The 72,089-nt window shown below is 50.8% G+C and overlaps 1 long non-coding RNA gene across 2 annotated transcripts; it reads left to right on the top strand.

Moving 5' to 3' along the window:
- The first annotated feature begins 18,521 nt into the window (after window positions 1-18,521).
- LOC140428765 (uncharacterized) lies at window positions 18,522-55,473 on the top strand. 2 transcript variants are annotated; one of them, XR_011948867.1, is made up of 2 exons: window positions 18,522-18,641; window positions 54,991-55,473. It is a non-coding gene; the product is annotated as an uncharacterized lncRNA (long non-coding RNA). The 2 variants fall into 2 exon arrangements; XR_011948868.1 differs by lacking the exon at window positions 18,522-18,641 and adding an exon at window positions 47,403-47,527.
- The last annotated feature ends 16,616 nt before the right edge of the window (window positions 55,474-72,089 follow it).

Raw genomic sequence — 72,089 nt, 5'->3', positions numbered from 1 at the left:
TGGAGAAGGCACTGACTGAGCAGGAGGAGCACAAAGCTGCAGTGGAGTTGGAGGTGGGGATGCTGAGAGACCAACAGAAAAGGCTCCAGGAGAAGGTGGAAGATCTAGAGAACAGGTCCCGCCGGCAGAACCTGAGAATCGTGGGTCTCCCGGAGGGATCCGAAGGAATGGACTCAGGGGCATACATAGCAGGCATGTTCGAGAAGTTACTGGAGGAGGGGACATTCACCCAACCCTTGGAGGTGGACAGGGCGCACAGAGCGCTAGCGAGGAAGCCGCGTATAGGTGACCCCCCAAGAGCAATGGTGGTGAGATTCCACAGGCACCTGGACAAGGAACGCATTCTATGGTGGGCCAGGCAGACACGGAGCTGTAAATGACAAAATACAAATTTCTTTACCCGTCAGTCTGGCCTCAATAAAAGTTGAGATGGATTTGCAGGTACAGCATTAGTTATTTTATTTGGCTTGCAAGCCTGATTCATTTCACAGAGGCATAGGACACATCCAGTCTCCTACACCCCGGAAAGTTGAGATGGAACGCCCATTCGGGCCGCCTAGCAATGCGGAAAGCCCTAGTCCCAACAGTGATATGAGAGACATTCGCCCAGCCACAAAGGAGCTGGAGGCCGGCGTTCAATAGAACGCCAGTGGTGTTGTAACAAACGCATTGGCCAGACGCCTGGGTGATATGATACCTCCTGTCCGTACAGGTGGGGAACAGACATGTTATATTCGTTTCCACCTCTACCAGCAAACAGCCGTATCCTTCACTGCTGAAACAATTCTCGTACGACCGGGAATCCCTATTGGGAGTGAAGTGGCTAGGTATATACGCCCTCCACCGTTGCAGGCTATCATACTGTGAGTGGGAATTATCCCGAGGAAGGGGAAGGCAAATAGCCGGTGGTGCTGAACCCGGATCGTAAGGAAGAGTGACTTGCTCGGGCGGTGGCTCGGAACGCTGACAATGAACCACCGTTTGGGGAGTGCCCCAAAGCGGTGAAACAGAAAATAACCTATACACCGCTGCGGGGTTCGGGTAGCAGACAACCCGTCCGTGGCCATACAAGCGGTGGTAAATCTGGAAGAAGAGATTCATACTACCCGGGTTTTCCTCAGTGTGGCCTTTAACTAAATAAAGTGTATCTCCTGATAACCTACGTTCTAGCTGTACTCCCCTTCTCACAAGCTCCGTCCTCTCTCTAGTCCCCCTATCTCTCTCACAACCTCTTCCTACCTTCTCCTGACGGTCTGATGTTACCTTTATCGCACCAATCTTAACACATCCAAAATCAAATTTACATGTACTCCAAAAACAAGGCAATGTCCATATAATGTTTCCTTCCCATCGCCGGGACCGGTGCAATTGCTTCATGAGTCCTGCATTTTCCTTGAATTTGGTGACCTTCCGTGAGTCGATACTATGTCCTCGTATATGGGGGCAGCGAAGAACATCACCTTTGCATAAATGAAAGGTCCTTGTAGCTTGGTTGGGGTTACAAATGTAGATAATACTTCCCTTTTCCATGTCCGTCGCCAATAACACTCCAAGCGAGGTGAGGCCGTAGATCACACAGACGGTGCGTAGCCACCCCATCATGCTCCACACCTATAAAATAGCACTGGGGAAGGGAGGCAGGTTAATCTGTCCAAGAAAATGAGGCCCGTTATCAGAACTCAACTGAGCTGGTATACTGTACCGGGGAATGATTTCCCGCATCAGAACTTTAACCACAGTAGCAGCTTTATTATCGGTAGTCGGATACGCCACCACAATGACCAAAACATGTTTATAACATTGACACCTTTCCAACTCAATGTAATCCATTTGTAGTGTCTCAAAGGGACCACTGGGCAACGGGGTTTGCCCCATCCCACAAGGGATACCTTTGCCGGTGTTATATTGCTGACAAATCAAACACCGATTACTGATACTCTGGGCCAACCCCTGCATTTCAGGGTGCCACCAAGTGTCCAGCAACAAATCACTAGTCCCTCGAGCCCCACAATGAGTTGCAAAGTGTACACATTCAGTGACCCATAAAGCCAGTACATCAGACATACAAGTCTGATGTGCTGGCGTGGTCCATAAAGAGGAAACAGAATCATATGTACAACCTAACCGTTTCCACATTTGTTTATCACTCTCAGGAGCGTCCTCCTGTAACCTTATGACGTCTTGGATGGTTGGCATTGACTTGTCAGAAGCAGACATATTTATAGTAGATCGTTTAGTCTGACTTAACATTTTAGGCACCATCTCTTGCTGAATTTGCACGGCTGTCCGCGCTGCACAATCTGCTTGTTCATTACCAACGTCAACTGAGGTCTTACCATTTGTGTGGGCAGCGCATTTAATGACGAAAATCTGCGCGGGCATAAGGAGGGCCTGCAGTAAGTCATTAACTAAACCCCGGTGGGATATTTGACCACACATAATCATGTCAGGTTGTTCTGACGAAATATCACTCAAATCGTCCCTTATTGTGGTAGTTCCTGAATCAAGGCTAAACAGTCGTGGCCAGGTGCGGCTTCATGGACAGGGGGACCACTAAGAAAACAGGCTGGATTGATAGTGGTACAGTGTTTAAATGTCAGACGTGGATTGTTCAAAAGGTATATCTCATACCTATTCTGACGAGCTGCGGTAAGATGCTGAGTCTGCAGTTGCCTCAGTAGTGCGATGACCGAGTGGGAGCTATACACCGTAATATCCTGTTGGAGAGTGAGAGCATGTAACGGCTGTGCGATGGCATTGATTGAACGTAAATCCTGTACTAATCAGTACTGGTCTGGCTTGGCTGGTTTAGGCACAGCAAGTATGGGGGTGTTACATTCTGATTGGAAGGGACCAAAATACCTTGTTGCAACAGCTCTCGGATTAATTTGTCCATAGACGGGGCTGCAGTCGAGTGTTAATCGTTTCAGGGACCTCAAAATATTTTATGGCAGTGCCGTCTGGCGTGACTTGAAGTGCGTACTCTGTTGGATCTGAATGATCCACTGCCCTCCTTACCATAGGTCCCAGATCCCTGGCATGGTACTGGTCGTGGACCTGACGTGTAATATGAGGGCTTACCGAGGCCATAAATGTGGTGGTATTGTAACAAAATCGGCTGTACCTTCTTTTCCCGCGACTGTGGCGGTAACTTTGACTGGCCATTCGGTCCCAATTAATGGCCGGTATTTGTCCTCCAACTCCCTGTTTTGTCCGGTTCTGTCATAGGCCAGGGTAACGTGATGCAGTGAATGTTCAATGTCTAACGTCCACCACTGGTGGGTGATAAAAATATAGCACTGTTGTCTCATCCTCCATGATTTAACCGTTACCCCCTCGTCTCCGCACTCTAGCTGTAGCTGGAAGATACACAGTAAATCTCGGGCCAATAAGTTACAGTCCAATCCAGTAGTCACTACAAACTGATGATCTGCAGACTTATTCTCGTAAGTGACTGTCACAGGTTCAGAAATAGGATACTCACACACCTGTCCTTGGAACCCCGACAAATGCTGGGTGTGGTCAGATAGTGGTAGGCGAAGTTCTGATTGCAGAGAAGACATGGCTGCTCCAGTGTCGATTACAAATGGGTGATGTTCATCTCCTATCTGCAGAGAGATAATAGGTTCCCTGTCCGATTGGAGAGTCCTTATGACTAAATGAGCTAGTCAATCCTGTGTTGGGAAAGGGTTTGCCTAGGAGAAGTCAGTGTATCTCGTCTGTCCTCCCCTTGGTGGGTACCCCCTCCTTCTGCTGCCTGTCTTTTAAAAGGGCATTCCTGTTGCCAGTGATCTGCACGGCCGCAATTAAAACATGCATTGCTCCCTCTATATCTGCCCCGTCCTCTTCTCCCAGTAGACCAATGGCCTCTCAGAGGGGGCGGCGGTTGTAAAGCTGTTGGTGCATACGGTGGGCCATAAAAAGGAGCTGAGGGTCCCTTTGGGTGGGTTTGATATCCTCCCCCTCACTGATCCACCCACCCAAAGTCACAATATTGGGGCTCCAGCTGGTAAGCTACCATTTCTGCCGCTTGTTGGGGTCGCAGATCATCCTTTTTCATTACATACTCAGTCTTAATCTTTGCAACTGAGCCTCCTTCCTGGCCTACATCCTCTTTCCAATAAAATCTGACTGCCCATGCCATCTGGGAAGGGTCGTTCTCTGTCCAATTCATGTTATTACATTTCACAGCAGTAGCCACGGAAGGTGGTAGGCAATGCATTAACATAGCACAATATTGAGGGGAATTCTGACCATTTTGATATGGCAAGTCGCCTGACTGCCCACGGTAGATTTCATTAAAATGTTCCAGAAATTCCTCTGGCTCTTCAATCTTCTTAGGTTTTAGGTCTAAGATAGCAGAAATATTCATGGGCTTTTGAAATGTGCTATTCAACGCATTCAGGATTTGTGTCCCTCTATCGTAGTCTAACGCATGGGCTTGCTGAAGTGCGGCGTGGCTAGCATAATTCAAGTGATTAAGATGATTGCGGTACTCTGCTGGGGTTAAAACCTGCTGGACTAGGGCCCAGAGGTCCCTAGAATCAGCTTGATAAATTGAGATGATAGTTCTCAGGGAATCCACGAAAGCAGCAGGAGATTCTTTTCTATCTGGGATTGTAGCCATAATAGCCATCATCTCACTGGGTGTCCATGGGAAATAAACATCTATCGTGGGCTGGGCCCCGGCAGTCACTGCGTCAAGGTTTGGTATCTTCCTAATCGGCAACTGTCTCCGAGTCTCACCAGGGGGCACTCTAGCTATTTCCTCTGGTTCTTCCAAGACTTCGACGTCCCTCCCTGTCACTAGAGGGAGTTCTTTCTCTTTCAATCCTGGCATCTCCCTTTGTTCTCGAAATTTGCGGTTTCCCCTTGGTCTGAAGGGATTTAGGTGGTATGCTTAATTGTTTCTGGTTAGGATCAAGCCCTTCTCTCGCTGTCCGAGATCGGGTCCTAGAGCTAACTGGGCTTGTGGAACAGAGCTCCTCCTCCCCCACTGATCGTGAAGATGGCAAATCGGGACCCACGCTATCAACCAAAAGGGCTGGAGTGACTGGCATGATTGGGATCTGGGGAGCAGTGACTGGGTATACATTATTATACTCTGGTGGTTCTGGAATTAGTGCAGACAATGCTACAGGTGCAGTCAAAATCCTTTGCTGACGTTTTCAAATTATCGAATTGGTCATTTTCTGTCAATTCAAGGCCAGCCACTACGTAGCCCATCTTTTGTTTGACCCGAGCCTTTCCTGTCTTTACTTGCGCGTTTTTTTTTTGAATGCACATTCCTTTTTCAAGACCTGTAATGTTTTTTTTTGTTACCCTGTTCACTAATTGGAATTCCCATTTTAAGGGCATTGTCCTGCCAACTTGATAGCCTGATCCTATCTCTTTCCTCTTGTCTCCATAATCTAATTAACTCTTTAGCTTTCATACTTTGGCTCTTTCTTTTTTTTTATTATATATAGATATTTTTTTGCTTATTTATAACTAATGGCAATTTTTGCTCCTTGGCAAAATGATTGAAAAGGTTCTAACAGTGTTCTTTTAAAACTTAAAATGTTTGAAAATTCAAATTGAATTACTGCAACTTGCAAGCTTAGCTCTGATCTCAACTCAGAACTAAATTTACGATTTGCTTAACACAAACTTGTATGACATTTACAACTTAATTAATTCTTTATCTTAACAATTTTTCTTTTAACAAGTTTTTCTTACATTCTCAAAAATGTTGGCTGCTATCAATGAGGGAGCAGTTAGCTGCGGTGATGTATACCGGAGCAAAGTCAGCTGTCATCTCCAGATTTACACTTTTTAAAATGGTGTCAGTGAGTTTCTTTAAGTTTCTATTAATTCACAAATAAAATGAGATAAACATTATTTCAAGTAAGTAAAACTTAAGATTCTGGCAATTTCGATCAATTGCTTTCGAAAATAATAACCTTTATCAAAGAGGTGGAGAAACCCACTGGTTTCCTTTAATTAATTCAAAACGTAACTTTGCTGGAGTTCACTGACTCAAAGGAAAGGTATCCGATTACACTACAGGCTGCTGCTGTTATCCCAAGGCCTGAGTGAGAAGCACTGTCTGTCGTCTTTAACTTTGGCTGCTGCTGTTAACCCTTTGAGAGACTTCTGCTTCAACCAACATGCAGCATCCAGCTCTATGGATGTTCTTTGTCTTGAAATTTATCCAAGCAATTCCCCACAATCTCAACTAGTCCTCAGAACTGCGCCCTTCGCCACCACAGTCCAAGGGTACAATTTTAGCTTAATCAACTATAGATTTAAAACACTCACACATGGAATTGAATCATCTGTTTTAGATGTCGCATCAACCCATAACCCAACCCAAGCCGAATCAGAACTCACACATGGAGTTGAACCATCTGCTTTAGATGTCGCATCAACCCATAACCTAACCCAAGCCGAATCAGAACTCACACATGGAGTTGAACCATCTTCAGATTTAAAAACACTTATTTAACTGAACCTTCATCTGCTAAAGTCACATCAGTTCATCAACAACACAATTAACCCAAAACTGAACTATCAATTATGATATCCCATCAGTTTAATTTTCTAATCCCCAGACTGACCTTTGATTTCGTCGAGACGATCTTTCCGTACCAACCGTGAGTGACCAGACTAATCAGACGATAAGAAGAGGGGAAAAAGCAATGCGCGGTCATTTTCCAGCTATACATTGTGGGCCCTTCTTCCCACTCTCCCTGTTCATAATCAGTCCAATTCTGATTTCGCGGTTGGTCAGAACCACCTTGAGAAATCCTGGGTTTCCGGCACCAAATGACAAAATACAAATTTCTTTACCCGTCAGTCTGGCCTCAATAAAAGTTGAGATGGATTTGCAGGTACAGCATTAGTTATTTTATTTGGCTTGCAAGCCTGATTCATTTCACAGAGGCATAGGACACATCCAGTCTCCTACACCCCGGAAAGCGAATGAACAAAGAGACAAAGGGATTTCTGCAAATAAATTCAAATGGTATCAAGTTTCACATACACGATTCCCATAGGTCATCCTATACCCCTCCTGACCTGGTCATACATTCTGATTGGCTCACTTCTCATCCCTTCCTCTGGCCCCCTTATTACCCAGCATCCTTTTCTCCTCCTTTGGTGGACACACCTCCTCCTTGCTTTGCCATGCGGTCTGAAATCCTTTGTCTGTGAACTCACCAGAATGAGACTGGCCTATCTCTACATTACAGTAACTAATATCTCTAAAGTAACTATTTTATATCACATTCATCATAAATGGGAGAACAGCGTCCTGCGTATATACCAGGATCTGAGCGCGGACGTAGCCAGGAGAAGAGAGGGTTCAACCAGATAAAATCGACCCTTTTTAAGAAGAAGGTAAAGTTTGGACTACTGTATCCGGCCCATCTTTGGGTCACTCACGAAGAGCAGCATTTCTACTTCGAGTCGCCCGAGGAAGCGATGGATTTTGCTACAAGGAAAGGGATGGTAGCGGACTGAGGTGTTTGGACTGAACTTTGCTGCAGTATTCATGTTTTTTTTGTTATTTAAAAAAAAAAGAAAAGCTTTTGTCTTTGGACGTTACTTGTAATGCCTTTTGTATTGATTTGGGATTTGCGGATGAGCTGCTTGAGTTAAACCTCTCCCGTGTTGTCTGTTTCCAAATAGTTCTGGATATCCTTGTTTACCCGCCCGCAAACCACCTCGTCTGCTAACATCCCCACGCCCAGTCTCCACAACGGATGCTGCCCTCTCTCCTCTCCAAACCGCAAATCTACCCAGTACCGAATCTGTAATCGCCAAGTATTCCGTCCCCGTCACCTTTGGGATCAACGCCCTGCCCAGAACAAAAAAATCAACACGGGAATAAACTTTATGGACGTGGGAGAAGAAGAAAAACTCCTTTACCCTCGGCCGTGTAAACCTTCAGGGGTCTACGCCCCCCTCTGTTCCATAAAGCCCTTCAGCTTCCTTGCTGCCACCGGCCTCGTCCCTGTCCTGGATTTTGAGCGATCCAATTCAGGTTCAATGACCGTATTAAAGTCCCCTCCCACGACCAAGTTGTGTGACTCAAGGTCCGGGATTTTGCCTAACACACGTCTCATAAAATCCACATCGTCCCAGTTCAGGGCGTAGACATTCATGAGCACCACTTGGACCCCCTCCAGCTTCTCACTGACCATGATATACCTACCCCCTTTATCAGCCACTATTCTCCCAGCCTCAAATGCCACTCGCTTGCTGATCAGAATTGCTACCCCCCTGGTCTTCGAGTCCAGCCCTGAGTGGAACACCAGACCCACCCAACCCTTCCTTAATCTCATCTGGTCTGTGACTTTCAGATGTGTCTCCTGGACCATTGCCACATCTGCCTTTAGTCCCTTTAAATGCGCGAACACGCGTGCTCTCTTCACTGGCCCATTTCGACCTCTCACATTCCAAATAATCAGCCTGGACAGGGGACTACCCCCCCTTGCCGACTAACCATCAACCTTTCTTGGCCAGCCCCGAGCCCGCGCTCCCCGTTTCCCCGGGCACCCCCTCAAGCACCACTTTTATTCCCTGAAGAAAATTTCTCCCTTGCCCGCAGAACAGCCATCCCCCCCAACCCCTCGCCCCCAACACCAGAAACCTAATCTCCCAAATCAAACACCAACTCAACACTGCCACCCCCCACCACGCTTCCCAGAGTCAGCAGATCCATGCTGACCCCGATAGCCCCCGCCCCTGGTGCAGGTCAGACTATCGCCCTATTGTTCAGACCCCTCTCCCCACATAGAAAAAATCTATTTACAAGATCACATTCCCCAGTAAGTAAACATCAGCTCTCCAAAATCCATTAGCATAATCATAAAGCCGAACAGACACACTCACTTAAAACAGAACCCAGTCCCCCGAAGGGTAGTGCTAGCTTCAGGGCCCCCCTCCCCCTCCCCCTCCCCCCCCCCCCCCCCCCGTATCAACCGCCTTCTAAACAAAGCACCCTCCAACCGTCCCCCCAACACGCTCTCTCACCCATGACTAACCACAATCTTGTTTAAAACAGAACACAAGTACAAACCGCCGCCTCCTCCCATCTTCGAAGCATTAAGTGTGTCTTAACTCGAGTCCAACTTCTTCTCTTTCATAAATGTCCAAACATCATCTGGCGACTCAAAATAATAGTGTTGGTCTTCGTGCGTTACCCACAGTCTCGCTGGGTATAGCACTCCAAACTTCACCCCCTCCTTAAAGAGGGTCGTCTTTGCCCTCTTTGAGCGGTTGAACCCCGCAAGTCTTTTGACCAGAACTGCACCCAGGTCCTGATAGATGCGCACCTCACTATTCTCCCACTTGCTGCTCCGTTCCTTCTTGGCCCATCGCAGGACGCGCTCCTTGTCTGAAAATCGGTGAAAAAGGACCACCATGGCCCTTGGCGGGTCGTTCGCCTTGGGTTTCCTTGCGAGGGCTCTGATAGCTCCATCCAGCTCCAGGGGTCAAGGGAAAGCCCCCGCTCCCATCAATGACTCCAGCATACTCGCCACATACGCTCCCCCGCATCTGATCCCTCAATACCTTCAGGAAGGCCAACGATTCTTAAATTCTGCCTCCTGGTTCTGTTCTCCAGTTCCTCCAGCTCCTCCTGCATCTGCTTGTGGCGGTCCTCTAGCACCTCCACCTTATGCTCCAGCACAGTTATCTCATCCTCTTGGCTGGAGAGTTTTAATTCGATCTCCTGAATCGCTTTCCCCTGGGCTGCCTGAGTCGCAACCATTTGGTCGATCGATGCTTTCATCGGGTCCAGCGTATCCGTTTTTAGCTCGGCAAAGCAACTCTTGAAAAACTCCATCTGTTGCTCCTTCGGCCAGTGAGCCGCCGCTCCCTGGTCCTTGCCGTCTGCCATGTTTCGCCACACTGCCAGCTCCCCTCGCTTCCCTGTATCGGGACTAATTTGTTTCACAAGGCTACGTCTGGTCCAGCTTTCCATTCAGTGGTGGGAAATCCTCCTTACTGATGCTAACTCCACCGATTTATTTCATAAAGTCCACAAAAATCCGGGGAAAAAGGTCCGAAAGTCCGATTCAGGCGGGAGCTATCGAATGTGCGACCTACTCCTCCATGGCCGCCACCGGAAGTCCGAAATAAGCGTTCTTAATGATGGCATGGATCTGTGATCAGGAGCTTGTCTCAGGGTTAAATATGACACCAAGGACTCAGTCAAATTGGTTTAGTCTCAGACAGTTGCCAAGGAGACAGATAGAGTTGGTAGCTGGGAAATGGCACTTGGAGCAGGAATCAAAGAAATAGCTTCAGTCTCCCAATACATAATTGGAAGAAATTCCTGCTCATCCAATACTGGGTGTTACTGGGTGTTGGATAAGCAGTCTGACAATGTGACAAAGGTGGAGGAGTTGAGAGAGTGGGTGGTGAGATAGAACTGGGTGTCGTCAGTATACATGTAAAACCAACACACTTCTTTCAGAAATGTTGCCCAGGAGCAGCATGTAGATGAGAAATAGGAACAAGTCTAAGCATAGACCTCAGGGGTCACCAGAAGGAATGGTTCAGGAGCAGGAAGAGAACACATTGTAAGTAATGCTTTGGCTACAATTAGATAAATAAGAATGTTTCACCTAGCTGGAGGTTGGTGGTGTGGTCAACTGTATCAAAGGCTGCAGACAGGAGGGATAACTTCCATTTACCACAGTCACAAAGGATGTCACTTGTGATTTTGATAGGAGCAATTGGAAAATTAATTGGAGGGATTCAAACATAGAGTTCCAAGAAAGATAGGCATGGATTTGTGAGGTGACAACAACGTTCTAGGACTTTGGGGAGGAAAAGGAGTTGGAGTTGGGGGCGGGGGGGGGGATAGTTTACGAGGATGGTGAGGTCAAGGCTTGTTTTTTTTGAGGAGAGAGTTGAAAACAGCAGATTCAAAGGAGAGAGGGATAGCACTTGAAGAGAGAGAACCATTAAAAATGCTGGCTAAGATGGGGACCAGGAAGGGAAAGTGTGTGATCAGCAGTTTGGAGGGAATAGGGTCCATAGAATGAGAAAGTCCAGAGGAAAGTTTCCATTGATTTCAACGAATCTGTGTCAGATAACAAAGTCCTTGTCATGATGTTGTGCATTCAGCCGCCTGGTAGCCTCTCTAAGTTGTATCTTTGTTTATCCTCAAACAGAGATTGTTTCGATTAGAACTTTCACTTAATTCAATAACTGTTGTGAAGAGAACTTTTATGTTCTTTTAAACTTTAATTTTCTCGTTGTCAAAATCAATACTTCCAATAATCATTTGAGTCCAATACAACACTATTGCTCATATTGACTCAGGGAACAGGTCTCCTAAATGTTGAATATCCATTCCATACATCTACATCGGACATAGCATGGTAGCACAGCGCCAGAGACCCGGGTTCGATTCCCGGCTTGGGTCACTGTCTGTGCGGAGTCTGCACGCCCTCCCTGTGTCTGCGTGGGTTTCCTCCGGGTGCTCTGGTTTCCTCCCATAAGTCCCGAAAGAAGTGCTTGGGAGATGAATTGGACATTCTCCCTCAGTGTACCCGAACAGGAGCTGTAGTGTGGCAACTTGAGGATTTTCACAGTAACTTTGTGTGTTAATGTAAGTCTACTTGTGACACTAATAAAGATTATTATTATTACTGGCTCTGAAATTTCACACCAGTTTTAGCACTTTTCAAGTATTGCACTATTTTTCTTCTGAGGTGGTAAACAGGAGTGAAAATGAATTCTGCTGGTTTTCCACGTCTAAATTTCCAAACATGATTTGGTCCTTCGTGCAACCTCTCTTTATTTATAAAGCATCCTCATTGTCCGATGGTTGCTAATGATGGGTTATGCCATTATATCATAATGTGGCACGACGGGGGAGGCAGGCCCCAAGAACTACCTCAGATGCTCTGTGTATGAGCTGTGCTTTTGACATTATTCTGTACCACACTCCAGCCATCTAGCTAACCGAGCTAACTAACCCAAAAGCTTCCTGAATCCACCTGCCAAATACCCAGTCAACTAATTTCAATATATTTGAACAAGGGGTAGAAATGTTGTAGCCCCATACCTTTAGATTGTATTCCCACAGTGCACAAATTGAAAGTTAGAATGGGAATGTAGAAAGTACAACTGTTCTCAAGATCAGGTGAGACAGACATAAGTGATCATATGTCTACACACTGCTGAAAGTTTCACTAGCGATTCCTGCAACAATTTAAATATTTTTTTTGGCGTCCTGCCTTGGGATAGCTTCTGACAGTCTTTGTTGGCAACAAACATTGGGCTATTTCCCCACTGCTGGCAGTGAGGGCTTCTCAGCTCCAGATATGACATTCTCTATGAACATACCTCCAATCCAATATTGTTCATGCAAAATGATGGCACGTCAAACTACTTAGACCCTACATGATGATGCAGATATTCATCACCATATGAGTAAGTCAGCACAAAGCTGGGAGAATAACAAAGGTGACCTAAAACCAAATGGAACACATAGGGGCAGCACGGTTGGATTGTGGTTAGCACAGTTGCTTCACAGCTCCAGAGTCCCAGGTTCGATTCCCGGCTTGGGTCACTGTCCGTGTGGAGTCTGCACGTTCTCCCCGTGTCTGCGTGGGTTTCCTCCGGGTGCTCCGGTTTCCTACCACAGTCCAAAGATGTGCAGGTTAGGTGGATTGGCCATTCTAAATTGCCCTTTGTGTCCAAAAAAAAGGTTAGGTTGGGTTACGGAGATAAAGGGGATAGGGTGGAGGCATGGGACTTATGAAGGGTGGTCTTTCCAAGGGCCGGTGCAGACTTGATGGGCTGAATGGCCTCCTTCTACACTGTAAACTCTATGATTCTATGATGCCGCACTTCCACAGGGTAGCTAAATATTCTTTCTTCTTCCTAGTCTAGTGGTTCTTCAAAGTGCAAGCTAAGGGCTGGAATCATGAGAGGTGGCTAGTCGCAGAAAATGTGAGTCAAATCCCACCATGGCAGTTTGAGGATTTAACAGCATTTAAAAAAATATTTTTTTAAATTAGATTTAAAATTTCTTTACAAATATCGCAACACAAAAATGAAAAGAAAGTAATTAACAATACAAAACAGGTACCGTACATAACAAGAATACTATACTCCCTATATACGCACGACTGGGTGGCAAAATTCAATGCTAAATCCATCTACGAGCTTGCTGATGACACGACCATAGTGGGTCGGATCTCAAACAACTCTTACCAATTTTTACAAATGCACCATAGAAAGCTTCTTTTCTGGTTGCATCACAGCCTGGTATGGCAACTGCTCAGCCTGAGACCGTAAGAGACTACAGAGAGCTGTGAACACAGCCCAGTCCATCACGCTAACCTGCCTCCGATCCATTGATTCTGTCTACACTTCCCGCTGCCTTGGGAAAGCGGGCAGCATAATCAAAACCCTTCCCACCCGGGTTATTCTCTCTTCCAACCTCTTCAATCGGGCATAAGATTCAGAAGTCTGAGAACATGCACTAACAGATTCAAAAACAGCTTCTTCCCCGCTGTTATCAGACTCCTGAATGACCCTCTCATAGACTGAACTGATCTATCCAGGCATCTTCTCTACTGTTAGCACTACACTATTTATGCTTCACCCAATGTCTATGTATTTACATTGTATAGTGAACGTCTGTCCCATGTTTTTCATGGTATGGAACGGTCTGCCTGGACTGTACGAAGAACAATACTTTTCACTGTACCTCAGTACACATGACAATAAATCTAAATCTAAATCTAACGAAAAAGACAGGATAAATTTAGAACAGTATATTTAAGGAACCAGTGTCTCCAGTTTTGATACCAAAACAATCCAAGAACAGATTTAAAAAAATATATTTTTATTACATTTTTCATATTTTTTTACAATAAATGCAACAAAGCAACAAAAAAATCAATGCAAAACAGGCACAGATTCATAGTTGTCCTTTGACACACTGCTTACCTTTGATCTGCCATTCACACATTCTAATCTCTTAACGTGCCACTATCAGCACTCTTCTTGATCACCACTTTGTCTTTCTGTCCATGACATCTTTGTCAATCTCCACCCATCACTGGCCATCTATCCAGCCCTACTGCTCCTTCCCCCCCACAACAGTATACATCTGACCCTATTTCCAATTTTCTCTAGCTTTGACAAAGAGTCATCTGGACTTGAAATGTTAGCTCCCTTCTTTCTCCACAGATATTGTCAGACCTGCCAAGATTGTCCAGTATTTTCTGTTTTTGTGTTGGGCCTAGTGGTATGTCTGGGCTGGGCTGCCCTGGATATGGGAGAGTGTGGAAGTCAGTTTAGATCTCCCCTCAAACTAGTGGGCCAATCTCCACACTCAAAGATGATTAATAATAATAGGATTATCACATATAGCAGTACCAGCCTTAATGTCTCCATAAAGTAATAAGACCTGCAGAGTGTAAGCTGACTGGTCTGCCTCAATGTCGAGCCAAATGGAAGCAGTGTCCTTCCTAACCCAGTCCCTTATGGACCTGAGGTGAGAAGCCAGTTGATACAGCCTAGGATTTGGAATGTCCAGCCCTGCTTTAGCACCCGGGAGCTGGAGCTTAGTAAACTTAAAGCGAGGCTTCTTCTTATTCCAGACAAATGAACTGATCACTCCATTGAATAACAATCCAGACAACATGTTCATTTTAATCAAGGCAATCCTGGCCAGCGATGAAAAGGATGACCAATGAGCCAAGTCTCACTTAATAGAAGCAATCAACTGAGGGAAATCTGACCCATACAACTGCCTAAACAAGTGGTAATCATGACATCCAGGTATTTATACCTCAATGGGACCTCCTAAAGGGGAAATTAGCAAGGGAGGGCAGGTCTACCCCTCAGCTCTCCAACCGGCATGGCCTCCAACTTCATAAAATTGATCTTATAACAGGAGAAGAATCTATCCACCACACTAATGATAGTGGGAACCAGTACATCCAGCTTTGCCACAAACAGCAGCATAAAGCATGATCATGTGCTGCTTATCCCCACACTCCAGCCCCGATATTAGAGTGCCCAGCTAACAGCCTCAACTGAAGGCTCTATGGCCAGCACAAATAACAAGGCAGATAGGGGACAGCCCTGTCTGGTCTCTCTCTCTGGAACCCAAAGATCTCGGAGTGAAACCACTCATGAGTGCCGCCGCCAAAGGCCTGTGGTACAACACCTGAATCTATTTAATATAGTCCTCGCCCAGGCCAAATCGCCACAACATGTAGTTCCATTCAACCCAATCAACGGCTTTCTCCGCATCCAAGGCGAATACCAGCCCATCCAGGACCCATTTCTGAAAGGCCTGAATCACGTTCAACAATCTTCCCACATTATTTCTGGAGAAACTGCCCTTAATAAACCCAGTCTGATCTTCCTGAATAATTATCGGAAGGAAAACCCCCAACCGTTTCGCAAGCACCTCAGACAACAATTTCAAGTAAATGTTCAAAAGGGAGATTTGGATTTGGATTTGTTTATCTGTGAGCAGCTGTAATAGGTTCATTCCTCCGGATCTTTCAAACTGTCTTCAAAATCAGGGAGATGCTAGCCTCGCGAAATGTTGGTGGCAACATCCCTACCTCAAAATAGTGATATTAGATACCCATCAATGTTTCCATTAAACTCCCTGGACGGGATTCTCCGTTTGCCGAAATCGCGCTCGCCAATTGGACGGAGAAACCCCGTTTCCGATGAAACCGGGGCAGCACCGCTTTCGCAATGCTCCACCCCCTCCAAAGCGGTGTACTCTAGGGGTGCTATTTTGCAGGCCTGGTCTGCGCTCGGCCGGCGCCATGTTGCCTTCAAGAATTGAACCCTTGTTGTTGGCATCTCTGCGCATCCTGAACCAGCCAACCAGCCAACAGGGCTAACTAGCCACTTCCCTCTTTAGGCTCAGCTCTCCTTGCTGAGGTCTCGCTCTTTATATATCATTCCTTTGCTGAACTCTTGCCCTTTTTGCACCACTCTCCTTGCAGAAGTCTAGTCTCTTTACTCTGCTCCAGGTAAACAGGTAGAGTCAGCATGGTTTTGTTAACGGGAAACCAGCTTTTTGGAGTTCTTTGACGATGTAACATGCTGTGGATAAAGGGGAACTGGTGGATGTACTCTGCTTTGATTTTCGAGCCAGTTGGTTAACTGTCACATCAACGGTTGTATTGGAAAATAAAAGCTTCCGGTTTATGGGGTAACATTTGGCATGGATAGAAGATTTGACGGGTTAACTGGATGCGGAGAGTTGGCAGAAATGGGTCTTTTTCAGGTTGACAAGATGTAATGAGTGATGTGCCCCGGGGATGAGTGCTGGGACTTCAACTGTTTACAATTTATACAAATTATTTGAATGAAGGGATTGAAGGGGTTGCTGCTAAGTTTGCTGATGACACAAGGATAGTTTTATGAAGACAAGGGGAGTCCACACCAAATTGTATCAAACATAGGTTTATTTACAAAGCTTTAATACACAGCTCCTGGTAGAACCCAACCGGGTCTTAACGGTCGGTGCCAAACTAGTCTACCTTATATAGAATATGGATGAAGCTTACTCCTCCTCCTTAATGAGGGAGCTCGTACTTCACAAGCGACACAAGGAAGACAATCATCCCTACCCCGTGCCTAAGTTCCGTGCCGTGGGTTATGACAAATCGGGCGGAAAATGAGTTGTGAATAGGACATAGGGAGCTACAAACTAATAGGTTAAGTGCGCAGGCAAATCTGGCAAAAATCTGGCAAATGGAATATAATGTGGGGAAATGTGAAATTGTCCATTTTGGGAAGAAGAATAAAAGTGAAGCGTATTATCTTAATAGTGAAAGATTGCAGAGCTCTGGGTGTCTTAGTATATTAATTGCAAAAGGTTAGTGTGCAGGTACAGCAAGTAATTGGGAATATTATTAGTTCATGCAAGGGGAATTCAACACAAAAGTAGAGAGGTTATGCTTCAGTTCTACAGGGCATTAGTGTAACTACATCTAGAGAACTGTGTACCGTATTGGCCACCTTGCTTAAGGAAGAATGTAAATGTGTTGGAGGCAGTTCAAAAAAGGTTTACTAGACTAACAGTAGGAGTATTTGGGTCGTCTTATGAGGAAAGGTTGAAGAGGTGGGCTTGTATCCACTGTTTAGAAGAGTAAGAGGTAATTTGATTGAAATATATGGGGCTGGATTCTCCTATTCTGCGGTTATTTCGGCAAGATCCGTGTGGTCTTACGACCAGAAAGTCGGCGTAGCCCCCGCACCGATCCTCTGCCCGGTGGGCAGCTAGCAGCCGTGCCGCATAAAGCCGCTTTACCTGCGGATATGGATGCAGAATGGCCGGATCCGTGGCCGTGCATGTGCACTGCGGCGGCCGCGCCGTACAGCATGCCGCCTGCCACGTGCGGACCCAGTCTGCCAAAAGCTGCCCCCCTGTAACACCCCGTCGCCACCCCGACCATCCCCCCCACCAGTCCCTCCAGCCCCCGCCGAAGCCCCCCCCCTGCCAGCGGAACGGCTCCCCCCCCCCGACTGTAGCAGTGCTGGACACAGTCCGCAGCCACCACGCAAAGTCTCCGAAAGTCGTGAGGACACGCGCCCCATGCCGTCGGAGATTCGGAGCATATGGGGAGGGCCTCAGGTGACATCCTGAGGCCATCCCGACGGCGTGCGGCATACTCCTCGAGTAGGCCGTTTTTGAGGGGGATCAGAAAAATGCTGCTCCCGATTCCAGTGTCAAAATGAATTCTCCGGCAATCTCTCTGGGGGCTGCCATTAGCACTATTTCCCCTTGGTTTCTGTGGTGATTAGCATTCTGTTCTCTTGGTTTTTGTGGCTGAGTCATCTTTCATTCTCTCACCCCACAGTATAAATATTTCCCACTTCCTAAGTCTTTTAGCTTTGACAAAGAGTCATCTGGACTCGAAACGTTAGCTCTTTTCTCTCCCGACAGATGCTGCCAGACCTGCTGAGATTTTGCAGCATTTTCTCTTTGGTCTGCAATCTCCTTCTCCAGGTCCAAAGCCCTTTGAGATATCCTGTTCTGTAATAATAGCCTCTTGAGCATCCCCAATTTTAAAACCTGAACCATTGTTGGCCATACCTTCAGGTACCAAGGCCATAAGCTCTGGAATTCCCTCCCTAAACCTCGCTTGCTCTCTGAACCTCCTTTAAGATGCTCCTTAAACCTTATCTATTTGACTTAGCTTTTGCCCATTTGGCCTAATATCTTACCTAGTTTGTTGCCAGATTCTAATGAAATTGGGATGTACTATGTTAAAAGTGCTATTTAAATACAAGTTGTTGTTTCATTTTTGTAAGTTTTGCAAGCTAGCATAAAAGAATGTGGACTTAAATCTGCACTTGAAATTCCTTGATCGTCTGAGTTGGTTTGGCTGATTTCAAGTGAATTGTAGTGAAATAAAGCAGAGTAACCCAGTGAAAAGCCAGACCAATCATAAAGTCCAGCAGCAAGATCCACCAGATGGTGCTCATGTCAGCATGAACAAGGCGATCTAGACTTTGTAAAAACTCTCGCTTCAGAGAATGCCCTCTCACAAGACAACCAGCTTCGATTCGGATACAGATAAAACCTGTCTGCAAGGCGTGACTATGTATAACCAGTTGATCTTCTATAGTGTCGCTCAAGGAATGTAAGGAATCCTTCTTCACCATTCTTTACTGCTCTTTTTTCCTGAGGCATGCATGCTGTAATTATTCACATTCCAATCATTGGCTGTGAAATTTAGCTTCGTAGTACTCACATTTCAGCACCATGACTGGCATTTTGACCCCCAAATGGTGGCTGCGGTGCACAGGTGTAGTTCTGACGTTGGCCATGCTAGATGCCATTTGGAAGGGACGTTACCAGAAGCACTCAAAGTGGACTGATAGTGACGCCAATCAGCATGTAACACTGATTTAACACCAGTGCATTCCAGGTAATGTCATCTCCTAAGAACGCACAGCTGAAAATATACATTCAGCAGCAGGGAAGAGAGCCCCCCCCCCCCTCCCTCTGCCCCATGAACGCTACTTAAAGGGATCATCAATCACTTTTAGATGTTGTTGATTGATTTCTGTGGGCTCTGGCTGTGACCATTGACATACTGAGTGGTTTACAAAGTTGTTTAAAGTTGGCGGAAACCTGCAGAGAGTGGTGCAATACATGCTGTAGGATTGTAGTCTGACTTCAAGGGGTCTGAACAAACCACTTGCTCTATGCCAGGTGAATGAACAGGCGGTGTCAATGTCCAACAGTTTTCTACTTCACTGGTTAAGTCTTTTTTGTGACCTTTGTAGAATTGATAAATGAAAGCAAAAGAATATGCTTTCCAATTAGTTATTTTCTGTTCTGCACAAAAATTTAAAAAACACTGCTATTAATTTTTAAACCTAAACTTCTAAACTTCTATGTACCAAGAGCAGAATATACAAAAGTTTTGACAATTCAGAAAAAAATACAACTTGCCCATTGATTTATTTAACACACACTTAAATCACTCAATCCCTCCCCCACTTTCCAAGCAAGTGTGGATGTGTCACCAATGTGTCGGGAGGGTTTAAACTAATTTGGCAGGGGAATGGGAACCGGATTTGTAGTCCAGCAACTAAGGTAGCCGATATTCAGGACGCCAAAACGTGTAGTGAGGCAGTGGGGAAGGGAACACTGACAAAGGAGAGAACTTGCAGGCACGGAGATGGGTTGAAGTGTGTATACTTCAACACAAGAAGCATCAGGAATAAGGTGGGTGAACTTAAGGCATGGATCGGTACTTGGGACTACAATGTGGTGGCCGTCACGGAAACTTGGATAGAAGAGGGGCAGAAATGGTTGTTGGAGGTCCCTGGTTATAGATGTTTCAATAAGATTAGGGAGGGTGGTAAAAGAGGTGGGGGGGGGGGGGGGTGGCATTGTTAATTAGAGATAGTATAACAGCTGCAGAAAGGCAGTTCGAGGAGTATCTGCCTACTGAGGTAGTATGGGTTGAAGTCAGAAATAGGAAAGGAGCAGTCACCTTGTTATGAGTTTTCTATAGGCCCCCCAATAGTAGCAGAGATGTGGAGGAACAGATTGGGAAACAGATTTTGGAAAGGTGCAGAAGTCACAGGGTAGTAGTCGTGGGTGACTTCAACTTCCCAAACATTGAGTGGAAACTCTTTAGATCAAATAGTTTGGATGAACATAAGAACATAAGAACTAGGAGCAGGAGTAGGCCATCTGGCCCCTCGAGCCTGCTCCACCATTCAATGAGATCATGGCTGATCTTTTGTGGACTCAGCTCCACTTTCCGGCCCGAACACCATAACCCTTAATCCCTTTATTCTTCAAAAAACTATCTATCTGGGGTGGTGTTTGTGCAGTGTGTCCAGGAAGCTTTTCTAACACAGTAAGTAGATTGTCCGACCAGAGGGGAGGCCATATTGGATTTGGTACTTGGTAATGAACCAGGGCAAGTGATAGATTTGTTAGTGGGGGAGCATTTTGGAGATAGTGACCACAATTTTGTGACTTTCACTTTAGTAATGGAGGGGGAGAGATGCGTGCAAGAGGTCAAGGTTTACAATTGGGGGAAGGGTAAATACGATGTTGTCAGACAAGAATTGAAGTGCATAAGTTGGGAACATAGGCTGTCAGGGAAGGACGCAAGTGAAATGTGGAACTTGTTCAAGGAACAGGTACTACGTGTCCTTGATATGTATTTCCCTGTCAGGCAGGGAAGAGATGGTCGAGTGAGGGAACCATGGTTGACAAGAGCGGTTGAATGTCTTGTTAAGAGGAAGAAGGAGACTTATGAAAGGCTGAGGTTCAGACAGGGCGCTGGAGGGATACAAGATAGCCAGGAGGGAACTGAAGAAAGGGATTAGGCGAGCTAAGAGAGGGCATGAACAATCTTTGGCGGGTAGGATCAAGGAAAACCCCAAGGCCTTTTACACATATGTGAGAAATATGAGAATGACTAGAGCAAGGGTAGGTCCGATCAAGGACAGTAGTGGGAGATTGTGTATTGAGTCTGAAGAGATAGGAGAGGTCTTGAATGAGTACTTTTCTTCTGTATTTACAAATGAGAGGGGCCATATTGTTGGAGAGGACAGTGTGAAACAGACTGGTAAGCTCGAGGAAATACTTGTTAGGAAGGAAGATGTGTTGGGCATTTTGAAAAACTTGAGGATAGACAAGTCCCCCGGGCCTGACGGGATATATCCAAGGATTCTATGGGAAGCAAGAGATGAAATTGCAGAGCCGTTGGCAATGATCTTTTCGTCCTCACTGTCAACAGGGGTGGTACCAGGGGATTGGAGAGTGGCGAATGTCGTGCCCCTGTTCAAAAAAGGGACTAGGGATAACCCTGGGAATTACAGGCCAGTTAGTCTTACTTCGGTGGTAGGCAAAGTAATGGAAAGGGTACTGAAGGATAGGATTTCTGAGCATCTGGAAAGACACTGCTTGATTAGGGATAGTCAGCACGGATTTGTGAGGGGTAGGTCTTGCCTTACAAGTCTTATTGAATTCTTTGAGGAGGTGACCAAGCATGTGGCTGAAGGTAAAGCAGTGGATGTAGTGTACATGGATTTTAGTAAGGCATTTGATAAGGTTCCCCATGGTAGGCATATGCAGAAAGTAAGGAGGCATGGGATAGTGGGTAATTTGGCCAGTTTGATAACGAACTGGCTAACCCATCGAAGTCAGAGAGTGGTGGTGGATGGCAAATATTGAGCCTGGAGCCCAGTTACCAGTGGCGTACCGCAGGGATCAATTCTGGGTCCTCTGCTGTTTGTGATTTTCATTAATGACTTGAATGAGGGAGTTGAAGGGTGGGTCAGTAAATTTGCAGACGATACGAAGATTGGTGGAGTTGTGGATAGTGAGGAGGGCTGTTGTCGGCTGCAAAGAGACTTAGATAGGGTGCAGAGCTGGGCTGAGAAGTGGCAGATGGAGTTTAACCCTGAAAAGTGTGAGGTTGTCCATTTTGGAAGGACAAAAATGAATGCGGAATACAGGGTTAACGGTAGAGTTCTTGGCAATGTGGAGGAGCAGAGAAATCTTGGGGGTCTATGTTCATAGATCTTTGAAAGTTGCCACTCAAGTGGATAGAGCTGTGAAGAAGGCCTATGGTGTGCTAGTGTTCATGAACAGAGGGATTGAATTTAAGAGCTGTGAGGTGATGATGCAGCTGTACAAAACTTTGGTAAGGCCACATTTGGAGTATGTACAGTTCTGGTCTCCTCATATTAGGCAGGATGTGGAAGCTTTGGAAAAGGTGCAAAGGAGATTTACCTCGCTGTTGCCTGGAATGGAGAGTAGGTCTTACGAGGAAAGGTTGAGGGTGCTAGGCCTTTTCTCATTAGAACGGAGAAGGATGAGGGGCGACTTGATAGAGGTTTATAAGATGATCAGGGGAATAGATAGAGTAGACAGTCAGAGACTTTTTCCCCGGGTGGATCAAACCATTACAAGGGGACATAAATTTAAGGTGAATGGTGGAAGATGTAGGGGGGATGTCAGAGATAGGTTTTTTACCCAGAGAGTAGTGGGGGCATGGAATGCACTGCCTGTGGAAGTAGTTGAGTCAGAAACATTAGGGACCACCAAGCAGCTATTGGATAGTTACATGGATTACGGTAGAATGATATAGTGTAGATTAAGTTGTTCTTAAGGGCAGCACGGTAGCAGTGTGGCTAGCACAATTGCTTCACAGCTCCAGGGTCCCAGGTTCGATTCCGGCTTGGGTCACTGTCTGTGCAGAGTCTGCACGTCCTCCCCGTGTGTGCGTGGGTTTCCTCTGGGTGCTCCGGTTTCCTCCCACAGTCCAAAGATGTGCAGGTTAGGTGGATTGGCTGTGATAAATTGCCCTTAGTGTCCAAAATTGCCCTTAGTGTTGTGTGGGGTTGCTGCGTTGTGGGGATAGGGTGGAGGTGTTGACCTTGGGTAGGGTGCTCTTTCCAGGAGCAGGTGCAGACTCGATGGGCCGGGTGGCCTCCTTCTGCACTGTAAATTCTATGATCATAGATCATAGATCATAGAATTTACAGTGCAGAAACCGGAGCACCCGGAGGAAACCCACGCACACACGGGGAGGATGTGCAGACTCTGCACAGACAGTGACCCAAGCCGGAATCGAACCTGGGACCCTGGAGCTGGAAGCAATTGTGCTATCCACAATGCTACCGTGCTGCCCACTGTTATCATAGATGATAATTTATGATTAATTTAGGACAAAGGTTCGGCACAACATCGTGGGCCGAAGGGCCTGTTCTGTGCTGTATTTTTCTATGTTCTATGTTCTAATACCAGGGGTATTGACCTCGGGTGCGTGACTTCCCTGATGACCACACAGTATCCGGACCCTGTATTTCACAGCCTAACCCAGCAGAACACCAAGAGGAGCATTGAGCTGGATTCTCTGCTCCCGACACCGATATCGCGTTCAGGCAGAAGGACCAGACCCGCTGTTACTGCCAACCCAGGGCCCGCACACACTCTGTAGTGTGGCAGGTGCATATCATGGGGGGGGGGGGGGGGGGGGGTGTTACAGGCGAGGGCGTGGCTGGGGAGGGTGGGGGTTGTGGTGGTGGGTTGCAGTGCCCGTGCCCCTGGCACACATCGTGCGGCCTTCCGTGCCTGCCTCGGCCCTACCCAACTTCGCCCTCCCCCCAAAGCCTCCTCGTCGGGCAAGGACTGGTGTTCATCCTCCTCCTCCAGCACATTGCCCTCTGCTGCGCAATGTTGTGGAGGACGCAGCAGGCCGCCACGATGGGGGCGACCCTCTCAACATCATACTGGAGAGCCCCTCCAGAGCAGCCCAGGTACCTGAACCACTTCTTCAGGAGGCCGAAGCACCACTCAATTATGCTCCTGGTCGCGGCATGGGTGTCATTGTAGTGGGTCTCCCCATCTGTCTGTGGCCTCAGGTTAGGCGCCATCAGCCACAATTGCAGCCGATAACCCGGTCACCCAGGAGCCAACCTCCCAGATTTTTGGGAGGTGGGGGCATTTCAAACATGTCAGGAATGGTCAGTGTTCCAGGATGAAGGCGTTGTGAACACTGCCCGGGTGTTGGGCACAGACGTGCATGATGTGCAACTCATGGTCACGCACCAGCTGCACCTTCATCGAGTTGTAGCCATTTGGGATGGCCACTTCCCGATTACAAAATGGACACTTTGCAAAGATTGCAGGGAAAATGGACAATACTGAGAAAACAAGCAGGTTCAGGGTTTGTCTGCATATTGGAGCCGCACTCCCAGACAAGACCAAAACTGCAAACCCAGTAGCATACTAATGGCCCATCTCTGGGAACAAAAGAGTAACATTTGAGTAACCGATACTAAGGCAGACACCCCGGCGCCAGAGGAGACCAGAACAAAGCAGGCCAACGGCCACGTAGGACACGCCCAGCCATCAGGGCACCCACCCCTTTATTGGAGGAAATCGATAGGAACGATTGAGAAACGGACCAATTAATTGGGGCCAAGTTCAAGGCCCGCCCAAAAGAGTGCCTTAAACCCTTTTGGGTTTAAGAAGGATCCCCGAAGAGAGAATCTTTCTCTTGGCTTCGGCTCTCACCGAGGAGAGACCTGCCCAACAGCTGCACCAGAACAAGTAAGTCCAAGGTCAACGCACGCTACCAGACAGACAACCTCAGCTGTTCCCCTTTACCACTTCGGCCCCAGCAGCCTCAGAACCGAACAATGGTCATTGTTCCTCTGACTGAGTGGGCGCCCGAAGCTAAGTATAGGCTTTAGCAGTGGTGATAGTTTAGTCTGTAGTATTTGTGCATGAGTATATTTAATTGTGTGTGTAAATAAATGAGCATTTGACTTTGAACTAACTAACTGGTGTATCGAGTCTTTGATCAGTATTCGGTTTGAACCTTGTGGCGGTATCGAAAGATACCTGGCGACTCTTGAGCAAACGTAATTAGAATTAAGGAAGGCAACCATATTGACCGCCATATTCAGAGCCAAATAAAGAGAGAAACAAAAATAGCAACATTTACTGGCGACCTCTGACGGGACCCGACTTAGAAGTGGCCTCGTCACTCCAAGAGGACCCAAATTTGAATCCAATTGGAAACAGAAAAACCACAGGTGTGAGAATGATACTGATCAAACCTCCGAGATTCGGAAATGTGTTAATGCATGCGTACTAACAGGGATATAAGGTAAACCTATAAGGTAAACCTGAGAGATTTTGTTGCGTAAAACTCTCGGGAGTTTTGTAGGCCGGAAAATAGCGGAAGCCGTACCCGTGTTTACATCACCACTTTATCACCCCCTGTACCAAATTCAGTAGAGAACCCAGAGAGAGAAAATGGCAATGAAGGCAATGGAACGCCTTATGAACCCCCAGGAATTTGAGGTCGCAGCGACCAGTAGAGTAGGACAGTGTCCCGTATGGGAAGTGTCCCGTATGGGAAGAGGAAATCAGAAAGTACCTCAAAGGGAAAGGATGGCCTTTTTGGAGCGAATTCTGCGCGAATGACAAAACAGGTCCCAGGTGTATAGGACATACTTGGTGGGAGAACATGTCAGAGATCCACAAAAAGAGCTCAGGGAAGCTTGCAAGCCAATGGCAATCGTGTCCTGCTTGGCACAATTGCGAGGCACAGAGGAGGTCGTTAGGATGCTCCATAGAGAGATTGAGGAGAGAGACAGAACTAGTGAGGGAGATGTGAGCGAGTTTGAGAAGGAGAATAAGGATTTAAGAGAACAGTTAGCAGCCAGGGACAGAATGGTGGATGATGCCAAGAGGGCACACCGGTCTTCTCTCGCCCATTTGAGTAGTTTTCAGACCCAGTGTGATAAGGCCTACCAGGATATGCAACGTGCGGTCTTGGTAACACAAGAAACCGAGCAACAGGTAGAGCAATTGCAGAAACAGTGCAATGATTTAAAAGCAGCCCTACGAGCGCTCCACACTTCCACAACGGAACAAAGGCAGAGCTCCGTAGATCACGCAAAGTGCCGGAAGAAAATTGCAGAATTACAATCTCTGCTTTCTGTCCAGAATGGGTTTCAAAGTATGTTTGGACCCAGTTAGACCAGGTAAACGGCCCCGATTGGCAGGAGTTAAATGAAACTGCCCACAGATACGTACATGGGACATGCATGCACGGAAACCCCCAGAAAAGAAAAGCACCCCAACCCCCGACTAAACAGGCAGAACACCCCCCCCATGAACCCTGTAACCACACACTGCAGGGCTGCAGCAGAAGGAAACGCAGATTTCCTATATACAACCCCGTTAACCGTGACCCAATTACGGGACGCGTGTGGAAAAATGACACCGTTCCTTCCCCATCTGACCCCCCCACCAGTTTTTCCCTAGAGTTAAACAGCAGGCTACCATGTACGGCCTGGACGGAAAGGAACAAGTGGATCTCACAGTTTTAAGCCTCGACCCCCTCAGCCGTGGCAGCCCTTCCCGACCCACAGAATGTAGGAGGAGGCACACTCCAAGAGATGCACACAGCGATCCTAGATGCGATCGGCTATAACAGAGGAGACCCCGTAGAAGGCCTAAACAAGTGTAGGCAAAAGAAAACACAGCACCCCACAGCATTTGCTGGACACTTGTGGATACATTTCACAGCAGTTTTCGGGGAATTAGCCCGCGCTCATTTGTCCGTGGATAATATGGCCAAATGGACTTGAATCCTAGTCTCTCATGTGACTGAGGCAGGACAGAGAGCTTGCGCAAATTACGACCCCTCGGACGAGGCCCACAACGAGAAATGGGTTTTGAAAAGATTGTCCCACTCTTGGGAACAATCCGTCCAAAGCAAAACCGCATTTGCGAAACCCGAGGAGGAGCAGGCAGACATGAATCCAGTTAAAGCGCACCAGAACCCCACATGGGTAAATGAGGGCAGGAACAGTCCACCACAGCCAAAATCCCAGGAATGTTACAACTGTGGACAATTAGGACACTTTGCGTGAGAGTGCAACGCACCCCAAAAGCAGCAGAGAAACCAACAGACAGGCACACTAAATAAGAATAGGGCAAAGCCAATCTATAGTGTTAGCGCCCGTTCAGAGAACATAGGCATGAACGGCACCGACTGACAGTGTTCGGGCCCCCCAACTTGGGTCTGCGACACCCTTTGGGACAAGTCCGGTAGACCGGTCGTAGCAAGCAAAGTCCGGGGACACCCCGTAGAATTTCTTTGGACAACAGGAGGGTCCCGCACCACGCTCAATTCCTCCACGATGTTTCAACGAGACACGTGGCCCACAACAGACACCATCACACTCAGTGGTTTTACAGGTAATTTACAACAAGGACCCATCACAGCCCCTATAGCGATACAAATAGGGAACTTTACGACTAAACACCCTGTAGTTTTGGTCGATCTACCCCAGACAGCTGAACACATCCTAGGTATCAATTTTATGAGCTCCCACAACCTCTCTTTTGATCCGGTTAATAAATGTGTATGGAGAATGGCAAATGGAGCACAAGCCCCCGCCACGCTCACAGTTGGAGATTATGAAAACAGAATTTGCTCAGTAGGAGACTTCTGGTTCGACCCTCGAGCCATTAGTCAGGACAAACAGGTTAGGGAAGTCCTGCAGCAACACAAAGCAGTATTTGCACAGCACAAGCACGACTGTGGTAAAATAGCTGGCCTGGTAAATATTACAGGTCCCGACCCCAGACCTCAAAAGCAGTATGGTTTTCCCCAAGAGGCAGAGGGAGAAATCTCCAAAGTAATAGAGAGTCTGCTTGATCAAGGCGTACTCAGATCAGTAGCCTCCACAAACAACGCACCAATTTGGCCCGTCAGGAAACAAGATGGGTCATGGCAACTGACCATTGATTACCAGGAACTGAACAAAGTAACCCCATAGCCACGAGTCCCGTGACCATGCTCAAACAGGGTCTCCAGTCAAAAAGAAATTCCGTTTTGGACATTGGCAATGGCTTTTGGTCCATTCCATTGGATAAAGCGTGCCAGTACAAATTCGCCTTTACATTCCAGGGACAACAATATACGTGAACGTGCCTTCCACAACTCCCCCTCCATTTTCCACCGACAGCTGGCAAATGGACTAGCAAAATTTTCCCAACCCGATTGTCTGGTCCAGTATGTAGATGAGTTGCTACTACAGACAGACACAAAGGGAGAGCACATTTCGCTTCTTGCCGAACTCCTAGGACTCCTAAAAGAAATTGGATGTAAAGTCAACCCCAAGAAGGCCCAGATTTTGCAGGAAAAAGTGATTTACGTAATCACTCATGGTAAACGCGAGATCGAGCAAAAGAGAATTGACTCGATCATCAAATTGCCCCTTCCCTATAATGTCTCAGCCCTCCGGTCATTTCTAGGACTGGTTGGCTGCTGCCGAAACCATATTGACGGTTTCGCCATAAAAGCAGTGCCCCTATCCGACCTTCTCAGGAAACAGGCACCTTGGGAATGGCTTCCACAGCACACGGATGCCGTGGATGCTTTAAAGAGAGCCTTCAGCACAGCCCCTGAATTACAGGTCCCAGATCCACTTTCCCCGTACGCAATCAAAGTAGCAAATACCGACCGACCTCTTTCGGCCGTACTCCTCCAGGAACACCATGACCAATTACGCCCCGTGGCATATACCTCACGCGTGTTAGATCCTGTCGAGCAAGGATTTTCTGCCTGTGAAAGGCATCTGATCACAGTTTTTTGGGCAGTGCAGTACTTCGCCTACATTACAGGACTCAACCCCATCACCATTCTCACTGAACACACCCCAACACAGCTATTATTAGACGGTCGACTTAAGGATGGCACAGACAGCCAAATCCGCGCAGCCCGTTGGACCCTTCTTTTACAGGGAAGGGACATTACAGTTAAGAGAACCAAGACCCACACTTCCTGAGCCGATAATTTGCAATATGCAGGTACCCCACATGAGTGCGAGATCATCACCACAAAACACAACACAGGCCCATTTATACCTAAGTCAGCTCCCAGGAAAGCAGGAAATACACCCCAGAGACCCCAGCCCACAGAAACGTGCGCACCCCAGAAAATTTATGTGGATGGCTCCTCCACAGTTTTGAATGAAAGAGAATCACCGGTTGTGGCATTTATGTAGAGGACGCACAGGGACGCGCCCTAGATGAGATTTCACTAAAGTTGCCAGGACATCTCGGCTCGCAGGCAGCAGAACTGGCAGCCATAGCTTACATTGTAGACCACCCCGACTCGTTTCCAACCCCAGCAGACATATATTCGGTCAGTTTATATGTCTGTAATAGTTTAACGGAATTCCTACCCCGGTGGGAAACAAGAGGATTTGTTTCCGCAGACGGAAAGCCCCTACCCTCAGCCCCATTACTCCGACATATCCTAGAGACAACTAAAAATAGGAAATATGGTATAATTAAGGTTTGCAGTCATCACCGTTCTTCCCCCCCCCCCCCCATGTAACGTTAAAGCAGACGCCCTAGCGAAGGCAGGTTCCAGACATGGTTACTTTTGGAACCCCCCCTCTCCCTCCGAGAGCACCCCAGTACATGAGGTTCAGGTCTCACAGACCAACATTCAATATCTAGCGAAAGCCCAGAAGGAAGATGAAAAACTCAGGGAAGTTTTAAAAGGAACCTTCCCAGCCCTGTACGATAAGTTTAAGAACACAGTCACCACACATGATGGTGTGATTTTGAAAGAAGGCATTTATGTAGTTCCCAGCCAGGACAGGAACCAGATTATTTGTCAGTTCCATGACAATCATGGACACCAAGGCATTGAAGCCACCCTAACACACCCCAGACCGCTCTGCTGGTGGCCTGATTTAAAAGCTGATGTTATTCACTACATTGAAAATTGCTTTATCTGTGCCCAGAACAACCCGGACAGATATGCAAGAAAGGCTCAGCTTAGTCACACACGCCCCATTAATGGCCCCTGGACAAATTTGCAGATAGATTACATAGGACTCCTACCCCCCTGCAGAAATTGTTTTAAGTATGTGTTGGTGGTCATCGACACCTTCACAAAATGGGTGGAAGCTTTTCCATCGAGAACAAATACGGCCAAAACGACAGCTAAAATCCGAACACAGCACATCTTTACAAGATGGGGCTTCCCACTCAGCATAGAGTCCGATCAAGGCTTCCATTTTACAGGACGAGTAATGAAGAACGTCCTCACAATTTTCGGAATTAGGCAGAAGTTTCACATAGCCTACCACCCCCAGTCAAGCGGCATTGTAGAGAGGATGAACAGAACTCTAAAAGCCACTAACAGGAAAATGGTGCAACAGAACAACAGCACCTGGGATTCAGTTCTCCCATTTGCTTTAATGTTCATAAAAAACATGGTATCCACGTCCACAGGATACACCCCCCACACCCTCATGACCGGACGCCCCATGAAAGGGACAGAGTATTTATTCGGACTGGATTTGGCCAGCCCCGCAGTCACCGCCCTCACGCATGAAAATGCTGTACAGCAGCTTATTGAGAATATAAAGGCAGCCCAGCTCGCAGCAGCTGTGAGACTTGGGACCAGGAGGAAACAAAGCAAAGCTTGTTTTGATAAAACTGTACACGCCACCGAGTTTGTAGTAGGGCAGCAAGTGATGCTTTCCCTAAACAACCCCAGTTCAATCCTCTCCCCGAAATTTTCCGGACCAGACTCCATTTCGGATAAAGTAAGCCCCTCGGTATACAAGATCACATATCCCAATGGCAAGTCTGCGTGGTTCCACATAAACCAGCTTATGGCTCGCAGAACAACCACTCACACCACATCTCGCTTGCAGCAGCAGCAGACGAGCACGCCCCGTCCACAGATGACGTATTCCTTCCCTCCCCCAGCCAGTCCAGCCCGTCCTCACACACATCTTCAACTCCACCCCCAGAGCCTCGACTCCACCTCTCCCTTCCTTCAACCAGCAGCGACAGCGACAGTGATAGCGATAGCAATGATGACAGCCACAGCAGACCATGTTATGATTATACCCCTGCACCAGGCCCCACTCCCAGCGACTCCGAGCATGATTCCAGTGACACCTTCAAGATCACGTACATCAAAGCCCCTGACCCAGACCCATCGCCCGACGATTACGGATTACAACCTAGTAGCTCCAACCTCGATACACGATTCTGGCACCGTGACAATTTGTTCAGGCTCATCCAGAATGATGAGATGGACCCCAATTCGCCCCAAGCAGCTTTAGCCAAACTACTCCAGTCAAGAGTATGGCAGCCAGGAGAAGATAATGACATAGAGTCTGACTCCCACCAAACGACTCCCTTTGCGACCCTGTTTGCTACCGAGCAATGAGGTATCCACATGATGGTAAAAAGGAACCGGTGGAGAGATATGGTGTCCTTTCTGATGGAACCTGCAACATGTTTGCTGTATGTTCATTCGTTTAATGTACATGTTAAATGTTGTTTGTGAATTTGAAAGTTTTTCATGGCCCCACGCCACCACCCTTTTGACGCCCAATGGCTGTTAATGGAACAAGTTTGTCAACAGACAACCGTTCAGAGGAACTAGTTTTTCGGCAGACACCACTCATAGCTACTCTTCTGATTCGGTCATGAGAGGCAGCCCCCCACGACTACCACATTCTTACCCGTTCTTGCCGATCGCTCAGGCAGTGGAGAAACGGCACTGGTCCTCGCCCTGCCTGAGGACCCCCCTCTGGTCAGCTATGCAAAGGTAGAGCACAAACGGCACTGATCACCATCCTACCCGGGGATTCCACCCATTTCTTACCCGCTGTGGCCCATACGCACCACATTTTGGCTCGTTAAGTTCGAAATTCTTTTGTTTGTTTCTGGCAACCCTTAGGTTGCTTCTGTATGCTATTTACATCCTCAAACACTAGGATGGTAGATCGCACAGGCTGCGAAATGGCTCGCACTGTGTCAGTATTTTTCTCGGATGTCTTGTCCCAAATATTTGGTTTAAAAAAAAAATGAGGGAGTCACGGATGGTGACCAATTATAATGGGTAATTGGCAACAAAGGACAGACAGACATACGAGATCTTAAGCAAGATACTAACAGATATTATGCTTGTGTCCATGGAACTCCGGAACCTCAGGAACCCCAGAGGAAGAAAAGAAGAAGACCGACAAAAGGAAAGATGAAGACAACCTTCATCTTCTACACCTGGATCTTAGCGGGATGAAATGAAATGAAATGAAAATCACTTATTGTCACGAGTAGGCTTCAATGAAGTTACTGTGAAAAGCCCCTAGTCGCCACATTCCGGCGCCTGTTCGGGGAGGCTGTTACGGGAATCGAACCGTGCTGCTGGCCTGCCTTGGTCTGCTTTCAAAGCCAGCGATTTAGCCCTGTGCTAAACTGCCCTTTCAGTTCCCTTCAGTTGCGCGCGGACACTACCCGCCTGATCCCTACCACACAGGCCGTGAATGATTCCCGCCCCGACATACAAGGAGAATCTCCCGCTCTCGCACCCCGGTATACACGTTTAGGTCCCCTATTTTCAGACTTCACCAAACCCCCCAACCCCTTGAGTGAATTAAAGTGCATCCGTTTTTTTCTTTGTGTGTGTTTTGTTCAATAAAGAAATATAAACCTCTGTGCTTGACTGCCAAGCCAGATAAACTTCTGTTGCTGCTATTTGTACAGTTTAAAGTGTTGTAGGTTATTTTTCATTGTTTGAGTGAGGATAGTTTATTGAGGATAGTTAGAGGTTCCAGTTTTCTTATTTTGTAATGCATGCCTGAATGTCATAGCGCCCCGTAGAGTTTTATAATGATGTATGTATGTGAAATGATTTTAGGTAAAATTGTGTTTCATAGGATAGGGCAGTGTAGAGCCTGTGAAGTGCTTATGGGTGCCCCGCTTGGTCAAAGAACGAAGACGACGCGGTAATGTGAACCTTCACGCTTCGCATTGAGGATCACAAGGAGGGAGTGTAGCCATCTGGGATGGCCACTTCCCGATTATAAAATGGATACTTTGCAAAGATGGGAGGGAAAATGGACAATACTGAGAAAACAAGCAGGTTCAGGGTTTGTCTGCATATTGGAGCCGCAGCTCCCAGACAAGACCAAAACTGCAAACTCATTAGCATACTAATGGCCCATCTCCGGGGAACAAAAGAGTAACATTTGAGTAACCGATACTAAGGCAGACACCCCGGCGCCAGAGGAGACCAGAACAAAGCAGGCCAACGGCCACCTAGGACACGCCCAGCCATCAGGGCACCCACCCCTTTATTGGAGGAAATCGATAGGAACGATCGAGAAACAGCCCAATTAATTGGGGCCAAGTTCAAGGCCCGCCCAAAAGCGCGCAAAGCCCCTTTTGGGTATAAGAAGGATCCCCCAAGAGAGAATCGTTCTCTTGGCTCCGGCTCTCACCGAGGAGAGACCTGCCCAACAGCTGCACCAGAACAAGTAAGTCCAAGGTCAACGCACGCTACCAGACAGACGACCTTAGCTGTTCCCCTTCACCACTTCGACCCCAGCAGCCTCAGAACCGAACAACGGCCATTGTTCCTCTGACTGAGTGGGCGCCCGAAGCTAAGTATAGGCTTTGGCAGTAGTGATAGTTTAGTCTGTAGTATTTGTGCATGAGTATATTTAACTGTGTGTGTAAATAAACAAGCATTTGACTTTGAACTAACTAACTGGTGTATCGAGTCTTTGATCAGTATTCGGTTTGAACCTTGTGGCGGTATCGAAAGATACCTGGCGACTCTAGAGCGATACATAATTAGAATTAAGAAGGCGACCATCCTGACCGCCATCTTCAGAGCCAAATAAAGAGAGAAACAAAAATAGCAACAGAGTGGAACCCCTTTGGTTTGTGTAGAGCATCCTGTCATGTGCAAAAGCTCGTAGGGGGACATGCACCCCGTCGATCACCCCCTGGAACCGGGCATGTCGGCGATGGCGGCGAACCCACTGCCCAGGCATCCTGGTGGGCTTGGTCCACATTGAAATGGATGTATTGTGCCAACAGGGCATACAGGGCCTCTGTGATGGCACGGATACACCTGTGCACTGATGTCTGTGAGATCCCGGACAGGGCCCCACTCAGCGCCTAGAAGGACCCTGTGACGTAAAGGTTTAGGGCAACTGTTACTTGACGGCCATCGGGGGCGGGTGTCCTCCCCCATTCCCCTGTGATGCCATGCGTGCCATGATCTGGCAGATATGTTGCACTGTCTTCTTGCTCAGCCGGAGTCTTCGACGGCATGCGCTGTCCAACAAGTCCTCAAATGACAGGCGTTGCTGGTACACACGAGGCCTCATGCGGCGCCTCCTTTGCAGCTCCTCTTCCTCGGTCTGTTGGACAGCCGGAATCTCCATCCTGGGTCGCTTCCTCCTGCCCCTCAGCGGCACGCCCCACTGCTGCAGCTTCCTCCTCCTCGAGCAGTCCTACAGCCGCTGGGCATCCCCCAGGCCTACGGCGACTAGCAGGAAGGCCACCATTGCTGGTTGGTTTCCAATATCCATTGTCTGCAGGGGGTGAAAGTCCGACATGTTAGCATGGTTCGTACCCCTGTGCCCAATCAGGTCCACTGGGTTACATGGTGGCCCAAGTTGGCACTGCGGGCTCTGCTTCTGCATGCCCCCCCCCCCTGCACCCTGGTCCTGTCCGTGTCCGGCACCATGGGGGCCTCTGGCCTTGGTGTCCATCTCTGATGCCAGGGGTACCGTTGGCTGTCGCTGCCCTTGCCAGCGGTACGCTCCGCAGCCCCTGTCTGGTGCCCCATAGGGGCTACAGTGGGTGTTGCACTTGAGTGGGCCGCCTGATGTCCCACCAGCGGGTAGTGGCCGGTTGGGTGGTCGGGGGTATGGTGGAGGGAGGAGTGCAGAGGTGGGAGCTCTGGTGTGAGAGTGTGGGAGTGGGCGGTTTGGGAGCACCCATAGGGCTGGTGTCACCCAGCAGAGCCAGGGGCCAAGGTGGGTGGTCAGTGGGGTGCGCAGCAAGATGGTTGCCTTGCAGGTCGCAGCAATGGCGGTCCATGCCTGGACACTCCGGTCCCATGGAGGGGATCACCTCGGCCGCTTGGCCCTGTTCCCCGTCAAACCCCCACCCCCCATCCCCCCACCCCCCCCCACCTCCCCACCCTAGCCAGCCCGGCCAGTGTCCGGCCCGGCAGCCCACAGTCGTGCCTCTCCGTGTCCTACCTCCTCTCTCTCCCTCATCAGCCACGACACCGGCTTCATGATTTTTAAAAGCACAAGTGAACCACGCCATCGGCAACTCGGCCCATTGGAGGCGGAGAATGGCGGAGGCCCCGGAGAATACTGGGTCAGGCCTGCTAATGATATGCAAGTGGTGTTCACTGTATGTGCGTTCCGGAATGCATTGGCACCGCTGTCGAGGTGATGGAGAAAACCGGGGTAATTTTCCACACTGCCAGGTAGAGACCTGTGTTGTAGCTGCACTGGAACAGCTTGACTGGAGGCATAGCAATTCTGGAGCACAAGTCTTCAGTACGATTGCTGGAATTGTCAGGGCCCATAGCTGTTGCAGTATCCAGTGCCTTCAGCCGTTTCTTGATATCACATGGGGTGAATCGAATTGGCTGAAGACTGGCATCTGTGATGTTGCAGACTTCTGGGTATGGGCATGGAGAGAGGATTGGCTGACTGGCAGAAGGCAGAGAGTGGAGATAAAGGGGTCTTCTTCAGGATGGCAGCTGGTGACTAGTGCCTCAGGAGTCAGTGTTGGGACCACAAATTTTCACAATTTACATTAATGATCTGGAAGAAGGAACTGAGGGCACTGTTCTAAGTTTGCAGATGATACAAAGATCTGCAGAGGGACAAATAGGACTGAGGAAGCGGGGATCTGCAGTAGGACTTGGACAGGCTAGGAGAATGGGCAATGAAGTGGCAGATGGAATGTCATTTGGAAAAGTGTGAGGTTGTGTACTTTGGTCGGAAGAATAAAGGCATAGACTATTTTCTAAATGGGAAAAGGCTGAGGAAATCAGAGGTCCAAAGGAACTTAGGAGTTTAGATCAAGATTCTCTTGAGGTTAACGTGCAGGTTCAGTTGGCAGTTAGGAAGGCAAATGCAATGTTAGCATTCATGTCGAGAGGGTTAGAATACAAGCCCAGGGATGTACTTCTGGGGTTGTATGAGGCTCTGGTCAGACCCCATTTGGAGTATTGTGAGCAGTTCTGGGCCCAGTATCTAAGGAAGGATGTGCTGGCCTTGGAAAGGGTGCAGAGGAGGTTCACAAGAATGATCGCTGTAATGAAGAGCTTGCCATATGAGGAGCGGGTGAGGACTCTGGGTCTGTACTCATTGGAGTTTAGAAGGATGAGGAGGGATCTTACTGAAACTTGCAGGACACTGCGAGGCCTGGATAGAGTGGATGTGGAGAGGATGTTTCCACTTGTATGAAAAACTAGAGCCCGAGGGCCCAACCTCAGACTTAAGGGACGATCCTTTAAAACTGAGATGAGGAGGGATTTCTTCAGCCAGAGGGTGGTGGATCTGTGAAACGTTTTGCTGCAGAATGCTGTGGAGGCCAAAACACTGAGTGTCTTTGATACAGAGATAGATAGGTTCTTGATTAATAAGGGGATCAGGGGTTATGGGGAGAAGGCAGGAGAATGGGGATGAGAAAATAACGTGCACGATTCTCCGCTCCCCCGACTAAGTGCCCACGCCGTCGTGAACGGCGTCGAGTTTCACGACGGCGTGAAACGGCCCCGATCGCGATCGATTCAGGGCCCGAAAATGGGCTAGGAGTGGGGCCGCGAGGAACTCGGGTGGGGCGTGGCGTGAAAGCAGCGTCGTAAGCACGAGACGCCCGAATGACGCGGCGCTGCGCCATAAATGGCACGATCCGTGCATGGAAGGACCCAGGAGGAGGAGAAGGAGAAGAGATGGCTGAGCCCTGACAAGCCGCACCGAGGGTCCGGGACACGGACCTGGACACCTTCCTCGATGAAGTTGAAAACCGAAGGGCCACCCTTTGCCCATGGCGTGGGCATCGCCAGCCGTCCAGCACGGTGAGGCGCGGTTGACGTGAAGTTGGCACCGCTGTGAGTGCTGTGGGGCGCACCCCCCGGTCCGGGGAGCAGTGTCGGAAGAAGCTGCACGACCTCACTCGGGCTGCCAGGGTAAGTGCCATGGGGGTGCCCCCGGGTCACAACCAACCGCCCCCCCCGCCCTCCCCCGGGCACGAGGGGGGGAAGTGGGGTGGGGGGGGGGGTTCAGGGTGCACAACGTTGTACTCGACCCACCTGAGCACCGGGACCCCCCCTGGATAGATGCTCCAACTGTCTCCCACCCAGCATTAATATAGCCTATATCTGCACGCCCTGATGATACCCGCCTAATCGTGATGCTTTATCCAACCCCCCCCCCCCCCCCCCCCCCACCCCCCTTCAGGACAAGACAGCTCACAAGCAACGTGAGTGTATGAGAACCGGAGGGGGTTCTCCTGTGCTGGACCCCCTAAACGTTCACGAGCAGAGGGCCCTGGACCTCGCTGGGGGATCCGCCACCTGGGAGGTCGCGACATGCCAGGTCGGAGGTGCAGAAGCAAGTGAGACAACCCTGCATGTCCTCACCCCCCCCCCCCCCCCCCCAAACCCGTCATCGCCCCCCTCACACACTGGCCACTGCACCCTCGATCCCCTCCCCCCTCACACTGGCCACTGCACCCTCGATCCCCTCCCCCCTCACACTCTGGCCACTGCACCCTCGATCCCCTCCCCCCCTCACACACTGCCCCCACCACCACCATACACCCGGCCCAGCGTGTCTAATGAACCCCGTATCGTTGTGTTCCCCAGGGCCAGCCGCCAAACGTCCAGGGTCGTCTCGGCCAAGACACAGCCGACCATCTCCAACCTCAAGCGCACCCAGTGACGCACGCCAGAGGGTGGCAGTCGGTCGGACAGGAGGGCCATCCTCTCAGTATGGGACGCTGGAAGGGGACGCACATACGACAGACAGAGACAATACTGAGGGGCACAGGATGGACAGTGACGATGACGCACAGAGAACGGCCACACAGACCACGGATTCACCTGGAGGGCAACATGACATGGGCCGCATGCACCTTGCGCCAGGCCATGAGGGGGACCAGTACACACCAGGCTTCTTAACGGACGATGACCTCGAGCTAGCGGCACTGCTGTCTCCCACACCATCCACCATCGCAGAGACACTCACCTCGGTTGGGCAGATAAGTGATGAGGCTCCCGGGTCACGGTCTGGTGCGCACCACACAGCCGAGCAGGTACAGCAGGTGGAGTTTGGAGCAGCCGAGGGGCTGGACGGTCGGAGGGCAGCCCAGGCCCAGCAAACAGCTGCCACCCAGACGGTTCCCGGGTTCCTGGATGTACTTGACCCACCCGGACAACCGATGCATGTGGACACCCAGGGACTGAATAATGGGATGAGGGCCATCTTCCAGGACCTGCACACGCAGCCACCCAGCCCGTCACCGCACGGGAGGCATCCGCGGTGGAGGCAATGGGTGAAACGGTTTTGGCCATTGGTCAGGTTCTGCAAGGCGTTGGGCTTCACGTGCACGCGTCATCCATGGCCCAGGAGAGGGCTGCCCTCTCACAGGCAGCCATGTGCCAGAGCCAACAGGATATTGCCGCCGCTCTCCGGGCCCTGGCCGAGTCTCACCATGCCATGGCTCGGTCCCAGCAGGCGATGGCACAGTCTCAGCAGTCAGTCGCGGAGAGCATAGACCGCCTGGCGCACGTGATGGATGGCGTAGCGCACTCACAGGTTGAGATAGCACAGTCCCTGGCAGGAATGTCGCACTCCCTGGGCTCTGTCTCTGCGAGCATTCGGACCGTGGTCGATACCGCTGCAGGCCTCCAGGACTGGCAGCGCCAGGTGTCGGTGGTGCGACGGGGCATATCTCCGATCACACCTCCGTCTCACAGTGAGGCCCGGGGGCCACCGGGCTCCCCGAGGGAGGAGGAGGTTCTGGGGACCGTCCTGGTACCTCCAGCAAGGGACGTCCCGGCACACTCGGCCTCCCCCCGTTCCGTCCCTGGTGCATCTTGTGGGCAGCGGGCAGGACAAGGTGGCACCACGCCATCCAGCAGGCCCGCCGAGCATCCTGGCCCATCGAAGCCGGGCCGCCACAGGAAACGCGTGCCGACGGGGAGCCATGTCGCAGGGCGTGATTCTCAGCAGTCCGCCTCCACTCCTGCTGTACCATCTGGGGAGACACCTAGACGTAGTGGTAGGGCCCGTAAGGCAAAGAAGTTAGGCACATAATAAGTTGGCATGGGTGCAGGGCACAGTTTAGTTGTTGTGGTAGGGCACCTGTATGTGAATGTCACAAATAAACTCACTGTTGCACTTAACTTGTAAGACTCTGTGCTATGTCCGGTGCCAGGGGGCTCGTGAGGGTGACCGAGTGGCGCTGGGGTTAATGAGCGGTTCAACGTCGGTGCCGGATGTGCTGTCCCTTTCCCCCCTGCCTCCCAAAATCGGACACCGTAGTCCTCGGCATGCAGATGCCAGCTACCCCAGATGGGCACGTGATGAAATGTCCGTTACGAAGGCTGTGACCACCGGAGTGTATGGTTCAGCTATAGCCATGAGTCAGACCTCGGCTGGCGAATTTGAGCACACAGCTCATCGCAGAGCGGGCTGTCGTCATTCAACATGGCACTGTTCACACCCGCTTACACAATCATCAATGTTGTGCAATCCCGTAGTGCCGCAGTGGTAAGGTGATGTGGAATTGGTGCCGTGAACGTGGTGCATGGTTGGGGTGGTGGGGTGGTGGGTGCAGTGTGGTGCCCGTGTGCAGGACTGGCGGTGCAAGTGGCAGTGTTCAGCGAATCCCTCCCCCATGGTGCGTGAACCGTGCAGCCACCAACGCGTCGCGTGCCCGCTGTCCGCGGCGGTGCCGTCATGCAGCCTCCTGGACGTAACCAGCACCCGGGCAGTGTCTGTGTCCTGCGACCCTCCCCCCACCCTGATGCGCCCCATCATCCTCCTCCTCCTCTTCCTCCTCCCCTTCGTTTGCGTTAGCTCCGGTGCCGTCGGGTCCTCCCTCCGACTCCTCCACCAGGGCATCTCCCCTCTGCATGGCAATGTTGTGCTGCGCACAGCAGACCACAACTATGCGACCGACCCTGTCGGGCCGGTACTGCAGGGCCCCTCCAGAGCGGTCCAGGCATCTGAATCGCATCTTCAGCAGCCCGAAGCACCGCTCCACCACACCCCTGGTTGCTGCATGGGCCTCGTTGTATAGGCTCTCCGCGTTAGTCTGAGGCCTCCGTATTGGCGTCATCAGCCATGACCTCAATGGATAGCCCCTGTCGCCCAGCAACCAGCCCCTCAGCCGGGGGGGGCATCCATCGAACATTGCGGGGATGAACGACTGTGCTAGAATGTAGGCGTCATGCACACTGCCGGGGTACTTTGCACACACGTGCATGATCTTCATGTGGGGGTCGGACACCACCTGAATGTTCATGGAGTATGCGCCCTTCCTGTTCATGAACGCTTCCCTGTTGTCTGCAGGTGGGCGCATGGGGATGTGCACACCATCGATGACACCCTGGACCATCGGTATCCCGGCCACCTTGGAGAATCCACGTGCCCGTGCTTCCTGCTGTGCTCGGTCCTCGGGGAATTTAATGTATCTGTCCGCGATGGCGTACAAGGTTTCGGTCATGGCCCTGATGCATCTGTGGACCGATGCCTGTGAGATCCTGGATAGGTCCCCGCTCGGCGCCTGGAAGGAACCGGTAGCGTAAATGTTTAGGGCCACCGTCACCTTGACGGAGACTGGTACAGCGTGTCCTCCACCCGTTCCAAGTGGTGCGAGGTGCGCCACGAGGTGGCATATATGTGCGACCGTCTCCCTGCTGAACTGTAGTCTCCTCCTGCATGTGATGCCCGGTAGGGCCTCGAACGACATTCTGTCACGGTACACCCTCGGCCTTGCTGGACGCCTGTGGCGCCCTGGCACCACCATCAGTGGCTCCTCCTCCTCCTCCTCCCCCCCCACAAGCACTTCGATATCAGTGCCCGCTTCCTGTGCATTCCTCGCCGTCGGGGGGTCAATGTTCCCCTCGGCATCCGGACATTCCTGGCCTGAGCGCCTGCGGCCTGCGCGGCGACGACGGGCCACTCCGCGGCCATCCCCTCTGCAGCAGCAGCAGCCGCTGCATCTGCAGCCACTGTGGGCCGTCTGCGTCTACGCTGCCGGATGGCCACCTGCAGAGCTGCGGCTCCAACCACGGCAGTGAACATCGCTGTCTGGTTGGCATACATGGTGACCTGCAGGAGGGTGGTGGGGGGCAGAGAAACGACATGTTACACGGAGGTACTTCCACACCTCGCCAGCCGGGTTGCATGGGATACCTGTGTGTCCCGGTGGCCTGGTCGCGCTGCAGACACGCAGCCAGCCTAACACCTGGTCACTGTCTGTGCCCAACGGTCAGTTCACACCGTACTGCTCACCAGTGTGCCAGTCGCCTGTGCCCATCAGCCACACGACAACCTGCGGCCGTGTCCTCGTCACCGTCCTGCCATATCAGGGCGGCTGTCATGTGGCATCCGCGGATGGGCGACACCCTCAACACTCTCCCTCAACACTCTCCCTCACCCCCTCCCACCTCCACTCCCTCCCTCACCCCCTCCCACCTCCAATCCCTCCCTCACCCCCTCCCACCTCCAATCCCTCCCTCACCCCCTCCCACCTCCACACTCTCCCTCCCCCTCCCACCTCCACACTCTCCCTCACCCCCCCTCCCACCTCCACTACCTCCCTCACCCCCCCTCCCACCTCCACTCCCTCCCTCATCCCCCCTCCCACCTCCACTCTCTCCCTCACCCCCCCCCCCCCCATTGGCTGCAGCGTTCTCGGGGAAGCCGACCCGGTCTGCAGGAGCTCCGGAACAGTCCGCTCATCTCCTCACTGCTCAGCGTCAGCCAGCACGACTGGCTGACGACTTGATTTACCAGGTGTGAACGGCGACGGCGTGAACTAGGGTCACGCCGTCGGGACTCCGGCCCATCCGGGCCGGAGAATAGTGGGGGTAGCGGAGAATCACCATTTTGGGTGTCTCGGGTGATTCTCCGGCCTGCGCCGCGCAGAACTCGACAGGGCCGACCTCGTCGCTTGGGTGAATTGCAGGAGGGCGTCGGACCGGCATCGCGGGGAAAAATGGCACGCCAGGCGATTCTCCCAACCGGCGCGGCATCGGAGAATCGCGCCCAAAAGCCATGATTGAATGGCGGAGCAGACTCAATGGGCCAAATGGCCTCATTCTGCTCCTATGTCTTACGGACTTAAACTGAGATGGATTATCCACTTGGCACATCTGGCTGAAGATTATTGTGAATGCTTCAGCCTTGTCTTTTGTACAGATGTGCTGGGCTTCTCCATCATTGACGATGGGGATATTTGTGGAGCCTCCTCATCCAGTGAGTTGCTCAATTCTCCACCACCATCCACGACTGGGTGTGGTCGGACTGCAGAACTTAGAACTGATCCATTGGTTGTGTGATTGCTTAGCTCTGTCTATCACTTGCTGCTTATGCTGTTTGGCATTCATGTAGTCTTGTGTTGTAGCTTCACCATGTTGACACCTAATTTTACGGCATGCCTTGTGTTGCTCCTGGCACGCACTCCTGCATTCTTCATTCAACCAAGGTTGTTCCCTTGGCTTGGTGGTATTGGTAGAGTGGAGGATATGTCGGGCCATGAGGTTGCAGATTGTGGTTGAATACAATTCTGCTGCTGCTGATGGCCCACAGCGCCTCATGGATGCCCAGTCTTGAGTTGCTAGATATGTTCTGAATCTATCCCATTTAGTACGATGGCAGTGCCACACAATAAGCTGGAGGGTATCTTCAATGTGAAGCTGGAACTTTGTCACCACAAGGATAGTGCAGTAGTCACTGCTACCGATACTGCCATGGACAAATGCATCTGCGGCAGGCAGGTTGGTGAGGATGAGGCCTAGTATGTTTTTCCCTTTTGTTGGTTCCCTCACCACCTGTCGCAGACCCAATCTAGCAGTTATGTGCTTTAGGACTCGACCAGCTCGGTCAGTAGTGGTGCGAAATAGCCACTCTTGGTGATGGATATTGATTTCCTTTACCGAGAATATATTCTGTGCTGTTGCCACCCTCATTGCTTCCTCCAAGCTGTGTTCAACATGGAGGACTGCTGATTCATCAGCTGGGGGTGGACGGTACGCGGTAATTAGCAAGAATCATGGTACCACATTAGCTGTCTTCCAATCCTCTGACAGCTCTCCTCTGGCCAGAGAGGATTTGAAAATTAGCATCAGAGTCCCTGCAATCCCCTCCCTTGCCACACACATCAGCCTAGGATACATCTCATCTGAGCCTGGGGATTCATTCACTTTTAAGCCCACTAAAACTGCTAACACCTCCTCCTTCTCAATGCTAATCTGTTCAATTATATCATAGTCTCCTCCCTGCTTTCTATACCTACATCGTCCTTCTCCACAGTGAACACAGATGCAAAACCCTCATTTAATACCTCACCTCCATCTTTTGGCTCCACACACATGTTGCCACTTTGGTCCCTAATGCTCCCTACTCTTTACCTCGTTACCTTCTTGCCCTTAATATACTTATAACACACTTTTATTTTTATTTTGCCTCCCAGTGCTTTTTCTCTCTTTTTAAATATTTTTATTGGCATTTTACAATTTTAACAGTTTGATAATTTGACATATATAGCACCTGGGCGGCACGGTAGCACAGTGGTTAGCACTGTTGCTTCACAGTGCCAGGGACCGGGGTTCAATTCCCGTCTTGGGTCACTGCCTGTGCAGAGTCTGCACGTTCTCCCTGTATTTCCGTGGGTTTCCTCCGGGTGCTCCGGTTTCCTCCCACGAGTCCCGAAAGACGTGCTTGTGAGGTGAATTGGACATTCTGAATTCTCCCTCTGTGTACCCAAACAGGTGCCGGAGTGTGGGAACTAGGAGCTTTTCACAGTAACTTCATTGCAGTGTTAATGTAAGCCTACTTGTGACACTGATAAATATTATATAATAAAGATTGTAACACAATATTTACAAAGCATGATGTTTCTTATATACAATTTTACATGCACCCCTTCTGTCGGCGCTACCCCCTCCATGCTCCCCCTCCAACCCCCCCCCCCCCCCCGTTGATAGTCGGGGTCTCTCCTGGCATCACCTTTCGCCTGGGTATCGTATTGCTATATTCCTTTCCTTCCTTATACGACTCCTGGTCACTATTGGCTTCAAACAGATCTTGGAACAGGTCGATGAATGGCCCCCATGCTTTTTGGAATCCGTCGTCTGACCCTCGGATGGTGTACTTGATTTTCTCCAGGTGGAGAAATTCTGACAGGTCTGTTTGTTTTGGCTACCAGTCCGTCTCTGCTATCCTTTACCTGGGCTATTTCCCTCGTGGCTGCCTGCTTTCTCAGCTGGTGAGCCAACAGGCTGCTAGCCATCCCTCCGTGTTCATAGAAAGTCCCCCGTGCCTGGCAGAGTTGATGCACTGGTTTCCTGGAGGATAGCAGGTTAAAGTCCATTTGGAGCTTTTTCCTCTCCGCCAGAAACTCTACGGTCGGGGCCTCAGAGTATTTTCTGTTGACCTCCAGTATGGAGTCGATCAGTCGATGCCACGCCACCTTCTCTTCCCTGTCTCTACAAGCCTTATGGGCTATAATCTCTCCCCTAATCACGGCCTTCAGTGCCTCACAGAAGAGGAAGGTGAGACTTCCCCAATCTGGTCGTTAGTAATATACTTGGCTATGGCCTGTGGTGTTTTCTGGCAGAGGGCCTTGTCAGCCAAGAGGTCCGTGTCCAACCTTCATGTGTGGCGTTGGGCACGGCCTGTCTCCAACCTCATATCCATGTAGTGTAGAGTGTGGTCGGAGATGACTGGCGGAGTATTCCGCTCTGACTATTTCTGGAAGCACCGATTTCCCAACTGGAAGGAAGCCAATATGTGTGTCTACTTTGTGAACCAGTGAAAAGAACAAAAATTCCTTCTCACCGGCGTGTAGGAACCGGCATGGGTCCACAGCTTCCATATGCGCCATGAAAGATGCCAGCTCTCTAGCCATGCCTGTCTTTTTCCTCATTTTGTGGCTTGATCGACCCGTCAGTGGGTCCTGTGCGCAGTCGTTCCCCCATGATCAGTCGGTGTGTCGATGTTGGGGATTTCCGCCATGGTCTTTTTTCTGAAGACTGTTTCGTCTCAGTTGGGCGAGTACGCATTTACCAGAACCACCGGTGCCCCATCCAGGGCATCGCTGACCATGATGCACCATCCCCCTGGGTCCGAAACCGCTCTTGTCGCTGTAAACATCATCCTCTTGCTAATCAGTATTGCTCCTCCTCCTAGCCCTCGTCCCGCAACATGAGTGATACGTCTGTCCCATCCAACCCTTTCTTACCAGCAGTCGGTCCTTCTCCCTCAGGTGCGTCTCTTGCAGAAAGATTATGTCGGCTTTCAAACTTCTTAAGTGGGCGAAGACTCTGGATATTTTCACTGGGCCTTTGAGTCCCCTAACATTCCCGGTGATAATGCTGGTGGGTGGTTTTTGTCCCCCCACCTTCCTACGGGATCAATCATACTTACTTGGTGGACACGCTCCTGCACTCCGAGGTTTCCCTTTGTTAGGGGTCTGTCCAAAATGGCCACAGTCGCCGTTCTCACCATGAGGTTGGGCCCTTATGCTCCGGGGTTTCCCTTTCTCCGGGGGCACCCAACATTCGAATTGTGGGCCTGGCAGAGGGGATCGAGGGAAGGGACCTGATGGGCTATGTAGCCCAAATTCTAGACAACCTAATCAGGAGAGACAGCTTCCCCAACCTCCCCGGTCGCTCTGGTCCGTCGACGCCTTCTCCAGCTCCTGGATCGTTTTTCCCTGCGCCTCCTTCTTCTTCCCCAGTCCAGCGTTCACCGATCGCATGGAGACCAGCGCCTCTGTAACCGCCACCTTGACCACCACTTGGATTTCCTTTATTGCCTCTCGCATCGCAGCCAGTTCCTTCATAAGGAATGCCTTGCCTTGATCTCCAGGTGGAGGGAGGTGGGGGAGGCCATCCACGTGCCGTTGGTCTCCCTCTCTCCTGGGTGTCCGGGGCTCCCTCACCTCACGGATCTGCCAACTCGTCTGTCTGCTGTTCGTGTCCTTTTCTTCCGCTCCTGCTGTCCCTTTGGCCTCTCGAGCTCCCATTTGCTGCCATGCTGGTTCTGTTCCTTCCCTTTCTCGATTGAGGGTGTGATGCCGTTGAATGTTCGGGCTAAATTCACCTAAAGCGTTTATTTGATTATGTTCTGGAGGAGAGCCACCTGACGTGCGTAATATTTTCCATGGTCAACATGCTGTATGAATACAAATTGTTATTGAAATGTTATTTCTTCTGACAATCCCTTCTCATGTCCCTTCAGAATGTACATACTCTTCCCTATTACAGACTTTAATATGGGCGCGATTCATTTTTGACCAAAGTTAAAGTCTGGTTTTGGGCAAGGAATTTCACGACGACTGCGCTGGCGAGATCGCAGTCCGTATTCAGTGGCATTTAATGCCAAAAATTAGCCCTACGAGATTCTACTGGCTCCCTCGCCATCTGATTTACAGTCAGCTGCATGCCGCTAACAAGGTGGAGCTGCTTTTAAATGCTCCCTCATCATTCATTCCCAGTCAACACACAAGCATGGCAGCGCACAGATCTGCTCCTCGCTTTGGGGCTGCCAACTTTACAAAGCTTCTCGATGCTGTGCATGAGCGGCAGGGCACCCTCTTCTTCTGACAAGGTCAGAAGATCAGCAGCAGGGTCAGCAATGCCACCTGGGAGGCAGTGGCAGCGGCTGTCATTGCGGGCAGCATGACCAGGAGGACCGCCGTCCAATGTCCGAAGAAGACCAACGGCCTCCAACGAGCTCCAAGGGTAAATTACCACCTGTGTCCTGGCATTAGACCCACCTATCAAATTCCAAAAACCTGCCCCTGGCAATCCATTGGCTGACACTATGCACCCTCCTCACACCCGATCTTCAAGCATGTTCCTCAGAATCCCCTGGCATCCACCCTCCAGCACAACCCCTTCATGTCCAGGTGCAGTACCCACACATGCCACCTGCTATAGACCCCCCCAACCCATCAAGTGTGTGGCTCACAATGCCCTCTTTTTGTCCCCGCAGGAGGAGATAGCCCATTATAAATGAGAAAGGGCCAAAACAGGGAGGGAAGAATACCAGAGATTCGAGTCCGCACCCCTTTGAGGAACAGGCCCTGGAAATCATGGCGTTGCCTGAGGAGAGATCAGTCACTGATAGCAAGGTTGGCCTGAGCCAGAGGTGAGGATTCACTGCCCCATCACTTAGATAACCTGTCTCAAGTGAGTTGTTCATGTCAGACAAAATGATCGTTCCCTCTCACTGACCACATGTCCATTGTCTTGTAGGATTTCCATCTGCTGAGGCCAGGCCATTCAGAGTCGTACCCCCTCCCCACCCCCACCCCGCCAACCAAGAGAACACCTCGGAGGAGAGCTCCGAAGAGCCCATCAGCGAGACGCCACAGTTGTCACTGACACCTTCCATCAATGCAGAGACACACATCTCGGTGGGTAACATTAATGGACAGCCTTCTGCGGCACAATCTGATGAACACCACACAGTGGCTGATGCCCACCAGGTGGAGGGAAGAAAATGCACGGGAGACAGCAGTTGGAGGCCTGCTGATTCCATGGACTCAGCTGGGTCCCAGTCTGTTGCCGAGCCTCTGGACAAGGTTCTCCCAGAGCTGATGCAGATGATAGGACACAGCCATGTGATTCAGGAGGGGGTGTTAATAACATTCCAGTGACTGTAAGAGAGATTGGAGGAGTCACATAGGTTTCAGGTGCAGGCGATGGTGACGACAATGCATGACCAAGGCCAACACTGCTAGGGTGGAGACCGCAGTGGAAAATCCTGAGCCTGACGTCCGTGTCTTGAGTAGTGGTGTGGAAGGCATGGCTCAGTCTGTGACGAACATGGCTGAAGGCCTAGATATCACATCACAGTCACTAAGGGACGTGTCCCTGATGCAGGTGGATATTGCCGAGGCACTCCAGAGCATGGCCCAGTCACTGAGGCTCATCGCTGAGGGCATTGATACCATGGTGCAGACAATGGGGTGCTTCCAGGACTGGCAGCACCAGATGACTCAATGGCCTCTGGAGCTCACTCCAGCTGCCTCTCTGTCCCATGGAGTCCCCCAGGACCCCATGAGTTTGGTAGGACAGACAGGCTGCAGCTGTGGTTGGCTGTGTTATGGGTCTCCATATTTAAAGATGGCTGGAAGGCCTGACAGATGTAAAGTGCCTCACTGCCTTCCCCCCCCCCCCTCCCCCCCTGGCCCAGGAGCGACCCCAGGCCTTGAACACTTCAGCCCCCAACCAAACCTAACTCTCTTGAATGGTTCCCCCCTGAGCACTGTGCCAGCAGCTCCGATGCCCTCGAGCTGCATGCTGGAAAATGGAAATGGCCACTCACCTCCTCACTTCCCTTCAGTAGCCATTGCGCCAACTTCACATTTTTGAAAAGGAGTATTAACTGACGCCCATATGACTTCCAGCTGGGGAGTTGGGTAAATGCCAGGAGGCCGCTGCATTTGTCTTCAATCTCGATTTTGTTCATGAGATTGAAATGAATGCTAATTAGGGTTAATGATATTCTCGCCATTTGTTGGCGAGATTCGAACTCGCCATCGCAAAATGGTTGCAACTGGTGTGAATCTCGATTTGCCCTCTCCCGCCATTTACCCGATGTGCCCGGATCTGTGCACATTGTTCGAATACTCACTTATTCCACCATATTAACAAGAGGAGACTTGAAATAAAGAGGGAGCCAGTTCCACGACAACCGAATCACCCTCTTTTATGTTGTAAATCTTCTGTTTCTAACAAGACCATCGATCTTTGACCTCTGACCTTCTATGAAGGGTGCAGAAGAGATTTACCAGAATGTTGCCTGGTATGGAGGGCATTAGCTATGAAGAGAGGTTGAATAAACTCGGTTTGTTCTCACTGGAACAACGGAGGTTGAGGGGCGATATGATAGAGGTCTACAAAATTATGAGGGGCATAGACAGGGTGGATAGTCAGAGACTTTTTCTCAGGGTAGAGGGATCAATTACTAGGGGGCATAGGTTTAAGGTGCGAGGGGCAAGGTTTAGAGGCGATGTACGAGGCAAGTTTTTTACACAGAGGGTAGTGGGTGCCTGGAACTCGCTGCCGGAGGAGGTGTGGAAGCAGGGACAATAGTGACGTTTAAGGGGCATCTTGACAAATACATGAATAGGATGGGAACAGAGGCATACGGACCCAATAAGTGTAGCAGATTTTAGTTTAGACGGGCAGCATGGTCGGCACAGGCTTGGGGGACCGAAGGGCCTGTTCCTGTGCTGTACCTTTCTTTGTTCTTTGTTCTATGAAGTAGATGATCCCATAGTGGAGCAGCGGATGTTGATAGTGCTCACACTAAATTTCTGCTACACTTCTCATCTCATCCACTCATTGCCACTGAAGAATCCACAGGACAAGAACATAAATTTCATTTATCCAAAAGAAAGCTTCACTTGTCATGTGCAACAAACATTTCCTTACCCTTTCTCTGAGTGCATCAACTGAAACAGGTTGTGGTCGGCAGGTGTTGGGGCAGGATGATTCCACCTCAGTATTGTCTCTTGCACTCACAGTCAAAATTCCGAACATAGCATGTCCACCGAGGGATCTTTTGAGGATTGAGATTGAGGGCAGTGTACTGAGTGCTGAGTTAAAGTGTGTAGGTGGTGACAGGAGGATCTTGCTACTCGGAGGCCGGAGATTTTAGTAGCTTGTCCTGAACTGCAACAGATGCATTTCCTGCATTTTTTACCCTGGAATGTCTAATTGAGCTGATCAACAGGAATATATTTTGGGTAGCTCAGCGAGTCCACTTTCTTTTCATATCTATACTAGGAGGAAATAATAAATGAGAGAAACTCAATCACCTTGGGAAAGGTCAACTGGTTTACTTCCAGTTAAAGTTTCAGCCGCATGTTGTAACTTTCCATCAGACCAGTTACGTCACACCAAGTGCAGAAAATAGTGCATCTGCATTTGACCAGTCGCACCAGCTTGCCATTTCCACCACCCCTGGGGATTCAAATTGCGTATTTGTGTAAAACCAAAGCAACATAAAGGGGATCATGTAAAATTCAAGACAGGGCACAGCCTGTGCTGTCGAGGAAATGTTTTTTATTGTATGACTTTAGAACGTCAATCTTTGGTAATCCGGTGGTTTGAAGTGGATTTTCATTTTGCTTCTACCCCCCCCCCCCAACATTTCCACCCAGTAGCACAGTGCTTCACAGCTCCAGGATCCTAGGTTTGATTCCTGGCTTCAGTTACTGTCTGCACATTCTCCCCATGTCTGTGTGGGTTTCCTCCCACAGTCCAAAGCTGTGCAGGTTAGATGGATTGGCTATGCTATAAATTGCCCTTAGTGTCCCCAAAAAAGGTTAGGTGGAATTATGGGGATAGGGTGGAGGTGTGGGCTTGGGTAGGGTGCTCTTTCTAAGGGCCGGTGCAAATTTGATGGGTGTGGTGATACACCACTGTACCTCCCTACCATTGTACATAGTATATAATAGTTGTGCGTAACGTGGCCCTGTAATACTGTGTATTGTACTGTAACTCTGCAGAGGTTCGGTCACTGGTAGGTAACCCGACCTGGCCACGGAGAGCTCCGCCTTAGCCACTCCCCCGGGAGTCAGTATAAGAACCTCTTCTGGGACAGCCCCCATTCTGTCTGGGGTCGTCTGTGTCGGGTAAGCCTCCCATGTAGTATATTAAAGCCTGAGTTAAAGTCTCACATGTCTTTGTGGTTCTTGACGCTTAGCGCATCAATGGGCCAAATGGCCTCCTTCTACCATATAAATTCTATGACTCTATGATTCTAGTATGAACCAAGTGGATAGGCCAGGATTCTGTGACCCCGCGCTGGGTCGGAGAATCCCCGGGGGGCGGGGGAGAATCTCGCCACGTCGCCCTGACGCCAGCTCGACGATTCTCGGGCGCCCGCGGGATCGCCACCAGGCCGGTCGGGGACCGTTGAAAGCGCCCCCCCCCCCGGCGATTCTCCGGGCCTCGATGGGCTGAGTGCCCGCCGAGTTCGGCCGAGTCCCGCCGGCATGGGTCACGTATGGTCTCACACGGCGGGACCTGGAAGTTGTGTCTGCGGGAGCCGTCCTGGTGGGGGTGCAGGGGGATCCGTCCCCCGGTGGGGGGGCCTCCACAGTGGCCTTGCCCGCGATCGGGGCCTACTGATCGGCGGGCGGATTGATTCCGTCGGGGCCTATGTTCCTGTGTGCCAGGCCCCTGTAGGGCTCCACAATATTGCCCGGGGGTCGGCGGGTAGACGGGAACCATGCGCATGCACAAAATTGCGCCAGCCGCGGCACGCATGCGCGAACTCGCACCGGCCGTCGTGCGTATGCGGGGGCCGGCGTGCCAGCTAAAGCAGCGGAGACCACTCCGGCGCCGACCTAGCCCCTAGGAAGGGGGGAATACCTGATAATTGAGGACCGTTGACGCCGGAGTGTTTCACTCCGCTTTTCACGCAGACGGCAGAACTTGGCCAGGGATTGGAGAATGCCGGCCATAATGTCTTAATCCTTCGATTGGCAGTATGACAACATAATCAATGAATTAGAAAAAGCAGTAAAATTAAAACCAAAAGTAATTGAACTTCTGCCCGAAGAACACAGAGCAACAGATAATTAAAAAAAAAATTAGAGTACCTAATCATGTTTTTTCAAATTAAGGGGCAATTAAGCGTGGCCAATCCACTTCCACTGCACATCTTTGGGTTGTGGGGTTGAATCCCACGCAGACACAGGGAGAATGTGCAAACTCCACACAGATAGTGACCTGGGGCCAGGATCGAACCGGGATCCTCAGCGCCATATGCAGCAGTGTTAACCAAGACAAGAAAAGGTTCTGTGGTGCTTCCATTAAATTAAGGAATTAAAGTTTAATGATACTGGAATATAAATATGGACAGACATTATCATGACAATGGTAGGATAGCGAGGGGTTAAAACTGATCAGAGCAGATCAGGCTGGCAAACAGGAAAGTTTGCACATTAGGAACCACTGTGAAGGCAGAGCCAATGGTAGGTAGAGAATGCCTTTACCTCTACAGGTACCAAGAGCAACCTGGCAGCTAGCAGCCTTGTAAAAGGACCGAACCCTTTAGTCTACACTTAATCCGAAGTTACCAAGGGGAATAGGCACAGTGTTCCTGACAATACTACCTGTCATGCCTACCACCAAAAATATAATGCAAATTCAGAACACCTGATCCAAACTTTACTTTTTCAAATGGTTTTGTTTGTAACCACCACCTGACAGGAAACGGCAATGAAGCAGCATGTTATCCAGCACGTTAACTCAATGTAGAATTATCCGGCTACAAAATTCACAACAGAATACTACGGATGCAATTCGATTAAAAGTGTGAATGGGTGTGCATGTGTTATTTTCAACTTTCTTCATGTTTGGATGTCTGTAATGAACTATTAATTGAAATTTCTGTGTTGTTCCTCATGAGGTGGAGGTGCCATGAGGATGTGATGTGTGATTGAGCCCGCCCTACCAGCAACTTAGTTTTATAAAGATTGGGGGGTCATTTTTAAAGGCCGCCCCGGCTGACAAAAGTTGAAAACAAACCCTCCACACACGACCACCCCCCCACCCCCCACTGGCACTGCCTGGGCATTTCCCACAGCAGCGCCCCCTGGCACTGCCCAGGTAATGCCAAGGGAAGTGCCCAGGCAGTGCCAGCATCAGTGCCTGGGTACAGCCCGGGCATGCCCCCCCCCCCCCCCCCCCCCCCCCGTCCCTCCCCTCTCCTGAGTGATGCACTCACCTGAGCTCCTCTGGGAGGTCTGCCTGCCAGGTGCAAGCTGTAGGAGAACAGTTAGAATTCACGCTGGTCTGCCCTCACCAGAGGCCCGACAGAGAGGTTCAAATTTATTATAATCGTTTTCCTGACATTGATCGCCTGGATTTCCGTTGTAACACTTGCGTGGTGAAGCAGGGACAATCGCAGTGAGACTCCCGACTGACCTAAACCGCGATTTGGGCCTCTCGCAAGATTTTCCACTCCTGTCACCAAACCCACTCAAAAAGAATGGGAGTGGAAAAATCATAGCCCCTATCTCTATTCTCGTTTGAAATTCAGCACAGAGATAGATAATTTTCAAAACAAGGAACATCATGTGCAAAAATCATCGACTTTGGGGAAAAACAGCTGATGTAAAAAAATAGGCCCTCCAGAAAGTTCAGTTTACATCGGCTTCAGCTCCACCAGAATTTCGAGACCACCCTCGCAAAATGTTCCTTTAGCTACAGATATCAGTGAAGGACTCAACCTGTGAACAATGTTTTGTTTTTCTTACATGTTGAATTATAATTTGGTTCAAAAGTAAACTCCTTTGGTACAACATATTATTCTGCATGCTTGTGTCTGTATGTTTGTACTACAAAGGTCAGGATATGGTTTTACCTTTTTAATATCTTTACATCTTTACCTGGGTGGAGTTTTAGCTCAATACGAACAGACATATCCTTGTGTTTTAAACTCAAGAATGCTTGTCAGACTGGTTTCTTTGCAAACAGCGTGTAAATGGTTAAGAGCAGGCATTGAGTTATTACCTTCATCCTTCTAAATTCCACATTAAAAAACCCTGTTACAGCCAGACCTGTAGTGAGAGAAGAGGAGAGTAATTTCAGCCCACCTCGCGTGGTCATACAAACGTACATTCAAATGTTTCTGCGCAGTGAAAAAACAGGTCAGAAATAAGGGGACAGGATTTTCTGACCCCCTGCCATGTCGGAGAATCGCCGGGGGGGCGGCGTGAAGCCTGCCCCCGGCGGCTGCCGAATTCTCCGGCGCCGGGGATTTGGCGGGGGCGGGAATTGCGCAACACCGGTCAGGGGCAGTTGGCAGCGCCCCCCCCACCGGCGATTCTCCAGCCCGCGTGGCCGCCCTTTTTCGGTCGATCCCTCCGGCGTATGTTATGACAGGTATTTACCGGCGGGACCTGGCTCCGTGGGCGGCCTCCGGGGTCCTCGGGGGGGTGCGGGGGAATCTGGCCCTGGCCCCCATGGAGGCCTGGCCCGCGATCGGAGCCCACTGATCCGCGGGCGGGCCTGTGCTGTGGGGGCACTCTATTCCTCCGCGCCAGCTGGTGTAACAGTCTGCAATGGCCGGCGTGGAGATGAACCTCCCCTGCGCATGTGCTGGGATGACGCCAGCACACGCTGGCGCTCCCGTGCACGTGCCAACTCGTGCTGCCCGGCGGAGGCCCTTCGGCGCCGGTTCGCGTGGCGCCAAGCCCCTTCCGTGCCGGCCGGCGCGGCGCAAACCACTCCGGGGCTGGCCTAGCCCCTGAAGGTGCGGAGGATTACGCACCTTCAGGGCGGCCTGACGCAGGAGTGGTTCACGCCACTCCTTGGCGCCGGAGTTGCCCGCCCTGCCGGTTTCCGAAGAATCCCGCCCAGGGTCTCCAATTTAAGATGGAGGTATGAAGTATTTTTCTCTCTCAGAGGGTCGTGAATCTTTGGAACCCTCTTTCCCAGAAAGCAGGGAGGCAGGGTCAATATATACTTTTAAGGCAGACGTAGATAGATTCTTGACTAAAAGGGAGTCAAAGGTTATTGGGGGGGTAGATAGAATGTGCAGTTGGGACCATGATCAGATCAGCCATGATCTTATTGAATGGCAGAGCTGCCTTGTGGGATTGAGTGGCCTGCTCCTGCTCCTAATTCATCTGTTCATAGGTATAACTTAAATTTATAGAACAGTATTACTTGATTATTCTCTGCACATTTTCTAATTTTTACACAATGGGTCATACAGAATTGGAAATTTTAGTCAAAGCTATCAGGAAGTACATAAATAATTTCATTGTCTTCTGATAAAGGCTCCTGCTCCTCTTCCTGAATATACTGGTATCAAGTATCACTTACCTTTACCATTTCCCTCTTTTCATAGAATCATAGAATTCACAGTGCAGAAGGAGGCCATTCGGCCCATCAAGTCTGCACCGGCTCCTGGAAAGAGCACCCTACCCAAGGTCCACACCTCCACCCTATCCCCACAACCCAGTAACCCCACCCAACACTGAGGGCAATTTTGGACACTATGGGCAATTTAGCATGGCCAATCTACCTAACCCGCACATCTTTGGACTGTGGGAGGAAACCGGAGCACCTGGAGGAAACCCACGCAGAGAATGTGCAGACTCCGCACAGACAGTGACCCAAGCCAGGAATCGAACCTGGGACCCTGGAGCTGTGAAGCAATTGTGCTATCTACAATGCTACCGTGCTGCCCTGTTGTGATCATGTTTTATTTATTGGGTATTTTCACAGTAAGTTCATTGCAGTGTTAATGTAAGCCTACTTGTGACACTAATAAAGATTGTTGATTGATGCATGTACCAACAGTGCTGAAGTAAAACAAGTATTCTGCTTATTGCTACTTCACGATATCTCTGTTTACAAAACACCATTTGATAACTCAGTGAGTGACAGGAATTCAGTGCAATTTAAATTTTAAACAATCTTGATTGGAAATAGGAACACTGTTTGGCTATTAATGCAATTATCTGCCAGTGAAGTTTGAAGGGGAATTCCATCCGATTCCAAAACAAACTGGAAGGAAACTATTAGTCACTTAGGAGGCCCTCCGTTCAGTGAACAACATGCCCACTGAAAAACTAACTCTCAATTAATATCAACACAATTTGACATTTATTTTGTAATCATTGCTTCATGAGCTTGGCAATAGATTGACATTACCCCCCTTGTGATCATTCAACAGGTTATGAACTCTTAAAGTAACACAAATGTGGATATTATTTGTTTTTTCAGTTCTCTACTCCTCCCATTTTTCTGATAGCTTCCATCAATTGTTAATCAGTACACATCAAGAATTCTTTGACTCAGTTCCTATTCTTGGGAACTGTTTTCCCTTAATGTTTTGCCTCTGGTCAAATAACACATCTTTATCCTTCAACTCATTAAAGCAATGTTTTCCTTTTGACATTGAGAAGATAAAGGGTTTCGGGTGAAATTCCAGAATGTTTCTTCTTTTCACTATATTGACTATAGTATGCTATTTTAATGTTTTCTGAAAATGATATTTTTCATTTCCACCTTGCTGACTGATCTCTTTTGTGGATTTTCTGAGAAGAGATTTATTTAATTCAAATCCTGGTAGATTGCTTGCCATCTGCGAATTTATGAAAAAAATAGCTGAGCTTTCCCTGATTTGTGTGTCTGCAGGGCCCTCAGATGAAGGTGATTCCAATGAAAACATCATCTGATTCTTTAAAAAAACATTTGACGTTTTATTCCTCTTCTGGATTTTCACATTTTAAGCATCACTCACCACAATCCTCACAAGCTCCAGGCATATTTTCTCCTCTATGTAACTCATCAGTTCGCCTGTATCTATATAGATTGCATTACATTTCTTTTTTTTAAAAAGAATGGTTTTTATTTATTTTTTAATACATGATATATTTACAGATGTACACACAAAGAAACCAAAAGGAAATAACAAAACACTACATAGCTAAAAATCCAAGGGTGGAAAAATAAAAACAGGTGAAGAGTACATACAGAGAAGCAACAAAGGGACAATTTCATTATACATGTCATGGGGGTGGGCTTTTTTTCTGTTTATTAAAGAGAAAATACATACAGAACAAACAAAACAAAATAAAACTGGGTGGGCTGCTTCTCCCGGTCAGTTTTTGTTTTTGTGCGTTTGCCTCCGCCTCGGCCATCTGTCATTCCTTCCTCCTGTACTTTTTTACTCTCTGCTCTACTGTGTTGGCTGTTGTCGTTTCCTGTGCTCTCCTTCCTGTTTGTGTTCCCCCGTCTTTCCTCCCCTCTGGCTCCCCTCTATTATTCTCTGCCCCTTGGCCTTCCTTCTTCCCTGCCCCCCTTCCCTGCCCCTTTTCCCCTCCTCCCCTCCTCTCCCTTTCTTTTCAGCTGTGTTTGGCTACCCCCTCTTGCACTGTACCCCTCCCCCCGGTCTTCTCTCCCTTCCCTCTCTTCTTTCATGTCTTTCCCTTGGCTGTTTTTACTTGTTTATCTGTTTGTTTGTTTGTTTGTTGGCCACGAACAGATCCTGGAACAGTTGGGTGAATGGCTCCCAAGCCCTGAGGAAGCCATCTTCCGACCCCCGGTGGCAAACTTGATTTTCTCCATTTGGAGAAATTCTGATAGGTCAGACAGCCAGTCTGCAGCTTTGGGTGGTGCTGCTGACCGCCAGCCGAGCAGGATTCTACAGCGGGTGAAGAGGGAGGCAAAGGCAAGGGCATCCGCCCCGCTTCTCATGAAGAAACCTGACTGGTCTGATACACCGGAAACACCAAGACTAGAACATGTGGGCATGGTTGGCTGGGCCTCCTTGGCGCCGTTCACATCTGTCCTCCACCCCCGGGAAGAACCTACTCATTCTATGTACCACTTTTAGCTGCGTCAGGCTGAGCCTTGCGCACGTGGAGGTGGAGTTGACCCTATGTAATAATAATAATAATAATCGCTTATTGTCACAAGTAGGCTTCAATGAAGTTACTGTAAAAAGCCCCTAGTAGCCTCATTCCGGCACCTCTTCGGGGAGGCCGGTATGGGAATTGAAGGCTTCGCTCCAGAGTCCCCCCCTATTTCGAGCCCAAGGTCTTCCTCCCGTTTTCTCCTTGTCACGTCCAGTACAGTGTCGACCCTCTCTACCAGTCGTTCATACATGTCGCTACAGTTTCCTTTATCTAGAATGTTTGCGTCCAGTAATTCTTCTAGTAGTGTCTGTCGTGGTGGTCGTGGGTACGTCCTTGTCTCCTTTCGTAGGACGTTTTTAAGCTGTAGGTATCTGAGTTTGTTGCCCTGAGTTAGCTGAAATCTCTCTGTCAGTTCATCCAGCGTTGTGATCCTGTCATCGGTGTATAGGTCTCTGACTGTCAGTGTCCCCCCATCCTGTCTCCATCTTTTCAAGGTGGCGTCAGTCAGCGCTGGCACGAACCTATGGTTGTTGCAGATGGGGGCTTTGTCGGACATTTTGGTCAGGCCAAATTGCTGCGGTGATTGGTTCCAGGTCTGGACGGTGACTACCATCACTGGGCTGCTGGAGTGTTTTTTGGGTGGGGATGGAAGTGCCACCGTGGCAAAGGCCCGGAGCGAGGTCCCTCTGCAGGACACCTCCTCCGCGTGCACCGCCATGGCTTCTGGCTTCTTTATCAATCTCATTACTTTATCTGCTGTTGCTGCCCAGTGGTAGTATTGTAGGTTTGGGAGGGCTAGCTGTCCCCTGGACTTTGTTTCATGTAGGACCTTCTTTGGGATCCTAGCATTCTTCCCCTCCCCATACAAATACCATGATTAACTTGTCCAGTGAGTTGAAAAAGGCCTTGGGGATATAGATCGGGATGGATTTAAGTAGCAAGAGGTACCTGGGCAGCACAATCATTTTAATCGTCTGCACTCTCCCTGTGAGGGAGAGTGGGAGTGTGTTCCACCTCTAAGGTCCTTCTTTACTTCCTCTGTCAGGCTGGTCAGGTTCCACTTGTGAACCCTCACCCAATCATGAGTGATTTGGATCCTCAGGTAGTGGAATTTGTGCCAGGCTTGTTTAAACGTCAGTTCCCCCCCTCGCTGCCCCTCCCCCTTGCGGGCTCATTGGGAAGATTGCATCACATTTCTTTACTATAATCTTGCACCTAGTGCTTCTTCGTAGGGTGTGGAAAAGTGCTGGTTAATGTAAGTGATGGGAAGGCAAAAAACAATTGATTGGCTCAGCTATTGTCTTGAAATAGCAATAAATCGTAAAACAGTCTTTGGCCTCCTTGGGTCAAATCTTCCATTAACCTAAGCCAACCAACTAAAACTGAGCCAAGCATCCAATGTAGCCATCTCAGATGGCCACCTGCAAAGGACCATGGGAATACAGACTCAGAGCTTGTGTGTGTATTTGCAACACAGATAGCTAGGCGCGCTTGTTTGCATTCTAATGGCCCATTTCCCCAGAACAAAAGAACTGTACTCAGGTAACCGATACAGATACAGACTAAGCGGCGCCACTCCCTTTACTCAGGGAGCCCAAACAGCCAAGGTCAATGACCGCTAAGGACACGCCCAGCCATCAAGGCAGCCGCCCCTTTATTGGCCAAAATCGAAGGCAGTGATCGAAGCCTGTCGAATTATGGGGTCCAAGTTAAGGACCGCCCCAAAGAGCGCAAAATCCCAGAGGGAGAAGAAGAGACACAGCCATGTGCTCGGTCTCTCTTGGATCCGGCCTATGCCAACCCAAGTGCAGCATAATGACCAGACAGACAAGTTCAAGACCAACAATCGCTACCAGACGGAGGAGCCCAGTTCTCCCTGGGCAGAGCCAGCCGGCAGGAGCTACCGGTGAACCTGTAGTGCAGGTCCTACCTTACATCTCCTATTGCAGTGGATCCCCACATTCACCCCCTGTCCGGCGGGGGTGACATGAAACTATATACAATTAGTGCAATTATGTACAGTGGTAGGAAAGAAAAGTCCATGTTGACGGTCCGGAGTCTGTCAAAGGTTCAGCCGGTCCGGTGCACAGATTGGGAGCACAGATTGCTTCGTTGGGAGCGGTGTAACGGTGGCGGCGAAGTCGGTGCTGGCGGTGGTGGAGGTGGCAGCGATGGCGGTGCTGATGCTGGCCAGTCATCGGGGAACTCAGGGAGTGTGCAGAAGTCCTCTTCGTCCTCTTGTGCGGAAAGGGGGAGGGGAGGTAGTCTGGTGGGGTCAATATTGGCGGCGCAGTGGGAGGTGGGGGGGGGGGGCGCATTGGTGGGGGAGGTGTGTTGGGGTGGAACCTGACGGTGCCAGGTCCCTGAGTGAGACAATATCTTGGCGGCCGTCGGGGAACTCAACGTAGGCATATTGAGGGTTGGCATGGAGCAGGTGAACCCTGCCCACCAAGGGGTCCGCTTTGTGGAGTCGGACGTGCCTACGGAGAAGGACCGGTCCTGGAGCAGCGAGGTAAGTCGGGAGCGACACCCCGGATGTGGACTTCCTGAGGAAGGTGAAAACACGTTCATGGGGTTTATTATTGGTGGCGGTGCACAATAGTGACCGGATGGAGTGCAGAGCGTCAGGGAGGTCCTCCTGCCACGAGAGGCTGGGAGGTTCCTGGACCGTAGGGCCAGCTGGACGGCCCTCCAAACCATCCCATTCTCCCGTTCTACTTGCCCGTTTCCCCGGGGGTTGTAGCTGGTCATCCTGCTGGAGGCTATACCCCTGCTGAGCAGGAACTGACGCAGCTCATCGCTCATGAATGAGGGTCCCCTGTCACTGTGGATGAAAGCGGGGAAACCAAACAGGGCGAAGGTGGAGCTGAGGGCATTGATGACGGTGGCAGACGTCATATCGGGGTATGGGATGGCGAAGGAGAATCTGGAGTACTCGTCGACCACACTGAGAATGTACGTGTTACAGTCGGTGGAGGGGAGGGGCCCTTTGAAATCCACTCTGAGGCATTTAAAGGGGTGGGAAGCCTTCACCAGGTGCGCACGGTCCGGCCGGTAGAAATGCGGCTTGCACTCCGCACAGACCTGGCAGTCCCTGGTGACTGTCCTTACTTCCTCGACGGAGTAGGGCAGATTGTGAGCTTTGACCAGATGGTACAATCGAGTGACCCCTGGGTGGCAAAGGCTGTCGTGTAGGGCCCGGAGTTGGTCCACTTGTGCGCTGGCACATGTACCTCGGAGAGGGCGTCTGGGTGCTCGTTGAGTTTACTGGGGCGATACAAGATCTCGTAATTATAGTGGAGTGCTCGATTCTCCACCGCAAGATTTTAGCATTTTTGATCTTGCCCGTGTGTTATTGAACATGAAGGCTACCGAACGTTGGTCCGTAAGGAGAGTGAATCTCTTACCGGCCAGGTAATGCCTCCAATGCCGCACAGCTTCAACGATAGCTTGGGCCTCCTTTTCGACGGATGAGTGTCAGATTTCAGAGGCATGAAGGGTGCGGGAAAAGAATGCCACGGGTCTGCCTGCCTGGTTTAGAGTGGCGGCAAGGGCGACGTCTGAAGCGTCGCTTTCTACTTGGAAAGGCAGTGACTCGTCCACTGCGCGCATCCTGGCCTTGGCGATGTCTACTCTGATACAGGCGAAAGCGTGTTGTGCCTTGGCCGCGAGGGGGAATTGGGTGGACTGAATGAGTGGGCGGGCCTTGTCCGCATAGTTTGGGACCCACTGAGCGTAGTAGGAAAAGAACCCCAGGCAGCGTTTGAGGGCCTTGGGGGAGTGGGGGAGGGGAAGTTCCATGAGGGGGCACATGCGCTCGGGGTCGGGCCTGATAAGTCCATTTTGGACTATATAGCCGAGAATGGCTAACCGGGTTGTGCTGAACATAGACTTCTCTTTGTTGTAGGTCAGGTTGAGAAGAGTGGCAGTGCGGAGGAATTTATCGAGGTTGGCATCGTGGTCCTGCTGGTCATGGCCGCAGATGGTGACATTATCTAAGTACGGAAAGGTGGCCCGCAAACCGTACTGGTCGGCCATTCGGTCCATCTCTCTTTGGAAGACCGAGACCCCATTTGTGACACCGAAAGAGACCCTAAGGAAGTGGTAGAGGCGACCGTCCGCCTCAAATGTAGTGTATGGCCGGTCCGACTTCCGGATGGGGAGCTGGTGGTAGGCGGATTTCAAGTCAATTGTTGAGAAGACCCGGTACTGTGCAATCTGATTGACCATATCAGATATGCGTGGGTGGGGGTACGCGTCAAGCTGCATGTACCGATTGATGGTCTAGCTGTAGTCCACGAACATCCTGTGTTTCTCCCCAGTTGTAATCACTACCACTTGGGCTCTCCAGGGGCTGTTGCTGGCCTCGATAATACCCTCCTTAAGCAGCCGCTGGATTTCGGACCTGATGAACGCCTTGTCCTGGGTGCTGTACCGTCTGCTCCTAGTGGCAACGGGCTTGCAATCCGCAGTTAGATTGGCAAAAAGGGAGGGGGGATCGACCTTGAGGGTCACGAGGCCGCAAACGGTAAGGGGGGGGGTAAGGGCCCGCCGAATTTGAGGGCGAGGGTCTGGAGGTTGCACTGGAAGTCCAGGCCCAACAGGATTGCAGCGCAGAGATTAGGAAGGACATAGAGGTGGAAGTTACTAAATTCTACGCCCTGGACTGTGACGGTGACTGCACAAAAGCCTCGGATCGGGACGGAGTTGGATCCGGAGGCTAGGGAGATCTTTGATTGACAGGGTGGACCGTGAGGGAGCAGCGCCTTACCGTATCTGGGTGAACGAAGCTTTTGGTGCTCCCGGAGTCCAGCAGGCACGAGGTCGCGTGGCCGTTGATTTTAACCATCGCCGACGCGGTGGCCAGGTTGTGCGGGCGAGATTGGTCCAGCGTCATCGAAGCAAGCTGCGGGTAGCCATCAGATGCTTCGGGTGGCAAGCGTGTGCGGTTCCGATGTTGGGATGTCCGGGGACCCTGTGGAGAACAAGATGGCGGCGCCCATGGTGCGCACATTGCGGGGTCGGGACAAGATGGCGGCGCCCATGGGGCACACGTGGTCGAAGGGGGACAAGATGGTGGCGCCCATTGCTCATACATGGACCCGGGAGGAGAAGATGGCGGCTCCCATTGTGCGTCTGGCATGGGGGAGGGGGCGATAGCGCGCACGATCGCAGCGACTGCGCGGACCTGGCACAGAGCCGCAAAGTGGCCCTTTTTACTGCAGGCTTTACAAACTGCAGTGCGGGCTGGGCAGTGTTAGCGGGGATGCTTGTGCTGACCGCAGAACTAGCAGCGGGGACCCCCGGGGTGCGCGGATCGGCGTGCGGCGCAGGCGTATTGCAAAGGCAGGGTCCCGGCTGAGGCGGTCGTCGGCGGGGTCCAGGAGGGGTAGGAAGGGATAGAAGAGTGGGCAGCGCAGCGGGAGAGGTACGATTGTACGTTACGGGATGCGACCATCATGGAGAGCGCCAAGGTTTTCGTCTCTGCCAGTTCGAGCGTGGCCCTTTCCAGCAATCGTTCTCGGATTCGGTCTGACGCAATCCCCGTCACGAAGGCATCGCACACGAGGAGATTTGAGTGTTCGGCGGCCGTGACGGCCTGACAGTCACAGTCCCGGACGAGTGGGATTAGGGCACGCCAGAAGTCTTCGATGGACTCACCAGGTAGTTGCGAGTGGGTGGCAAGTACATGCCTGGCGAAGAGCGTGTTCGCCTTCTGCGCGTAGTGTTCCTTAAGGAGTTCCATTGCTTTTGTGTAAGTCGTGGCGTCTTGGATCAATGGGAACACGCTGGAGCTCAGTCTGGAGTACAGGACGTTTATCTTCTGAGCCTCTGTTGGCGCGGGGTCCGCCGCGTTGATGTAGGCCTCGAAACATGCTAGCCAGTGAGTAAAGTCTTTTCTGGCGCGGGCGAGTGCGGATTCAGCTGCAGGCGATCGGGCTTAATTCTGATATCCATTCTGTGGAAAATCTGACTGTAATAAATTGATGCACGATCAATTGCACAAAGACTAAAGTTGGGTACAACTGTGGCTTTGTTACAGTCAGATGCGTGGTCTCCTGCTGCAGCTGGCGAAATGCCAGGGCACTGGAGGTCATGCATATTTATACAGTTCTCCCTGGGCGGAGCCAGCCGGCAGGAGCTACCGGCGAACCTTACATCCTACCTTACATCCCCTAATACAGTGGTTCACCACACTGTGTGGTCCTTTGATTGATATCCGGTAAAGCCTTGTGGTGCTATCATTTGATACCTGGCGACTCTAAAGAGTGTCATTATTAAAAAGAGCAACACCAATCACTGAATTTGTTATTTAACCACCCCGCCAACCTCACCCTGCCCATCAAAGTGGTAAGATATTTAAAAGGGGCTATCCTCCATGGGTGTTGCGTGACTTTAGGGAATAGTGCAGATGGGAGGAGATTACTTTATGGAATGTGTATACTTTTTATTCTACAAAGGCTATGGGCGGGATTCTCCGCCTGCCAATGGCTAAATTGCGAAATGCGATTTCTGCGGAGAATAGCTTCCAACGCCAAAATCAGGGTAGGCGCCGGTTTGATGCCAAACCGGGATGTCCCGGCACTCCGAAAATGGTGTAACTGCGTTGCTCGCCGTGCGGGGTAAAAGTACAGTCGGCATATCATTAGCGGGCCTGACATCCGGGGCCTCCGCGTTTCACCGCCTCCGATGGGCCAATTTTCCAACGGCATCATTCACTTGTGGTTTTAAAAGTCTTCAGCCTGGCGTCCTGGTTGCTGAGCGAGAGAGAGGAGGTAGGAAATGGCATGCAGTGACTGCGGGCTGCCGGCCCGGACACCGGCCGTGCTGGCAGCGGCGGGGGGGCGGGCTGCCAGGGCCGGGGGAGGGGGAGGGGAAGGGCGGGCTGAGCAGCATGGGTGACCCCCACAGGACTGGGCTGTGCCCAGGCACTGACCGCCATTTTGCTGAACAGCCACTGACCACCCACCCTGGCCCCTTATTCTACACAGTGGCACCGGCCGTATGGGTGCGACCACCCCCTACCTCCTGCCACAGCGCCCCCCCCCGCCCCTGAACACTCCGCCCAACCGGCTGCCACCCACAGGGGACCACACAGGGTCACACCCAAGGCAGCCCGCAGTGAGGGCTGTGCCAGCGAACGGTACCCCTGGCAGCAGGGAGGGTGCCAGAACCGGGGCACCGACTGGGCCAGATACTGACGTTGCTGGTGTGTGGGGTGGAGAGGGGGACATGCGTGGATGGGGCCCGCAGTGCCAACTGTGGTGATGGCCGCAGTCCTGCCAGACACCCTGCAACCGCATGAGCGGGGGCTGCTCGGAGAGGAGGGGGAAGTTGCAGCAGAGAAACGGGTTGCAGAGGGGCAGGTGACAGCTACACAGGCTGGAGGGCCGGCCGCCCAACAGGCCGAGGAGGAGGAGGTGCCATGGAGGCGCTGCATGATGCCTCGCGAGTACTGGTGCCGCATGTCATTCGAGGACCTGCCGGACCGGTCATGCCGTCGAAGACTTCGGCTGAGCAGGAAGATAGTGCGACACATCTGCCAAATAATGGCACACCTGGCACCGCAGGGGTATGGGGGAGGATACTCGCTCCCAGTGACCGTCAAGATGACGGTCGCACTAAACTTTTACGCAATGGGGTCCTTCCAGTCGCCGAGAGGGGACCTGTCCGAGATCTCACAGACCTCGGTGCATAGGTGCATCCATGCCATCACAGCCGCCCTTTTTGCCCAGGCAAAAAATAAAGGCAATAAAATAAATTCCTGAATCGAAACACTGGATGTGGAAGCTCTTTTCCTGACAGACCCAGTATACCCAGTGCCATGTGGACCGAGATCACCAGGATGCCCGGGCAGCGGGATTCGCTTCCATCGCCTGGATGACACAGCTCCAGCGGCCAATAGACCGGATGCATGTCACCCTATGGGCACCGGCAGATAACAGGCTGGGGGTGAGGGGGGTAAGGATGAGGGGGATGAGGATGAGGGGTGTGGGCGTCTAAAATGGCCGCCCGCAATGAACAATGGGAAATTGGTCAACACAGAGACGCAGACTGGCTGCAGCTTGCAAATATACAAAGCCTACAGCCCAGATGTTGCATTGGGACACAGCAAATAGACATAGGAGGAGGCCATTCAGCCCTAGAGTCTACTCCGCCATTCGCTTTCTTGACCACCGATGGCAAAACCGGTGATATCATGACTAGCCAAGGGGAGGAACATCCACGCCATCCACAGAGGGACCAGAGCCAGGGACACAGACGATCAGTAACAGACATCCGGCACTGCCAGATGACGGATTCCAGATAAGGCCATATGTGCTGTGTACTTGCCAGTCACCTGGGCGTGAAGTTAGGGTCGTTCCTGTGTGTTCGTTTAGAGTGAAACTTGTATGTGTGTGTGTAAAAAGGTATTATCGTATTAAACAACTTGTGTGGTCATTTGTCCATCGTATACGGGTTAAAGACACACTTGTTTAGAAGGTACAGCAGGGGTGAGGGGGTTGTGGGCTGAGGGGGGTGAGGGGTGAGGGGAGTATGGTTCGAAGGAGATATGGAGGCGTCCACACAGGTGTCTTGGGGATCCACAACTAAGCAGGGTCTCACTTGCTCGCCTGCCGCTGACCTCCACCTCGGTGACCTCCCTTTCCTCCGGGCCGCCGACCACGACCAGTGCCCTCTGCTTGGGCATGGTGAGGGGCCGCAGGTCTGGTGATCCCCCTAGGGTCTTCTCCCACTCCCGGCGGTTGTGTGTGGCCTTCTCCTGGGGGGGCAAACACAAACAACGACACTGTAAGACGCTCCGACGCAGGCAGCCCAGGGGTTGGGTAGATGATGGCATCAGTGGCCAGGGCACCCGGCCATGGCGGTTGGCATAGGTGCTGGCATATGGGGCAGGGTGGGGCTTCGGCTGTGATACCAATCAATCCAGAGGAAACGGTAGTTAACACGAACTGTGGTTTTAATCAGCTAGAATGTGCCCACCAGTAGCTCCTCCCGCACTGAGAGGCTGTCCCGGATCGATGGGTTATATACCTTCTCAGAGGGGCGGGGCCACAGGTGGAGCCAACAACAACATCAACACAACAACAGTAACAGTGAGTAAATGCAATAATATATACAACAGCCATACGTGGCTCACCACAGGCGGTCCCCCGGCGGGGGGGGGGGTTACGGGTGTGTGTGGGGGGGGGGGGTGACAACTCACCCTGGCCGCCCTGAGGAGGTCGTGGAGTTTCTTCCAGCACTGCTGGCCAGTCTGAGCGACGTTGCCCATTCGCTGACCGCCGATGCCACTTGCGCCCAGGCACAGTGAACAGCGGCGCCATGCGGTCTTCCTCCCGGATTGAGGTACAGGGTCATCTGCATCTCCTCCACAGCATCCCGAAGAGTGTCCTGATCAGCGTCCCTGAACCGTGGCGCTGCCCTCATTCCTGTCACCTTGTTGGCTGGGATGGTGTGTGTGGGGAGAAGGACCATTAAAGTGCGGCTGCAGCATGTGAGCCTCATATGCGGCAATCACGGACCCGGCGAATCTGACGCCGTTTTGCATGGAACCAGTTGCGTTCCACGTGGGGATGGTGTTAGCCCATTTAGAGTTGCGGAATCGGTGCAGCTGTTGCGCCGTTTTTCCTGTCATGAAACGCCACTGTTTCCACGCCGGCATCAGCACTTAGTCTCAAAATCGGAGAATCTAGCCCTATATATTTCATGTTGTCTAAAATGACAAGTAGATTTTTCATCAATTATTTTTATTGTAATATCGAAGTACAGAAACTCAAATCTCTCCTGTAAGAGATATAATAGTTATCAGGATAAAAGTTGCATTTAGTTGCTTGGCTACTGTGGTAAATCACTGTTAGTGTATTATATGTATTGCGGTAAACCACTGCCTGATGGCTCCACCTCCCCTTGGGCTCGGTATAAAGGTGGCTGACCTCCGGTCCTGCCTCAGTTCGGGATCAGTGGCCAGGAGGCTTTCTGTTTAGCTTATTAAAGCCACAGTTTTGTTCACTACTCGTCTTGTGTTAATTGATGGCACATCAATTTAATAAGCTAAACTTTTAAGATGAATTCATCACTCAAGCCTAATCACCTGGAGCTGGACCCACAAGCAGCTGACGCCACTGCGACATTTGAGCACTGGCTAAGCTGCTTCGAAGCGTACCTCGGATCCTCCACTGACGATGTCACCGACCTCCAAAAGCTTCAAATATTCAACGCACGGGTGAGCCCGCAAGTTTTCCTTCTTATCAGAGACGCCCCCTCGTATACGAAGGCGGATAGTACAATTGCTTCACAGCTCCAGGGTCCCAGGTTCGATTCCGGCTTGGGTCACTGTCTGTGCGGAGTCTGCACATCCTCCCCGTGTGTGCGTGGGTTTCCTCCTGGTGCTCCGGTTTCCTCCCACAGTCCAAAGATGTGCGGGTTAGGTGGATTGGTCATGATAAATTGCCCTTAGTGTCCAAAATTGCCCTTAGTGTTGGGTGGGGTTACTGGGTTATGGGGATAGGGTGGAGGTGCTGAACTTGGGTAGGGTGCTCTTTCCAAGAGCCGGTGCAGACTCGATGGGCCGAATGGCCTCCTTCTGCACTGTAAATTCTATGATAATGCTGCTGAAGGGACAGTACGTAAAGGCAGTAAACGAGGTGTACGCCAGGCACCTCCTTGCCACGAGGCGACAACGCCCCGGAGAATCACAAGCTGAATTCCTGCGTGCCTTGCGGGTACTCGGCTGGCACTGTGCTTGCCAGTCGGTCTCGGCTGTCCAACACACGGGGCTGCTGATCAGGGCGCCTATGTCGAGGGCATTAAATCCAATTACATCCGCCAGCACTTGCTAGAAGGGGGTACACTCGGCCTCCCAGAGACAATGCTGCTCTCAAACTCACTGGAAGTGGCTTTCCAGAACATGGAGGCCTACTCTTCCGACCACGCGGCACCATCGTGGACGTCGTGGGCGCCGCCATCACCCGACTCGAGTGCGGCGCAAGCATGTGCCGCGCAGCAGCCCGCCAACGCCGGAAGCCCAAAATGTTACTTTTGCGGCCAGGGTAAGCACCCCAGACAACGCTGCCCTGCACGGGTGTGGGAGGAAGGGCCACTTCGCCAAAGTCTGCCAGGCCCGACCTGTCCTTAAAATTCCTAGGCCCAGTAGCGCTGCCTCTTGTCTGTCGAGACTGCCCCCATCTGCCGCGCCACTCGCCATTTGCGACCCGTGGGCGCTGCCATCTTCACTGCCACCTGCGACCCGTGGGGGCCGCCATCGTCGATTCCACCCGCCGCGCACGACCCATGGGGGCCGCCATTTTGGAACCACTCCGCCGCCTCCCGGGACCCCTGCTCACCCGGTCGTACGCTGGCCACCGCTACCTCCGACCGGCCCACCCACCACCTTCCGAAGCTCGCTTCCATCACACTCGACCAGTCTCGACCTCATCATCTCACGAAATCCACGATGACCGTCCGGATCAACGGGCACGAGACGGCCTGCCTCTTCGACTCCGGGAGCACAGACAGCTTTATCCACCCAGATACGGTAAGGCGCTGCTCCCTCCCAATTTTACCCGCAACCCAGAAAATCTCCCTGGCTTCCGGATCACATTCCGTAGAAATCTGGGGATACTGTGTCGCGACCCTTTCGGAACAAGGCGTAGAGTACACGAACTTTAAGCTCTACGTCCTCCCCCATCTCTGCGCTGCCCTAATGCTGGGGCTCGACTTTCAGTGCCACCTCCAAAGCCTTACCTTAAAGTTCGGTGGACCCTTCCCCCCCCTCACCGTCTGTAGCCTCGCGACCTTTAAGGTCGCCCCACCCTTGCTCTTCGCTAACCTCACCCCGGACTGTAAGCCCGGCGCCACTAGGAGCAGACGATACAGTGCCCGGGACAGGGCTTTTATCAGGTCGGAGGTCCAGCGACTCCTACGAGAGGGGATCATTGAGGCTAGTACCAGCCCCTGGAGAGCCCAAGTGGTGGTCGTCAAGACTGGGGAGAAGCATTGGATGGTCATCGACTACAGTCAGACGATCAACCGGTACACGTAGCTCGATGCGTACCCCCTCCCCCGCATATCTGACATGGTCAATCAGATTGTGCAGTATCGAGTCTTCTCCACAGTTGACTTGAAGCCCGCGTAACACCAGCTCTCTATCCGCCCAGAGGACCGCCAATACACTGCCTTTGAGGCAGATGGCCGCCTCTACCACTTCCTCAGGGTTCCCTTCGGCACCACCAATGGGGTCTCGGTCTTCCAGCGAGAATTGGACCGAAAGGTTGACCAGTACGGGCTGCGGGCCACGTTCCCGTACCTAGATAATGTCACCATCTGCAGCCATGACCAGCAGGACCATGACGTAAACCTACGGCATTTCCTCCACATCGCTAAGCTCCTTAACCAAACATACAATAAGGAAAAATGCGTTTTCCGCACAACCCGCCTAGCCATCCTTGGCTACGTTGTGGAAAACGGAGTCCTCGGGCCCGACCCCGAACGCATGCGCCCCCTCCTGGAATCCCCCTCCCCCACTGCCCCAAGGCTCTGAAGAGAGGCCTGGGGCTCTTCTCTTATTATGCCCAGTGGGTCCCCAATTATGTGGACAAGGCCCATCCACTCATTAAATCCACCATTTTTCCTCTGACGACTGAAGCCCGCCTGGCCTTCAACCACATCAAGGCAGATATTGCCAAAGCCGCGATGCACGCTGTGGACGAGTCCATTCCGTTCCAGGTGGAGAACGATGCGCGGACTTTGCCCTGGCCGCTACCCTCAACCAGGCGGGCAGGCCCGTGGCTTTCTTCTCCCATACCCTCCATGCCTCCGAAATCCGACACTCCTCCGTCGAAAAGGAAGCCCAAGCCATTGTAGAAGCTGTTTGGACATTGGAGGCACTACCTGGCCAGCAGGCGATTCACTCTCCTCACTGACCAACGGATTGGATTGGATTTATTTATTGTCACGTGTACTGAGGTACAGTGAAAAGTATTTTTCTGCGAACAGCTCAACAGATCATTAAGTACATGAGAAGAAAAGGGAATAAAAGAAAATACATAATAGGGCTGTTATAACCTGCCTACTGACGATTGGCTGGGGACTAATTACTATCCCACAATCCTATGGGAGTATGAACTTCCCCAATGAGGGGGGCGGAGAAACTCCTACTATAAATAAGCTGGCCAGTCCAGGAACCAAGAGGAAGGAGAAGGTAGCAAGGGAAGTTACTGCTATGTATATATTGTTATAGTAAATAAACTTTATTATTTTGTATCCTTAAAACTCGTGCTGGATTCTTCGGGGCCCTTACAAAACTGGCGACGAAGGTAAAAGTGAATAGCTGTCTACACTGCTGAAGCCACCTCCCTGGATTTGTTGGATACAGGTTGGAAGTTGTTTTCTATTATACCATGCCTCTGTACGGACGTTTGGATGTTTTTGATGCTGCGCTGGAAAGCTGGAACCAGTACACGCAACGGATGCGTTACTATTTCCAGGCAAACAATATCACTGAAAACGAGCGCCAGGTGATCATATTGCTCACCGCCTGCGGGCCGCATACGTTTGGGGTGATTAGGAGCCTTACGTACCCAGCTGCGCCGGACACCAAAACGTTTGACGAACTTGTGAATATAGTGGGGCAACACTTTAACCCAACCCCGTCCACGATAGTCCAGCGTTACCGGTTTAATACCGCTGAGAGGACCCCTGGAGAATCCCTTGCCGATTTTTTTTTTATCCAGGCTACGCAGGATTGCGGAATACTGTGACTATGGTGAGACCTTGTCAGAAATGTTACGCGACCGTTTGGTTTGCGGTATTAACAATGCGGCCACCCAGAGAAAGTTAGCGGAGCCAACATTGACTTTTCAACAGGCAATACAAATAGTCTTGTCCCGAGAGAGCGCAGAGCGAGGAGTACAGGAGCTACAGGGAATGGAAGTGCATGCCTTGGGGCGAAACCCTTTCCGCCCAAAAACGTCCCCCCGCACTCCTGCGGTACCTTGGGCGAGGCAACGACCAGACCGACGCCAGTGGCCATCGGACATTCCTCCCCGAAGGGAGCCTTCTCCAGAGCCAATGGATGAGGAGCCATGTCCGTGTCAGACTTGTAGGCGCCGACCCCGTCGCGGACGGCGGTCCTGGGGACGCCAGAGGCGCCGTCGTTCCAACTGAAACTGGGACCAGCCCAGGGGCCGTAACTGGGACCAGCCCAGAGGCCGTACCTTCCATGTGGATGAACCTGCGGTGACCACTCCTGAGGACGTGGAGACGGAGGACGACTGCCTGCAGCTGCATTGTGTGGCAGCTCCCCGTGTGGCCCCCATTAAGGTGACAGTACGGGTCAATGGCCACCCGCTGGAGATGGAGTTGGATACTGGCGCAGCAGTCTCCGTGATCGCCCAGAGGACATTCGACCGCATCAAGCAGGGTATACAGACCCTTACACTAACTGACTCACAGGCCAGGTTGGCCACCTACACGGGGGAACCACTGGACATTGCAGGAACTACAATGACCCCTGTTGTCTATGGACGCCAGGAGGGGCGTTTCCCACTTATCGTAGTGCGTGGCCATGGGCCCAGCC

Source organism: Scyliorhinus torazame, chromosome 8 (assembly GCF_047496885.1).
Source record: "Scyliorhinus torazame isolate Kashiwa2021f chromosome 8, sScyTor2.1, whole genome shotgun sequence".
In the NCBI taxonomy this organism is placed as follows: Eukaryota; Metazoa; Chordata; class Chondrichthyes; order Carcharhiniformes; family Scyliorhinidae; genus Scyliorhinus; species Scyliorhinus torazame.
Note: the sequence above shows the minus strand (reverse complement) of the source record. Positions and strands in the feature narration are given on the sequence as shown.